The 72,089-nt window shown below is 34.2% G+C and overlaps 6 protein-coding genes and 1 long non-coding RNA gene across 11 annotated transcripts; 5 read left to right on the plus strand and 2 right to left on the minus strand.

The window, feature by feature from the left end:
• The first annotated feature begins 3,484 nt into the window (after positions 1–3,484).
• On the plus strand, positions 3,485–6,089 carry LOC124937724 (phenylalanine ammonia-lyase-like). Its single transcript, XM_047478043.1, has one exon. It carries the CDS (start codon positions 3,838–3,840, stop codon positions 5,980–5,982), a length of 2,145 nt encoding a protein of 714 aa, XP_047333999.1. The 5' UTR covers positions 3,485–3,837; the 3' UTR covers positions 5,983–6,089.
• Positions 6,090–27,264: 21,175 nt separating this feature from the next.
• On the plus strand, positions 27,265–28,152 carry LOC124938882 (probable CCR4-associated factor 1 homolog 11). Its single transcript, XM_047479404.1, has one exon. It carries the CDS (start codon positions 27,265–27,267, stop codon positions 28,150–28,152), a length of 888 nt encoding a protein of 295 aa, XP_047335360.1.
• A 708-nt stretch (positions 28,153–28,860) lies between these two features.
• LOC124940582 lies at positions 28,861–31,169 on the minus strand. Of its 5 annotated transcripts, none has more exons than XR_007099483.1 (5): positions 31,031–31,169; positions 30,834–30,947; positions 30,178–30,307; positions 29,048–29,333; positions 28,863–28,961 (listed from the first exon to the last, which is right to left on the minus strand). It is a non-coding gene; the product is annotated as an uncharacterized LOC124940582 (long non-coding RNA). The 5 variants fall into 5 exon arrangements; XR_007099480.1 differs by having other exon boundaries at positions 30,541–30,947; XR_007099482.1 differs by having other exon boundaries at positions 29,048–29,317; positions 30,178–30,947.
• Positions 31,170–33,877: 2,708 nt separating this feature from the next.
• LOC124938883 (probable CCR4-associated factor 1 homolog 11) lies at positions 33,878–34,774 on the minus strand. The gene has a single exon (XM_047479405.1). It carries the CDS (start codon positions 34,772–34,774, stop codon positions 33,878–33,880), a length of 897 nt encoding a protein of 298 aa, XP_047335361.1.
• A 5,479-nt stretch (positions 34,775–40,253) lies between these two features.
• Positions 40,254–42,428, plus strand: LOC124937878 (phenylalanine ammonia-lyase-like). The gene has a single exon (XM_047478209.1). It carries the CDS (start codon positions 40,269–40,271, stop codon positions 42,402–42,404), a length of 2,136 nt encoding a protein of 711 aa, XP_047334165.1. The 5' UTR covers positions 40,254–40,268; the 3' UTR covers positions 42,405–42,428.
• Positions 42,429–53,942: 11,514 nt separating this feature from the next.
• On the plus strand, positions 53,943–57,032 carry LOC124939899 (synaptotagmin-3-like). Its single transcript, XM_047480361.1, has 12 exons — positions 53,943–54,068; positions 54,204–54,302; positions 54,396–54,446; positions 54,516–54,639; positions 54,788–54,906; positions 55,060–55,161; positions 55,258–55,332; positions 55,479–55,555; positions 55,636–55,885; positions 55,954–56,301; positions 56,388–56,516; positions 56,712–57,032. The coding sequence occupies exons 1-12, from the start codon at positions 53,949–53,951 to the stop codon at positions 56,838–56,840; spliced, it is 1,623 nt and encodes a 540-aa protein (XP_047336317.1). The 5' UTR covers positions 53,943–53,948; the 3' UTR covers positions 56,841–57,032.
• Positions 57,033–61,855: 4,823 nt separating this feature from the next.
• LOC124937695 (pentatricopeptide repeat-containing protein At2g37230-like) lies at positions 61,856–64,520 on the plus strand. The gene has a single exon (XM_047477999.1). It carries the CDS (start codon positions 62,023–62,025, stop codon positions 64,303–64,305), a length of 2,283 nt encoding a protein of 760 aa, XP_047333955.1. The 5' UTR covers positions 61,856–62,022; the 3' UTR covers positions 64,306–64,520.
• Positions 64,521–72,089: the final 7,569 nt, after the last annotated feature.

Genomic DNA, 72,089 nt, shown 5'->3' on the forward strand with positions numbered 1-72,089 from the left:
TATGATGTTTCAGAACAAAATGCATATACTCAAGTGTTCATTTTGGATTATATGGAGCAAATATATGAAATACTAGAGCAACATGCAGTCAAATATACTCAGACTGATTATGAATGTATAAGATGCATAATAAGTTTAATGATTTTCATATGTAGAACGCATTAAAATCATACAAAATATATTAAAGAGCTTGAGCCTTAGTTTACACTTGGTCTTCTTGATGTCATGTTAAGAAATCTAATTGTCACGGCCCATTCAAATGGAGTGAAGAGTTCAAGTCCACAAGGTGCATATCTTGAAATGTTCTAGATTTTTCTAGGTTTTTGTATGCTTTCCCTTTTGTGAAACTCTTTAGAATTATCTAGGAGTTCCTTGTTCCAAGTAAGTTGTGGAACTCTCTAGATTTTTCTAGGAGTTCCTTTTATAGGTAAGGTCATGGAACTCTCTAGAATTCTCTAGGAGTTCCTAAAGTATGTAGATATGAGAACTCTCTAGAATTCTCTAGGAGTTCTCGAGAGTAGGTAGTTAGTAGAATTCTCTAGAAGTCTATAGGAATTCTTGGGTCTATGTTAGGTTATATAAGTGTCTAGAAAACACTAGGACAAGGAGGATCTAGAATGATCCATCCACTTGTATACAAATAAGTCTTGGCCATAAACCAAACACCTCACAATCTTGTACCTCACACTTGTAATAAACAAGATATTCTCTAAGCTCTTTATCTCTCAAAGTGATCCTTCTACTTGCATATTTTAAGAGGTTGATTAGCTAGTATTATGGCAATCTAAACAAGTGCCACGCGGGACGAGAAAATATTTGATGACAGAGTTTCAGCCCGTGACAAGTGGTATCAGAGCGAAAGTGGTATCATTTCCCCATTTGTGCTTCCACGTTTGAAAGATGATCGTGCCAAGAAAAGATGGATTTAAGTTCTAAAGTAACGAAGGTTTCGACCGACGAATAGAAGGATAGGAGGTCCAAGAGGGACAAGTCCGTCGAGAGGTGTGCCGACATGGAAGCGTGGGTGACCCGACTTGATAAGGCATGTGCGAGCACGAGGAGGATCTCGAGATGTTTAGCGCGGTGGCCAAGAGGGTGACGATGTTGAATAAGGCTAGTGAAAAGTTGGAGAACGAGTTCATGGGGATCATTAACAATTCGAATTGAAACATTCGAGACTAAGTGTTGGGATCGGTTCGAGGGGAGGTTAATGACATCCAAGATGAAGTGCTCGAGACAATTAGAGGAGAAGTCTATGCGATGATCGACGCTCTCCGAAGGGAGAAGATGGGGAGGCTCGATGCGATAGAGGGTCAGATTGGGAGGAATGGAGGGGGACTTAGAGTTGCGGCACATCATCGGATTCGAGGAGTGCAAAGGAAGTGGAGGACTTTCTATAGAACATGGAGAGGTACTTTCGGACATCAAACATACTAGATTATTGTACCAAGTTGGAAACAACACCTTTTTCCTACAAGAGATGGCACTAGTGTGGTGGGCGAGGCAGGAAGAAAATATTGAACGAGTTACGTTGTCAATGGAGACGTGAGAAGACTTCAAGACCGAGTTCAAGCGCCAATTCTTCCCATAGAAAGCTGATTTTGAGGCACGGAAGCGACTCAACCAAATTGTGCATAACAGGACCATCAATAAGTATGTGAAGGAGTTTCAAGAGTTGATGCTCGATTTACCTACTAACGGAATAGGAGGGTCTATTCGCATTTGTTAATAGCCTAAAGACCTGGGCGCAATTAGAGCTACAAAGGGCCAAGGTGCAGAGTATTTCTGAAGCAATTGTAGTTGCGGAGAGACTGATCGAGCTCAATGTCTATGTGGAATCTCATCCGAGGTGATGAGGAGAATGGTGGGGGAGACCACCCACATGACAAGGAGAAAGGTGGGGGGAGACCACCCACCCAAGAAGGGGCATCCACACAACAACTCAGGAAGGAAAAGTCAACGAATCGGGTAAGTCAAGAGTTTGTCATATTTGTGATGCTCATAATCACATAAAGTTTATGTGCTCGTTCAAATGGGAAATGTTGCAGCGCTTAAATGGGCCGATTCATCTGAGGAAGATGAAGGGACTCGAGTGGGATCCTTAAGATTACTCAATGTTGTGAAGACTAGTGTTGCAGGGTCGATCAAAGCACTAGTGGATACTAGGGCTTCTCACAACTTCACGCGTGAAGGAGTAGCTAAGGCGTTGGGTCTTTGCATCAACTCAACGAGGGGGGCGGTCATGTCCTTCAATGTAGCCAAGCCGGTGGTCGGGGAGACTAAGAAAGTGCACAACAGGATCGGAAACTGGTATGGGACAGTCTTGTTTACCTTAGTCCCTATGAAAGACTACGATGTAGTCTTGGGACTACAATAGTTTGATTAGGTACGCGCTTGTATAATGCATTATTCCGATTCATTAATCATTTTTTATCAAGGGAAGACTAACATGATACCAACAAGAAGGGAATAGAGGGAATGGGCATGTTCTCGACTATGAGATTTAGTCGAGATCGCAAACGTGGTAAAGGGACATTTGGCACTTTTGTTAGGCTGGATGATGGGGATGGTTCAAGGGGAAAGGGGAAGTACCCAAGGGAGTCCAGAGAGCGTGAGGGAAAGCCTTTGAGGGGCTCAAGGCTAAAGGCACCAGACAACCATCATCTCTATAAGGTTTGACAACGGGTTACGTTGGCCAAAGTCAGTCCACATCCTCTCTCGTCAAATCCGTAGAAGAGGAAGCAGATCGTGCTCGTGCATCTTTGGAGAAAGTCATCAAGAAGATGAAGAAAGGGGCAAATATGAAGGAGCATGCTGTAAAGGAAGGGGACCGAGGAAGGGGGAAGTTACCCCGCAATAATTGAAGTCTCTACAGTCTATGCTCAAGGGCTTGTGCGCAGATGTGTGAGACCGATCAAAATCAAGGGACGTGTGGGAAACGTCTCATATCGATTGGAGCTAACCGGTATAAATCGAATCGAGTATCGGTCCAAGGTCATGTCGAGGACGGCCACGACTTAGGTGAGGAGAATGTCACGTCCCATTCAAATGGGGTAAAGATTTCAAGCCCACAATGTGCCTATCCTAGAGAAGAGTTCCTTATGCTGGTATTTATTTTACTTTTAATTTATTTAATGTTGCTTTGTATTGGAAGTATGCATCTGATTCTGAATCTTGTTTTTTATGAGTAACACATGATTTTGATTCTAAAATAAAATATATAACCATTGGCTAATTCAAGTAAGTCTCAACTAATAACACAATTTAAAGTGGAGACAGTGACTCCAATAATGTAGTAGAAACACTATTAAAATATGCACTAAAAACAATGATGATCATAATAATAAAAATAATAAATTATTTAAAATATAGTCACTAAACGTGGAAATTATGAACATATGTTGTGGATAAGGTATTAGCATATCACTACACAAATATCTAACCTCACCAACCGCACCAAGCTAGTTCCTACTTCCTTCCTCCCTCCCTCCCAGTTCTAACTTTTAAACAACTTCAAACCAGTCAACCATTACATGCTGCAGCTTATCACAGCACTTCGTCAATGGCCCACCGCCCACCTTCTGCTCCTCTACTCTCACTCTCACCTACCGCCAGTAATCTATATAAGGCAATTCCATTGCAACCATTTATCTCAGGAAATTGAAGTTTAATTTCCATTCTATATCTACCTCTCTCTCTCTCTCTCTCTCTCTCTCTCTCTCTCTCTCTAAATATATATACATATCTATCTATCTCTCTTCATATTTCATAATTGCGCTAGCTGCACCAAGTAAGATACCCACAAAACCCACCTTTCAATACACCAAGAAACATCAAATGGGTAGCATTAATAATGGGGACATCAGTCACCAAAACGAGGGATTCTGTTTAAATGATCCGTTGAACTGGGGGGTTGCCGCGGAGGCGCTCAAGGGTAGCCATTGGGATGAAGTTAAGAAAATGGTTGCCGAATTCAGGAACCCTGCGGTTAAACTCGGGGGAGAAACCCTCACCATTTCTCAGGTGGCGGCAGTTGCAACTGCTGCTGGTAGTATTAATACTGTTCAAGTGGAGCTAGCAGAGTCCGCCAGGGCTGGTGTAAAGGCTAGCAGCGATTGGGTTATGGATAGCATGAATAAAGGGACCGACAGCTACGGTGTAACCACGGGCTTTGGCGCCACCTCCCACAGACGAACCAAACAAGGCGGCGCTCTTCAAAAAGAACTTATCAGGTTTCTGAATGCTGGAATCTTCGGAAATGGAACAGAGACATGCCATACACTTCCCAAATCCACAACAAGGGCAGCCATGCTGGTTAGGATCAACACTCTCCTCCAAGGATATTCCGGTATCAGGTTTGAAATTCTCGAAGCCATCACTAAGTTCTTAAACATCAACATTACCCCATGCCTCCCACTTCGAGGCACGATCACCGCCTCCGGAGATCTCGTCCCCCTCTCCTACATCGCCGGGCTCCTCACAGGTCGACCAAATTCTAAGGCAGTTGGGCCCAATGGGGAGGCCCTGAACCCAGATCAGGCGTTTCGCCTGGCCGGGGTCGAGGGTGGGTTTTTTGAGCTTCAACCCAAGGAAGGCCTTGCTTTGGTCAATGGAACGGCCGTTGGGTCTGGATTGGCTTCAATTGTGTTATTTGATGCAAACATATTAGCCCTTTTGGCTGAAGTTCTATCAGCAATTTTCGCTGAAGTGATGCAAGGAAAGCCAGAGTTTACAGATCACTTAACGCATAAATTGAAACATCACCCTGGTCAGATCGAGGCTGCGGCTATAATGGAGCATATTTTGAAAGGAAGCTCGTATGTTAAGGCTGCTGAGAAGTTACATGATACAGATCCTTTACAAAAGCCAAAACAAGACAGGTATGCTCTTAGGACATCCCCACAATGGCTCGGCCCTCAGATTGAGGTCATCCGGTCCTCTACCAAGTCTATCGAGAGGGAGATCAACTCGGTGAACGATAACCCGTTGATCGACGTTTCCAGGAACATGGCCTTGCATGGTGGAAACTTCCAGGGCACCCCGATTGGTGTATCGATGGATAATACCAGGTTGGCTATTGCAGCAATTGGAAAGTTGATGTTTGCACAATTCTCTGAGCTTGTCAATGATTTTTACAACAACGGGCTGCCTTCAAATCTCACTGGCGGGAGAAATCCTAGCTTGGATTACGGTTTCAAAGGGGCCGAGATTGCCATGGCATCATACTGCTCGGAGCTCCAGTTTTTAGGAAACCCGGTAACAAACCACGTCCAGAGCGCGGAACAACACAATCAAGATGTCAATTCTCTCGGTCTGATTTCGTCGCGAAAAACAGCTGAGGCCATTGATATCTTGAAGCTCATGTCCACCACTTTCTTGGTGGCACTTTGTCAGGCTATTGACCTAAGGCATCTGGAAGAAAACATGAAGAGCGTAGTCAAGAACACTGTTGGACAGGTTGCCAAACGTGTCCTGACCATGGGAACGAACTGTGAGCTTCACCCATCGAGATTTTGCGAGAAAGATCTACTGAGAGTTGTAGACCGCGAATATGTGTTTGCTTACATCGATGATCCTTGCAGCTCGATGTACCCATTAATGCAGAAACTTAGGGGAGTTCTGGTTGAACACGCCCTTAAGAATGGGGAAACAGAGAAGAATCTGAACAGCTCAATCTTTCAGAAGATTGCAGCTTTCGAAGTAGAACTGGAGGCCATTTTGCCGAAGGAAGTGGAGAGTGCCAGAGCCGCGTTCGATGAAGGGAACGCAACAATTCCAAACAGAATCAAAGAGTGCAGGTCTTATCCGTTGTACAAGTTCGTGAGGGAAGAAGTGGGGACTGAATTGTTGACAGGAGAGAAAGTGCGGTCGCCTGGAGAGGAATTTGATAAGGTGTTCTCGGCCATGTCCAGGGGAGAGATCATTGACCCCTTGCTGGAATGTTTGAAGGAGTGGAATGGTGCTCCAATTCCAATATGTTAAGGACTGAGACACATGGAAATTATGTTGTATTCTTTTTCATCCCAATTCCTTTGTTGGATGATGTTACTATTAAAATTCCTAATGAACCTTTCTTTGTGTTTTTTGTTGAAACTTGCATCCCTATAGATCTTGATGGTTCTTTCAACCAATAGAATATATTGCTATACTGTTACCAGTTTGTACCACATCTAGGACAAATATACAAAATTGCAAATTTCTTTTAGGACAGTTTTCAGTAGTTGGGATTGCATTGATTCATACAAGCTTTTCATAAAAATTTAGTTTTCACTTGGAGTCTAGTCCCCCAGCAATTTCCAATCTATAAAACTCTTATCATATCTCATGGACTGATTTAGATAGAGTTGCAAGTTTCTCAAGTAATTCACCTATGTTTCAAGAGTGCCATTCTTCACTGAAAATTGGAACAAGAAGTTTTTGTAGAGCAATTAAGGGGTTTTGAGATAAAAGGGGATGAAAATAATGTATAAACTTAAAAAATCTTTTGTAGGGTCTCAAGCAAGTCTCTAGAGATGGAACAACGAGATTGACTCATATTTAATCCAACAAGGTTTGGAAAGATGTTCATAAACAGTTTAATTTGTTTGTTAAGTCAGAAACTAGGGAAAAATTTCTCATTCTAAGCCTAGTGATGATTTAGTATTAACAAAACCATGATGAAAGATTGATCCATGCATTCAAATAAACTATGTAGCATGAATTTTAAATGACTTACATGAGAATAATAAAACAAATTTAGAAGTTGAAGTAATTTAAAGTGAGGCATGTAATTATATTTTTCAACAAAAATGGTTTGTTTCAGTATAGGTAATTTAAAACACTTCTAACCAAAAAATCACATATTTAATTTATTATCTAAAATACTAAACTCTCTATTATTTTTTTTTATCATTATATATTAATACATTTTAAGTATTTTTATTGAAAATATACTACCTCAAAATTATCACAAATCATTTAAATAAGCAGGTTATTTAAATATCTTGTATCCGAAGCAGACCAAATATGCCATGAAAGTATTAAATGTATTTCTATTTTCATATGGATAAAATGAGTTTTAGAGTCACTTCATCACCCAAAAGAAATTAATAACCTTTGCGACAATATTTTTACAATTAAACTCTAGGAAGATAAACATATACATTTTAGGTATCATTTTAATTTTATTAAGGTACAAACCAAAATTAAAGCTAAAATCTTTTAAAGAGACTTTGAAACTTAAAGTAAAAGAAGTTTAAGGAGGAAAGTTTTTTGTACTTGTTTATTAAGTTCATCTACTTTGTGGTGTTTAGACAAAATTTAGAGTGATGACAGGGTGAGTGACGCTGGAACAACGACATGACATCCACGTCGATTAAAAATGCCACGATGGAAATAAAAAACAAAAATAAAAAGTCAGCGCACACGCTTTTTTTCAGTTTTGATCAAATCAATAGACTGACTATGATCAAATCATAATATTCTCCTATTAAAGAGAGCTCAAAAGTACAATCATAAATTTATCTCTTAATGAGAAACCCAAATCGAAACAGATGACGACCAAAAGACGATTATTGAAAAGACCACCGAGAAGAAGACCATCGTGAAGACCACTATTAAGAAGGCGATTACCGTGAAGAAGACAACCACCGCAAAGAAGACGTTAACATGTATTATTTTAGGAGATCAAGCACAATAAAATAGCACCAGATTTACATGGAAAACCCTCTCAAATCGGAGGGTAAAAACTACAGGGACAGTTTTCAAAGTGAGAGAAAAGCTCTAGAGATTTCAACACGAAAAGTACCATTGTCATGATCGACACTAACGGAAAGAACAACACGATATTCAAGGTCGTGGTTCGCTTGTTGTGGTCGCGGTGCTAGTCGCTCAGGGTCGCTTATCAAATCAAGAATGTGCGCATCATCAGCACGAACGACACAGTATAACTCTAATAATTAGGTCGATCATTCATCTATAAGACTTGGTTGAAAAGTTAGTGTTTATAGTTTACCATGTTCTGTAATAGTTTGAGTTTCTAGTTTACCATATTCTGTAATTACTTTACTTTGTTACTATGTTCTGTTCTTCATTAAAATGGGAATAAAAAAAACAATAAGAATAAAGAAGTCAAAGATTTTGTGATGGAAGATTTAAAGGATGAAGCTAAAAAGGAAATTGATTGAATTGTTGAAGAAATTATCTACGAAAAACAGGAATGCGGCAAAGGTAATGAACCAATTGCTGATAATTTTTTTGAAGAAAATGCTGCAGGAAAACAAGGGAAAAAGAAAGGAATATGAAAGGTTGAGTATAATGAAAGAGCAAATCTCTTTTAACTTAAAATCAAATCACAAAACTACTGATGCATGCAAAGAAATGAAAGAAAAAATCTCTTTTGGTTTAAAATTTTTGAAGAAAATGCAGCAGGAAAACAAGGGAAAAAGGAAGGAATATAGAAGGTTGGGTATAATGAAAGAGCAAATCTCTTTTGGCTTAAAATCAAATCACAAAGATATTGATGCATGCAAGGAAATGAGAGATTGTGTTCAACAAAGAGAAAATACATAAAATAACCATCCAATTGAATATACAATATCTTCAAGATTGGAACCTACTAAAGAATGAAGAATACGAAAAGATATTAAATTTGTCAGTTGAAACAATAAGAGAGCTAATGAAGTCCCTAAAATCAAAGACCTACACTATCAAGAGCAATTCCAACTAGAAGGTAAATGAAGTTTGGAAAAAGAATGCAGAAAATAAAGTAAAGGATCATGTATACAAATGTCAAATCTACTTGGGTGAGTTTAAAAGAAAAGTCGAGATTCTAAACTCTCCTTTTGAATTTAAATTTCCCACTGAACTAGAGGAGAAATGCGTCAAAGAATGAGAAATGTAGTTGTTGTGAACTATATAGGAAAAAAACCGTATATCTTTCCCAGTCACCAATGAATCACTAATGAAATAATGGGAGCATAAGGGACTGGAGAAGGTTTCTACAAACATCTATGATCTCTATTTTCTGTAATTTAAAAAGGGAACAAACTTGGATGATATTCTAAAAATTGGACATACTTATATTGGATCCAACTATATAAAGCTGAAGAGATGGTTTGAAGAATTGAGCCTTCTAAGCAAGCCAAAAAAACAACCCAAATATGGTTCAAGCTTAGGAACATCCCATCACTCATGTATAATGTAGAAGCTCTAAGTCACTTTGTTAGTCTATTGGAGAAACCATTATATATGGATTCAATTATAGAAGGAGGAAAGCACATTACTTTCGCTAGAATAAACATTGAAGTGTATTCTCAAAGTACACTGCCAAAGAACATTACAATTGTTGATAGGAAGGGAAAGCTCAAAAACATGGAAATACATATGAATGGAGGCCAAACATGTGTGTTCTGCAATACTTTCCAACATATTAGTACTAAATGTGCTAAAACAATTGAGAAAGAGCAGAACAATACTGAAAGCCCAGGAAGCATAAAAGTAGGAAAATGAAACGAAAGAATCAAGAATAAAATATCATATTATGTAAGTCAAAGGACAGTGATAAAAGATAAAAATGAGGAAAATGCAGAGGATGAAAGCAATGAAGAATTAGAGAAGGAAGAAAGCAATGAAATTAAAAAAAAAATAGAAGATACTGAAAAAGTTCAATTTAAAGACAAGGAAGAGGAACAAACAAAAGAATAAAGTAAAGAAATAAAAGAGTAGAAGAGTGAGGAGGAAACTAGGCGTTGTTGATCCTCAAACTCACAAAACTGGAGTAGAAAAAAGCATCGACAAAAATCCTTAAATTCTAAAAAATAATTCATTTTATCAAATCAGTACATGTTCATACAAAGGTAGTCTTAACAATGGAAGCAGACATGCATCATCATCTTCTACAATTCAATCACCTTTCTTGAAGTATGAGCGATGAAGAGGACTCAGAAGAATGCAACGTGACCTACAAGGCAAATATGGAAATAACATGAAAGATTGAGAACGTTAATTGTAATATTTGTTTGTAATATTTTTCGATTGCTACTATTTAGAAACTCTAAGGTCCTTTTTTTGTCATCTTATAATCAAAGTTAGGATTTATTTAGTTTTTATTCTTGGCACTCCCATTTTTTGGGGTTTTTTAATGAAATGGTGCTAAACCATTTTTCCAAAAAAAATATGTACTAATGGTATAGAACAATAGTATCATTGGAGTAGATACACAAATTACTTTAAATACAAAAAATCGAGTAGGCAGGTTAGTCCGAGTGAAAAAAAACGAATTGAACTTAAAATATTTTCTGGAAATATCCAGTTTCCAGGAGAGACAGATAAGATATCCCGACACAGTGGAATCTTGATACCACCAGGAATGGGAAAAAAATTTCTAAGGTATCCAAAAAAAAGTTGAAAAGTTGGATCTATGTCCAACGGATCACGCCAATCAAGAAAAAATTTTGTGTTTTGGTTCGACATGTAATCACATATGAAATAAAGGATGGTATAAATTTCTATTTTTAAACTAAACTGTAACTGTAATGTATGTATGAACTGTATTATTCTTTTTAAAGTGAAGTGTAATGTATGAACTACAATGTATAAATAGTAATATTCTTTTTAAAATGAAGTGTAATGTCTAAACAGTTAAATGTTATTTTTAAAATTCAATTAAAATGTAATGTAATTTGAACTGTAATCTAATGTCATTTAAATACTATTCTGTAATGGGATTTAAAACTGAAATTTAAATTAAAAAAAAAACTTAAGTGTAATGTAATTTAAACTGTAATCTAATGTCATTTAAACACTAATCTGTAATGGGTTTTAAAACCGAAATTTAAATTAAAAAATAATAAAGTGTAATGTCTGATATATTGAAGTGTAATGTCATATATATCCAATTGTAATTTTCTTTACACTAAACATTAACATTTTGTAAAGCTCAACTAAAATGTAAAGTAATTTGAACTGTAATTTAATGTCCTTTAAATACTGATATGTAGTGGGTTTTACAACTGAAACTTAAATTCAAAAATACTGAATTGTAATGTCTGATACATTGAAGTGTAATATTAGTAAAGGGGTGATGGAATTAAGGAGGAAATAAAGGTAGAGATTTTTAGCATCATGGGCATTATGGAGGGCGTTTTTCAGGTTAAATACTTAGGGATTCCATTGATATCAAAGCAAATTCAGATATCACATTGTAGGCCGTTTTTTGAAAAAGTCAAGAAAACAATGATGGGATGTACTACCAAAAAGTTATCATATGTTGGTCGAATCGAGTTGGTCAAGAAGGTTATTATGGGAATCATTGGCTATTGGTAACACCGAATGGTGCTCCAGAAGAAGGTCATTAAGGAGTTGGATCAATTAATGAGGAATTTTATATGGGAGAATCGAGGAAGAGGAGGTAAGAAAGTAAAATGGACAGATTTGTGCAAACCGAAAGAAGGGGAATAGGGATGAAGAATTGCGTCGAATGGAACAAAGCTCTAACGTATAGGCATCTTTGGGCGATTGAGAAAAAAACAAGATTCTTTATGTGTGAGATGGGTGCATTCATGGTTCATGAAGAAGGAAACAAGTGTATGGACGTGAAAAATCAAAAAGGAAATGGCTTGCTCACTCAAGAAAATACTCAAGCTCAAATATAGTGATATGTCATTATTTAAGATTCGGTTTGGAGATGGTCGGGGAGCTTGTTTTATCACAATCATTGGTTCGAAAATCATCCAATTGTACTTAAGGTGGTGTTTGGAAAAGTTCGAATAAGGAGAGATTGCCATAAAGTTACGGTTAAAGACATAAAGGATGGAGAATGGAACACCCTTTTGAGACATATTCCGGAAGGTACTCGAATTCTCATTTACATTCAAACATTGCAATTTAATGATATTATTGATTCTCGAGATTGGATGATTGGGAAAGGGGGAAGGTTTATTTCAAATCTAGCATGGGACATTTAGTATGGTCTTCGAAAGTCATACAAAGGAATCAATTTATTCTATGGTTGGTGTTTTGTGGGAGGTTAAATACGAGGGATCGAATTAAGAAATATATGGATATTTTGAATTCAAGTTGCCTGTTATTTGATGAAAACGAGGAGACTATTAAGCATTTACTTGGGGGCTTCCCATTTGCGAGTTTATTATGTGGTTGGTTCTGTACATATATGAGTCTTTCTAGTTTTCCAAGAGAGTGGGTTGACATTAAGGAAGTTGCTCTCGTTAAGGAAAAAGGAAATCAATTTTCAACAAGTGTTTATAAGCGTGGATTTACTTGTACTATCTATCATATTTTGACTGAAAGGAACGCAAGAGTTAGAAGAAACGTGGATGAAGTGTGGAAGGATATCGTGTTTGATTGTAGCTCCCTCATGCAGACGTATTCCGTAAGTGAGCAAAATTAGAGCTTATGTTAAAGTTGGAAGATCTCATATGATGAAGTCATTAAATTGAAAAGTTTTAAGGTGAGAAAAAAGTTTAAGTTTGTGTGTCTTGTAATAATGTCATGAATTGTTGTTTGAATACCTGTCCTTTAATTCCATTTTCTTTTGAAAATCATTGTCATTTTTTCTTTCTTTCCATTTTTGGGTTTTTTAATGAAATGATAATAAGTTATTTTCTCAACAAAAAAAATTGTTCGTTACACTGAAGTGTAATGTATGATGAACTCAACAGTAACGTCATATATACTTAACTATAATTTCTTTTACACTAAATATTAATATTTTTTAAACTCAATTAAAATGTAATGTAATTTGAGTTATAATCTAAGGTCATTTAAATATTGATTTGTAATGAGTTTTAAAACTGAAATTTAAATTCAAAAATACTAAAGTGTAATGTCTGATACACTAAAGTATAATGTCGGATACACTGAAGTGTAATGTACACTGGTGAAAAAGTGGTCAAAACCGAGAGTTAAAACTCTCGGTTTTGACCATATAACTCTCGGTAAAGAGCCCTTACCGAAGGTTTTAGTAACTCTCGTCATCCCTCGGTAATGACTCTCTCGGGATTTCCACAAAGAGAAAAACCGAGAGTTATATGAAAACTTTCGGATTTTTGTCTTTTGGAAAAACCGAGGGTTTTGCAAACAACTTTCGGTTTTTCTCATTGTGGAAAAATCGAGGGTTTTACAAAGAACTTTCGGTTTTTCGCTGTGTGGAAAAAACCGAGGGTTTTACAAAGAACTTTCGGTTTTTCTGTTTGTGGAAAAACCGAGGGTTTTGCAAACAACTTTCGGTTTTTCTCTTTGTGGAAAAACCGAGAGTTTTCATATAACCTTCGGTTTTTCTCTGTGTGGAAAAACCGAGGGTTTTACAAAGAACTTTCGGTTTTTCTCTTTGTGGAAAAACCGAGGGTTTTACAAACAACTTTCGGGTTTTCTCTTTGTGGAAAGACCGAGAGATATTACAAAACTTTCGGTTTTCCCACAAACTAAAAAACCGAGAGTTATATGAAAACCGAGAGTTTTCTAATAACTCTCGGTTTTCTCTTCTGCTAAAAACCGAGAGTTTTCTAATATCTCTCGGTTTTTCCACAAAGAGAAAACCCGAGAGATTTCATTTTTACTTTCGGTTTTTTCATGTAAATTTTTAAAAATGTGCGGATTATTTTGTTCGCAACCAAAACCTGTTCAGCCACCAAACCAATATATCAATGATAAAAGAAATTCAACATACATTAAACGATCACATTAATTGATCATGAACATTACAAAATTCGACACCAAACTAATATTCCGAACAATCTGTTCTAAATCCAACCACTAATGAAAAAATGTTTTGAATCGAAACAACCTTAGCTTGTGGGGGGAGGAGGTGGTCCTTGCCTCATATACAATTCTATTCTCTCCATTCTTGCGTTCATCTCTGACTTCTCCCTCTCCATTCTTTCCACAATTTCTTCATTTTCCGCTTTCATTTCATCCATTCTGCGCCTTCTTTCTTCATCCCTCTTCTCCAGTTCCTCCAGCTTGAGCTTCATCATTTGATTCTCTTCTAACAATCGCTCATTGTTTCGCTGTGAACTGTTTCCACTACGACGATCCTCACGAAAGTGTGTGGGCCGGACGCCTGATCCCATTCCGAAGACGACCCCGTGTTTTTGTTGTCCGAACACCCTCTCCGTCAATTCAAAATCAGATATTCCCGGTTCGTTACTAACAACATCCTCCATCTCAGCCTGCACAATTCAAATAAAATATCATTTCTATAATAAAAAAACTAGGCATATTCAATTCACTTACAATTTTCTCTTGCACGTGTTCGTCCGGGACGGGTGTTGGGTTTTCTTGTGTCGGTTTTGGTGTATGGGTCCTCTTGAATACTTCAATTACAGACGGTGGCCGTCCCATTTCAATCGCCTGTTGAAATAAATGATTTATATAATTAATAACAATCTTTATATTAAGTTATTACAAATAATGTACTTACCAACTCGTCTTCAATTTGTGCAAACGGTCTACTTCCCGTTCGATGTGGGAATTTCAGATTCTTCCGATTCTTCATATTTGTAGTACTGTTTCTCTGTATTTGAAATAACAAATGAAGTTAGATTAATTAATATCAACTCTTATTTGAATTATGAAACCGTACCTTAAACGTTTCTGTGAAGAAATGGTTGCGACACACAAACTCCCAATCATCTCGATCGTAGTCCGGTGGAGGATTAGCCAGTACCGCCGCCTCGTCTCCTTTGTGGACGCGGATATAATTCTTGTTCAAATCCGACCGCCATCTATCCCATATCTGATTGGCGTGTCCCAACCCCGTCGTTCGAAAAGACTCAATGTCACCATTAGTCGCTTCGAACGGATCCTGAAAAAAATAACATCCAAATGTGAAAAATAATTATTTAATGACGTAATATATAATCAAGTAATAATTATTAACCTTGATAGCAGTCCACAGTGAATCCAATTGGTCTGCACTTAAAGCCTTCCACTTGAGAAGACGGTGTGAGACGGCTGCGGGGCTCCGGATAATCGACCCCACATGTCTAGACCACCGTGTCCTTCCCACGTCTGTACCGCCTGGCCTCCCATCCTTCTCTCTAAACGTTAGAGGGATCCTCGTCCCCGCTAGCCTCTTAGACAACGCAATATTCTTGTTCTTCCCCCGTCTCTTGCGGGCAGAAGATTCTTCAAAATTATCAAAATCTTAATTAAATATGTCAATCAATTGAAACACTAACTAATTTGTAAACGAAATACCTGTCGATGATGGGTCGGGAGTGGTCCCGTGCTCCTCCTCGTCATCCTGCTCCTCGATAGGCTCCTCAAGACCCTCGTCTTCAGCCTCATCGCTAGGCAGGTTATCAGCGAATGTGCTCTCTATATACTCTGCGATGTCATCAATATCGTCTTCAGTCTCGTATGTTCGGGGAGGCGCAGTAGCTATCGGGACCACAGGAATCGGTGGTTGGTCTCTCGAAGACGATCCTCGTTGCTTTAACGACTCGGATTGGGCAAGTAGGTTTTGGTAACTCTTATCCAATTTCTTGGGTGTCTTCCTCATACTCTTCCAAGTTGTTTTAGGACCTTCAGACATTCTTAATTCACACCATTAATAAAAATGAGTGAATACTTGAAATAAAATAGTAATAAAAATGAATATAAAGTTAAAAACATAATTAAATCTACCTAATTAATTAATCTGAACTATATGTTTGTAAACCGCGGTTTTATTTTTGTCACAATCTTCCAACCGGGTCGGGCTGACATATCAGGGGCGTAGAATACTTGTTTTGCTTGACTCGCCAATATATACGGGTCTTGACTTTGCGTTTTCAATATTCGGTTTACATTTACACTTACGAAGCCATATTTATCCACTTTCACTCCTAGTTCCCCCGAGTGTGTATCAAACCACTTACACTTGAATAAAACAACTCGTTTGTGAGAATAGTATTGTAATTCGATTATATCCGTCAAAACTCCGTAGTATGACATAGTTTCAGATCCGTTGTATCCCTCAACAACCACCCCACTATTTTGAGTTGTCAAACCTTCGTCGTGTTTTTCTGTACAGAATTTGAATCCATTTACTTTACACCAAACATACATAGACGAGTACATACTTGGACCTTCTCCTAAGATCTTGAGGTCTCTTGATATGTCGTTACTTTCTGCTAAATGGGCGACCTATATATGTATCCGAAATGTAGTTGTTAATATGAATAAAAAGAGTTAGGATATATGGTTTGTAATTTACTCACTCGATGCTTGAAATATGCGGCAAACGTTTCTCCACTGGACTCGCTGTTATAATCTCTGCAAATAGATCGAATGCTAATTAGTAACACTCTTTAATGCTAATTAGTAACAGCAACTTTGAAACTTACATGTAAAAAGGTTCTGCTTCGGGACAATTTTTCAAAATGTAAGAATGAGCTGTCACTCGATCTATATAATCCAAGTTGTATACTTTTCCGTTGGATAGGTCTTCCAATGATGCAAATATTGAAATCCCCGAGATTTCAGGTTGTGCATTTTCTTGATCTTGTTCCTCCATATACCTGGCACATAAGCTAATACTTTCGTTAACAAGATAGCTCTCGCTTATAGAGGCTTCGGGGTGGTTATTATTCCGCAAATATCTTTTCATTGTACCCATGTAATGTTCAAAGGGATACATCCATCGATACTGAACAGGTCCTCCAAGCAAAGCCTCAAATGACAAGTGAACCGGGAGATGCATCATGATGTCGAAGATTGACGGCGGAAAAATCATTTCAAATTTGCAAAGTGTCAATGTAATATCCATGTACAATTGTTCCAGGTCCTCTTGAATCAACTCTTTGAAGCACAACAACCGAAAGAAACGAGACAAATTTACTAACGCATCATACACATACTCTGGAAGCAATCCACGAGTTGCTAAAGGAATTAGATATTCCAACAAAATGTGACAATCATGACTCTTTAATCCCGAAAGTTTTTTCTCTTCCAAATTTACACAACCCCCGATATTTGAGCAAAACCCATCAGGCAACTTGAGATCTTTCAAGAAGTTACAAAGACGTATTTTATTTTCGGATGTCAAAGTGAAAGGCGCTTCTGGATAATGAACAACTCCTTCATCATTTATAGGATGTAACCATGATTTTATGCCCAAGAGTTCTAAGTCTTTACGAGCTTTAGGACCATCCTTAGTCTTCTCTTTCACATTCATTATTGTTCCCAACACGCTATCACAGATATTTTTCTCAATATGCATCACATCCAAATTATGTCTCAATAATAGCGATTTCCAATAAGGTAGACGGAAGAAAATGCTAAGTTTGTTCCAATTGTCGCCCCGCGTTTCATGATATATCTTGGTTCTCTTGCTCATATCCGCACTAAGAATAATGTCTTCTAGGTCTCGTGCTTGCTCATAACTTTCTTGGCCCGTTAACAATCTAGGGGGATCCCTATAATCAGTTCGACCATCAAATGACTCTTTATCCCTTCTGTATTTGTGCTTCGGTGGAAGGAAACGTCTGTGACCCAAGTAACATTGTTTGGAACCATGGACCAATCGAAGGGATACCGTGTCGTTGTTACAACAAGGACAAGCAAATTTACCTTTCGTACTCCAGCCTGATAAATTCGCGTATGCGGGAAAGTCGTTAATGGTCCACAACAACGCCGCTCGCATGTTAAAGTATTGCGAGGTGTGTGCATCAAACGTTTTCACACCTGTTTGCCACAGTTCATGCAACTCATCGATCAATGGCTGGAGAAATATGTCAATTGCATCTCCCGGACTCTTTGGACCCGGAATTAACATAGATAAAATGAAATTGCTAGAATCCATGCAAGTCGTGGGTGACACATTATAAGGGACGAGAATTACCGGCCAAACACTGTATGATTTTTTCCCATTTGCAAATGGTTGAAATCCATCGCTTGATAAACCAAGTCTTACGTTTCGGGATTCTGAAGCAAAATCTGTATAATTTTCATCAAACGTCTTCCAAGTTAAGGAATCAGCGGGGTGTCTCAACGTATCACTGTCAACTCTTCCTTCTTTATGCCATCTCATCATTGGAGCCGTTTTTGAGGACATGTATAGTCTTTGCAGTCTTGGTATTAAAGGGAAATATCTCAACACCTTTTTTGGAATGAATTTCCCGTTTTGCTTCTCCCGAACTGTCCCACTTGTTTGGTCGACTTTCCATCTTGAAAGACCGCAAACTCTGCAAGAATCTTCATTTATGTCGTCCTTCCAAAATAGCATACAGTTGTTCTTACATGCGTCTATCTTGTCATATTTTAGCCCGATATCAGTAATGAATTTTTTACTTTCGTAGTATGAGTTTGGCAATTGAGCGTCAATCGGTAATATGTAGTCTTTAAGCAGACGCAGCAACATATCGAACGAAGAATTCGTCCATTGACATACATTTTTTATGTGAAGTAGTTTCAGTAGTGCCGATGATTTCGTTATTCGAGCACCTTCATACAATGGCCGTTTGCAATCATCAAGCAATTTATAAAATCTATGCGCATCTTCGACTGGTTCATCGTTATCCGGGCCGTCATTAACGTTGGGGAACATATCGTTTATAAATTCGTGCATATAACGTTCTTCGTTGACATCTTCATTAACTGTATTATTCATCTCCGGTCTCGCATCGTTGAATTCCGGCACGGCATCCTCCGACTGATCATCGTCATCATCATCATCATCGAAGTCATCGGCATCTTCATCGACATCGTCATTCACCACTTGAGTAGTACGTCTTTTTTCTCCATGAAAATACCAATACTGATAATGCACATTTATTCCATAAACAATGAGGTGAGTCTTCACTTCGTCTATTTCCATAAACGGCGTGTTCAAGCATTTCACGCAGGGACATTTCACGGTTTGTCGGGATGTACTCCTAACAGCATACTCGAGGAATTTGTCAACGCCTTCCTCGTAATCTGGATGATCTCGACGTAAGGTCATCCAGCTTTTATCGGGTACTTCCATATTTCTAATAAAATGGAACACAACCCGCATTATTATTTACTTATATTTCACTATATTAATTAGGCTTACATAATGCTAACATAATTTATATCTAATCTATCATTATCCAACCAATAATCAATTTCATCTAACATTATCGAAGCCCAATTCAACCTAAACAAACAATATTTCATTCATATACATTTCAACAATATATAACATTATCCAAGCCAAATTTCACCTAAAGAAACATTAATATGTCATTCATATACATTTCAAACATAATCTAACATTATCCAAGCCAAATTCCACCTAAACAAACAATTTTTCATCATAAACATTTTAAATCTAATCTAACCTAATTTAACCAATGTAGTGCAAACAATGTAGTGCAAACAATGCAATTCTAACTTAAAATCTAATTTATTCATACATAAACCAAATCTAACATAATAAAATCTAATCCTTAAAAACTGACCTTTTTCAGCAGTTGTGGCGGCGACGGTGGAGGAGGCAGCTGAAGGTGGAATAACCTCGGCGATCTTCAAGAGACGTACGGTCCTAATCCAAAATCAGACAAAATCAAACCATAATGTCAAACTTAAATTTGACATAAATCCACCAAAGTTCAAACTAAATCATAGACCAAACAAAAAATATAATCTAACAAACCTATATGAAAACCAAATCTAACCAAAATATTGAACATATAACCTAAATCTAACATTAATCAAACAATTTCAAACCAAATCTAATAACCAAAATCCCAATCTAATCCAAACAATTCAATTCTAACATAATCTCAATAACTATCAATGAAACCAAATATCCAAACCTAAAAACAAACTCAATATAAACCAATTTTGTACATTAATCAAACCTAATAACCAAACCTAAATCAAAATCAATAAACATCAATCAAACCTAATAACCAAACCTAAATCAAAATCAATAAACATCAATCAAAGCAATTAACCAAACCTAAATCAAATCCAATGTAAACCAATTTTTCACATTAATCAAACCAAAATCAAACCTCAATCAAACCTCAAAATAACCAAAATCAAGCCAATCTAAACTAATAAATAACAATCTAAACAAAATCTAACATAAATCAACCTAAATCTAACAATTACAAACCAAATATAACATATATAACATGAATCTAACATATACAAAGCAAATCTAACATATATAACATTAATAATTCCTAAAAACTAACCCTAAATCTAACAAATGACTAAACAGCTAACATATACATGTTCAGAGCAATCTTGCTCTCACAGACATTTTGTCAAACAGTTGGCAGGCTTCAAATATTTTGAATCAATTTATTATTGGAAAGAACTAACCCTAAATCTAACAAATCCTAAAAACTAACCCTACATCTAACAAATACTAAAAACTAACCCTAAATTAAGAAACTTACCTTCAATCAGGTGGACGGCTGAGAGCGGCGGAGGTGCGGCGGCAGTTCTTCAACCGGATCCGCGGCAGATCTTCAACCGGAGGGAGTCTTCGCGGCTTCAACAGGGGCGGCGTCTTGGCGGCGTAGTCTTCTACAGGCGGCGTCGTCTTCTTCAACCGGAGGGAGTCTTGGCGGCGCTGGAGAAGAGGAGTGGCTGGAGAGGGCGCGCGGCTGGAGAGGAAGAAAGCGGAGAAGAAACGGGGAAAAGAGAAAGAGAGGGTTTTTTTAATTAAATAGTTGGTTACCGAGAGTTATAGCAAAACTCTCGGTTTTTGAATATAATAAAAACCGAGAGTTATATGAAAACTCTCGGTTTTTATTATAATAAAAAACCGAGAGTTTTCATATAACTCTCGGTTTTTATTATATTCAAAAACCGAGAGTTTTGCTATAACTCTCGGTTTTTGATGTTCAAATTCCGAGAGTTTTAATATAACTCTCGGTTTGTAATGTTTAAATACATTTTTACAATTAAATTTAAATACACGAAAACGAGAGGCTTTGGTAAATCTTTCGTTTTTTATGCATATTTCCGAAAGTTATATATTTAACTTTCGGTTTTACAACATGAGAACTTGTTAAATTATTTGGATTCTCACTTTCTAATAACGTTGAACAACATTAATTTAACACATTTGATATCCTTAAAACATTTCTCAATCCATATGATCAAACATTACACAAATACATAGGATTAAACATAAACATTCATATACACTTCTATATATAATCAAACACATTCATAAACATTTTAACATTAAAGACAATTTAAATTTTTAAAATAAAAACACACACTTGATTATATTACTTAGGAGTCTAGATTGGAAGGTAGAAAACCAAAGAATTTAACAATTTGTCAAGTGCTAATTCCGAAAGTTATATAATTAACTTTCGGAAATATCCATCAAAACCGAAGGGTTTATGTAAAACCCTCGTTCTTGAGAAATGTAAAATCCGAAAGTTTATAGAAAACTTTCGGTTTTGATGGTTATTTCCGAAAGTTAATTATATAACTTTCGGAATTAGCATTTGACAAATTGTTAAATTCTTTGGTTTTTCACCTTCTAATGACCTATAACAATATTAATTTACCACATTTGATGTCTTTAAAATATTGCACAATCCATATGATCAAACATTACCTACATTCATAAGATAATCAAACATGCATGAACATTCATATAGACTTCTCTATAATAATCAAACACAATCATAAATATTTGAACATGAAACACAATATTAATTTTTAAAATAGAACACGAAAATGATTATATTAGTTAGAAGTTAAGATTAGTGGGTTAAAAACAAAATAATTGAACAAACTAGGTAGTGTTAAAACCGAAAGTTATAAAATTAACTTTCGTTTTTGATGTGTATTTGCGAAGGTTTTAAATATATCTCTCGGTCTTGACCTTGATCAGAAGTTTTTGGGAATTGTTAAAACCGAAGGTTTATTTGAAAACCTTCGGTTTTTATCCTTCCCCATACTTAGAAAATTTTCAGATTTTTTTAATGTAAGGGCAAAACCGAAGGTTTATTTGAAAACCTTCGGTTTTTAACCTTCCCCATACTTAGAAAAAAATCTGAAATTTTTAATGTAAGGGCAAAACCGAAGGTTTATTTGAAAACCTTCGGTTTTTAACCTTCCCCATACTTAGAAAAAAATCTGAAATTTTTAATGTAAGGGCAAAACCGAAGGTTTATTTGAAAACCTTCGGTTTTTAACCTTCCCCATACTTAGAAAAAAATCTGAAATTTTTAATGTAAGGGCAAAACCGAAGGTTTATTTGAAAACCTTCGGTTTTTAACCTTCCCCATACTTAGAAAAAAATCTGAAATTTTTAATGTAAGGGCAAAACCGAAGGTTTATTTGAAAACCTTCGGTTTTTAACCTTCCCCATACTTAGAAAAAAATCTGAAATTTTTAATGTAAGGGCAAAACCGAAGGTTTATTTGAAAACCTTCGGTTTTTAACCTTCCCCATACTTAGAAAAAAATCTGAAATTTTTAATGTAAGGGCAAAACCGAAGGTTTATTTGAAAACCTTCGGTTTTTAACTTTCCCCATACTTAGAAAAAAATCTGAAATTTTTAATGTAAGGGCAAAACCGAAGGTTTATTTGAAAACCTTCGGTTTTTAACCTTCCCCATACTTAGAAAAAAATCTGAAATTTTTAATGTAAGGGCAAAACCGAAGGTTTATTTGAAAACCTTCGGTTTTTAACCTTCCCCATACTTAGAAAAAAATCTGAAATTTTTAATGTAAGGTCAAAACCGAAGGTTTATTTGAAAACCTTCGGTTTTTAACCTTCCCCATACTTAGAAAAAAATCTGAAATTTTTAATGTAAGGTCAAAACCGAAGGTTTATTTGAAAACCTTCGGTTTTTAACCTTCCCCATACTTAGAAAAAAATCTGAAATTTTTAATGTAAGGTCAAAACCGAAGGTTTATTTGAAAACCTTCGGTTTTTACCCCAATTTTAAAAAAAAAATTGGTCAAAACCGAAGGTTTTCAAATAAACCCTCGGTTTTGGCGATGCGGTTTTTTTTTTAAAAATTGTGTAAAGTCAACAAAACATAATTATTTAATAAAACATATTAAACCAAACAAAACAAACATAATAACAATAATTCATAAATATTAGAACATAACTGTCATAAACCCATAATAAATCCATAATAAATCTACAAATTAATTATTAGATGGGTGGAAGGAGGGGGTGGTTGATTCAGTCGACTCCTCAACAAGACAAGTTCCTGTTCGAGATTCTCTAATCTTTGAGACATTTCGGCCCGGTCCGCTTTGATTTCACTAAGCAAACGACCTCTTTCGGCATCCCTTAGTCGGATTTCTTCCATTTCCAGCGTCATCTTTCTGACCTCTTCCTCACGTGCCGCAATTTCAGATTGTGTTATCAGATTCTGGTAACACGGATGCAGTTTCTCCGGTGTACGCCGAAGTCTCTTCCATGTCGAATCATCACCCATATCCTAAATGCATTTCAGATATATGTATATATATATATATTCATCAAACAAAATAACGTAAACTAACATAAATCTAGATCTATAATATATATATATACAAACTTAAGAAAAATCTAAATCTTACAATAAACAAAACAAAAAAAACAAATCAAACAAATTACCTGAAGAGAGGAGAAGAACCCGCGGCTTGGAGGAGGCAGGCGGCGGCGGAAGAGAGAGAAAGGAGAGAAGCGGAATGAAAAAGAGAAGGGTTAGGGTTTGTATTTATAGAGGTTGAGGCTGAAGGTTTTCATAAAACTTTCGGTTTTGATATTAGTCAAAACCGAGGGTTTATTATAAAACCTTCGGAAAAACCAATTTCAAAAATTTGAATTTTTTTTTTATTAGCAAAACCGAAGGTTCTTTGTAAAACTTTCGGAAATGAAATTTTCGAAAAAGGCAAAACCGAAGGGTCTTTGAATAACCTTCGCAATTAAAAAACCAGGGATTTCAAAACCGAAGGTTTTTACAAAAACCTTCGCAATTAGCACACATCCAACACTTAGAATTTTTTGGAGTTTTTTGGGAGGGTAAAAACCGAAAGTTCTTTGTAGAACTTTCGGAAATAATTAATAAACCCGAAGGTTTTACACCCCACTCGGAATCTATTTTTAATCCCGAAGGATTTGTTCCTCTCGGGAGTATTTAGGAGAGGTTCAGAAAACCTTCGGGAAAAACCGTCGGTAAAGATCCTTTTTTTACCAGTGGTATAATACACTGAAATGTAATGTCTGATGAACTCAATTGTAACGTCACTGTAAAATAATTTACACTAAACATTAACATTTTTTAAAACTCAACTAAAATGTAATGTAATTTGAACTGTAATCTAATGTCATTTAAATATTGATGTGTAATGGGTTTTAAAACTAAAATTTAAATTCAAAAATAAGTGTAATGTCTGATACACTGAAGTGTAATGTGTGATGAACTCAATTAGTAATGTCTAATACACTGAAGAAATTACATTTTAGTATATAAGACGTTACACTTGAATTCATTAGACATTACACTTGAATATATAAGAAATTACATTTGAGTATATAAGACATTACATTTGAATTCGTCATCATTTCATATTTGTTGAGTACATGATCTCCGACGGGTATTCTATTACCCGATTAAATACTTATAAGATTGTAGATTTAAGAAAAATAAACATAACTTTAAAGATGTTGAAGATGATAAAAAGATAAAGCATACACAATTACTTACTTATTTAGTAGATGTTAAAAATATAAAAACGTTGTAATTGTTGTTACTATAGGAAGGAAAAGTTAAGATGAAGGTTAAAGAAAAAGTTAAGAGTAAAGATTTAACATAAAGAATGAGGAGAGATAAATACATTTTTGCAATTAAAAGAAAGATGAGTGATAGGGAGAGGGAATTTGAGGGAGGCAACTACATGTTAGAAAAATGATAAAAGATGAGGAGAGATAAATTTTGTTATTTTTTTTGCTAATCAAATTGCGCCACCACATCATTCTTTTCCTCGAATTCCCTTTCTCAATCATTTCTCTAAAAGAAAATTGAAGAGTAAACTAATAATAGAGAAATAATCTTGAGAATATTAAAAAATAAAGTTGTAATCTCACACTAAAATTTGACTCATTCAATTTATTGAAAATTTTCAAATAATTCCAAGTCAATAAAATGATTTTCTAAAAATTAAAATCACATGAAGAGATTTAAAATAAAATAAAATAATTATTTGGGAAAAATATTATATTCATCAATTCCAAATTAATTAAAATTTTAATCTAAAATAAATTAAATAATTATTTGAGAATCTTTTTTATTCATTAATCCCAAAATTAATTAAAAGTTTGGTCCAAAATAAATTAAATAATTATTTTAAAAAATATTTTATTCATTAACCACAAATTAATTAAAATATAGAGCTTAAGTAAATTATAAAAATTATTTGGGAAAATATTCTAACCAAATACCCAAATAATTATTCATAAAGCCCTCAAATACAAAACAAAAAAAAAAATGGCAAAAACAAATTTTTATATGTATTAATTAATTTTGTGTATTTTTGCAGATAATTAAAATACTAATAAAAATGTATATGAGAAGGCCAAACTAGGCCGTTTTGACCCAAATCAAATAAGGCATTGGCCACGTGAAGCCCATGCACGCATCCAACAAAGACAAACGGAAGCCCAGGCATAAAACTTATGCCTGAAGCCGGAAACGCCCAACGCAGACGGGACGTGAACGGAACCATCAAGTCAGGTCCAACATGCGTCTTCAGCCTGACTTCTTCTTCCTCACGACAAACCGATAAGACTATTGATAAGACTAGCCATTTGTTTGAAAATGATCAATGTTTATCTTGGCCTTTCTCAACCAGACTAGAAAGTTTATAAAGGGAAATGATCACAATAATCGTGTGATCATTTCCCCTACAACCCTAAATGGTCTTATTCGTCGAGAATATTGAATTCAATTGAGCAAGTGGTCAGCCATTAATGACTTTTGTCCGAAATCAAACCAACCTAAGGCACTTGCTCGCTCAATCCGACTATAAAAGAGACATTCGGGCCAAAACGGACAATCAGAACCAAGACTCAAACAATCAATCAACCTCCTTCATAATCCGTCAATAAAATTTTCCAACCTTTTTTTCCGTTCTTCTAAAATCTTTGTACAGAGTTTTTAAGCTCAATTCTAATTCATTCAAAAGTTTCAACAATACTCTATGAGTAGTCTATGAGCGTTCTTTAGCTCACTATATATCATCATTCATGTCGTGTCATGAACAAAGATTAAAATTTTTATATTTCTGATAATTTGTTCATCAATACAACATTATTATACAATATATCGATTTGAATTATCATGCTCATTTATAAGCTTTATATCAAAGTCGATTTGAATCAATCGAATTGAAAATACCCGATTTCAATTTTAAAATTCGAAAAAATTGAATCTCTGTTCTTAGCTCATGGAGATCCAATAAGTTGTCCAATCATTTTTAATAAATGATGTTGTGAGTATTTTTAAATCGGTTCCGAATCATTTAAGATTCCGAATCATTTAAGACATGTTTGCCTGAATTAAAATTTTCTAAGAAAGGTTTCGGATTTCAGTTTTAAAATACTTCTAAACTCATAGCCAATTTTGGTTTAGTTTAATTATTTTTTTTATCTCTAATTACCTTAATGAAGTTATTCGTAAGCTTAATATTCAAATTAAAGCCTTGAATTAAAAAATGAATGTTTTTGATAAAAAAAATGGTCATTGTTGTTTGAGCATCTTTAATGCATCTTAGATTGAATGACGTATCTAGAGCATGGTCATCCGCGCCTCTATTATTATATAATTAATTTTTTATTAATTTTATTAATTTATTTGATCATATAATATTTATTAAATAAATATATTTTAATAATTAATTTTAAATGAAAAATATATATTAATGTTGAAAGGGAGTGTAGTTATTATAAATATAACTCAACTAATAAAAAATATTTTTTTTTTCAAAATAAACACAAAACTAATAAATCTGCCTAATTAATATTTAAGAAACCGAGGAGTCAATCTAAAATTAAAAAAAAAAAAAATCCTAAATCCATATAGGTATTCCTAAATAAATAAAAGATATTAAAAACTTCCTATTTTTAAAGGTTGTTTCTAATTTCTATAATATGGAAGGTATATTTGAAAAATGGAATATAAAAATTTTGAAATTGGAAATCCATACACCAAAAAGAATTTAAAATCTATAAATCCTTCCATATATATACTACAACAAGTTCAATCATCATTATTATAACTTGTTCTCTTGTTATCCTAAATAGTAAATTTAAATTAGAACTCTTTGTTTTCATATTATGGCCAATATAATTCGCAATGTTTGGAATTTCAATGTTCTACAAGAATTTAAAATCATTGATAAGCTCATCCCACTATCTTCTTATGCATCGTTTGATACGGAATTTCCGGGAACAATCTATCGCCCGAATATCCCCAAACCCTTTATTTCTTCGCTCTCTTCCAGCGACAACTACATATTGATGAAAGCTAACGTAGATATTCTCAAATTAATCCAGGTTGGCCTAACTCTCTCTTTTGTACCCGACCCACATTCTGGTATCGTGACTTCATTCGTTTGGCAATTCAATATCAATGATTTCGACGTGGATTCAGATTTTCAGAACCCTGACTCCATCATTCTTTTAAAAGAACATGGAATCAACTTTGCTAGAAACAAATCCTATGGCATTAGTTCATATTTGTTCGGCAATCTTCTAATCAGGTCGGGTCTTTTATGTCGTGCTCGTCATCTTACATGGGTGACCTTCCACGGAGCTTATGATTTTGGGTTCCTTGTCAAGATCCTGACACAAAGGCCACTTCCACCTAACTTGGTCATGTTCATGGGTGCTGTTAGAGAAATTTTCGGGGGGGTTATCTTTGACTTGAAACATATTATGAAGTTTTGCAAAGGGCTCTATGGAGGTTTAAGCCGAGTAGCGGAAATCCTAAATGTGGAGAGGATTGCAGGCCAGAGCCACCAAGCTGGATCTGATAGTCTTCTAACAATGCATGTGTTTTTCAAGCTTAGAGAAGTTCACTTTAATGGGCAATCCGATGATCATCTTTGTTTGTTCAAGAACATTCTTTATGGACTCCAATTGCCAGTATTGCATCATCCTCGTCCCATGCTGACAGTACCCATTTCGCCACAATCTTCTAGTGTAGTTATTTATAATGTCTAAATGGAAAGAAATATATACAGATGTAATGTATGAGTTACTTTTATCTTAATAGATTGATATTTTTAAATTTGTAAGGCTATTGTTTTAACTTTCATTTCAGCAAAAATGCTTAAGTGAGTTATTATCTTTTGAGTGTGTTGTTTAGTTGTACATTGCACTTTTTATTTAAAATTTATAGAATATATATCCACCTCTCTATTAATAATCTCCAAACCATATCTCGCCTTATCCGTTATCACTAATCCCTCTTTCTCTCCCTCACTTAGTATTATAAAAAAGGATACATCATTTCAACAAGCCAAACCATTCCAATGTTAAGACATGCAACATGGATAATGTTGGATCTCCAAAGACTATTCCAGCAAGATATGCATCCCCTATACATGCATCTAGGATGATTTTGGACTCTTATTAAACTAATCCATTTTATAATTCAGTTCATGGTCAGAGATTGTGATAAAATAACATTTTTTACATGTCAAGAATAGGCAGCATCAACACATTGTCTTTTCATGATTAACTATATTCTTGACAATTCTAAAGATATGTAAAAGGATGATCAAGATATGTTTCCCATAAACATGAAATTGAGATTATATATTATAGGCTAAATGGAATACTTGAACAACTACATACAAAATCAATAAATCATACCTGAGAAACTATGCAACATCTTCTGCATTTGGATTAGCCATTGATACTACATATTTGAATCTTGGTTGTGTTGTTCATTAGATTATCCGATAGGATTGAATTGGAATTATCCTCATGGATTCCAACAAGTTGAGCTTTAGCCTCAATTACAACACCTATAAAACAAAAAACACAAATTAAAGAGAACCTAATATGCTTAAACCGGTAGAATTCATGTGATCTCAACCAATCAATTCCGTACTCTTAAGCTTCTAGATGCGGAGAAATATTCAAACGAGCGAAAAAGAAAATTAATTATAGGGATGAAGGTGCTTGCTGATCATGCCTTCTGCCCCGTTCCACTAAATTTATGATGATTGGGCCTTGTTTGATTTTGAAATTTAACCATGTTCAAGAAGACTTTCAAGATCACATAGGCCTATCAGGATGACCCAAGACCCAATTTGACCAGCCCTTGCCACTTTTGACTCTACCGCTGCCGACAGCTGCCGCAGGCGATTTTTCTGGCGACCTTTTTTTTTCAAAATCTGCAAAATTATAAATACAAAACTAGTACTAGGTATTTAATACATGTACCCCTATTTATAGTATTTGTTTATCTTTGTTATCACTCAGGAGAATTAGCCAGATAGAATTTAATTAATTCGGATTTCGGTAGGTACGATTATTTTCGAACTAATTATTTATTTTTGATTTAGTTCAATGAGTTCATGTAGGAATTATGTTAGATAATTTTGTTGGCTCAAAATTTGTTATGAAGTTAGTGGATGTAAATTTTGTTCATGAAAAATAAAAATTTAAGTGAGTTAATAGGATTCAAAGTGATCATCAAAATAAAAAATAATGCATTAAGTGTCAAGATTATAATCACAAAAATATAAATGCTAATTTATTCGAAAACTTAACAATTTGTGTATCTTTTTCTATCCTAATTTACACTACTATTAAGTTTATAGTGGTCTTTCAACTTTTGATTTTTTTTTTTTACTTTTTTACATTTACTTTATTCATATCTAAAACCTTAAATTGTTCATCAATAAACTTCAAATCTTTATTATTATTAAAATTTAAAACAAGCTTTGGAAATTTCAATAAACCCACATTTTTCTTCTCTTGAGTCTTGATCTATTATTTTTCACTAATCCTATAGAAACAATATAATGTCTCAATCGCCTCTATATTAGCATAAATCACTCCCTCATTATCACTATATATAAATGACAAATTTATTAATCGATTAATTTTAATGTTATTGGTAATTTATATCCGATTTTTTTGGTTGGGAAAAAATATTGTTTAAAAAGAATTAAGTTAGTAAGTGAATAATTTTATTTTTTTAAGTGAATAAAAGGAAAATGATGCCATAAGAACCTGCTCTGGACGGAAGAATAGCCTATTCATGTTAGCCAACTCCACTTTGTCATAATCATACAACAAAAGACGGCCTACCCCGCATCTTGTTAACATTTCGGCAGCAATCGGAACCCACTCCACCTATTCCCTGTGGATTGAGACAGGAGATAATAATACCTCTAGATCAGTGTTGTTTAGAAGGAAAAATTATTAGAAATTGCACGATAAAATGAAATTCATAAAACACAGTGTGTCATAAAAATAGGAGTATCAAACAAAATACTTGATTATTCCTCCTAAGGTTTGCAGTTTGCATCCGGATATAGTTGAAAATGAAGATTCATGTGATTGACAGGATCAATGATGTAATATCATATTTACCTCGCCATGGAATTTAAAACTGAAGGAAGAGATATGGAATTTCTAGTCCTTGTACTTCCAAGTCAGTGTATGCATATGAAGATACAAATCTAGAGCTAAACGCAATCATCTCAGGAAGTAAAGTATCTGAAGTGATCAAACATCAAAAAGTGCAATGGTTTGCATAAAAGCAAGTTGAGCACTTTCTTTTCCACATCCCTATACCCAATGGTGACAGAAAACCTGTACAGAGAATGAAATACAACCAAATCCAAAACAGCCTGGAACAATAGAGAGAAGAGGATGGTACATACAACAATGGCAACAGAGAACTCCCGTATTCTTTCATAATTATCAACAATTCCCATTCTTTGAAGTGCCATCAGCCTACTGTAAGGATTACTATCCAGCACCTCAGCACTCATAGTCTGTCACCAAAGGTTACGAAAACTATGAGTTGTGATATCACTAAAAATTATTATAAAGGAAGAGATTATGTATAGTCATAAACCTGGACTTTTGAGCGGTGAACTGGTACAGACTTTGCTAAATCAGTCAATCGATCTACCTGCAATTGCAACTAAAAGACTTACTTGTAGGGCCCCGGAAATAGCAGGAATCAATGCTTCATTCATCATTCCATCAGCCTGCACAATTATGTAACTTATTTAAGAAAGAAGAACAAAAACAGAACAGACCCAAAATTAATGTTCATTATCTATAGAATAGTGAATTATAAGCAAACTGGAAAAGCAAAGATGTCTTTCCTCTGCAAAATGGAAATTCAACATCAAATAATTTAGCTTTGCAGAACTGAGAAATGGTGTTCACAAGCTCCATCAAATGAATCTTTATGATAAACACATAAGATCGGATATCCAGAGAGATGAATACGACGAGGGAGGGCCGGAAAGAAGAAGCATCAAGTGAGACTGGTCTTGATACGAATTGTCTTGACGAATTATGGGTGATGAAAATAAGAAGAACCTGTCCACCATTCTTCAGCTGTCTACAAAACTGTCAAGCAAATTCATTGAATCATTTAGGGCAACCAATTGACGATTAATCGAACTGTTAGGTAATGAAGAAAAGTAAAAGGCAAAATGCATACATAAGCCGATGAACAATAAGGAGCAAAATGCAAGAACGAACTCCTAACGAGAACTGAAAGTATAGATTGTTCTCCAGAAGAACAAAAGGAAATGTAGAGTGAGAAAAGAAGATTAAATAGCCTTCTAAACAACACTGATTGCAGCCGAAATGTTAACAAGATGCAGGGTAGGCCGTCTTTTGTTGTATGATTATGACAAAGTGGTGAATAGGCTATTCTTCCGTTCAGAGCAGGTTCTTATGGCATCATTTTCCATTTATTCACTTAAAAAATCAAAATTATTAGCTTATTAACTTAATTCTTCTTAAACAATATTTTTTTCCAACCAAAAAAATCGGATATAAATTACAAATAACATTAAAATTAATCGATTAATAAAATTGTCATTTATATATAGTGATAATGAGGGAGTGATTTATGCTAATATAGAGGCGATTGAGACATTATATTGTTTCTATAGGATTAGTGAAAAATAATAGATCAAGACTCAAGAGTAGAAAAATGTGGGTTTGTTGAAATTTCTAAAGCTTATTTTAAATTTTAATAATAATAAAGATTTGAAGTTTATTCATGAACAATTTAAGGTTTTAGATATGAATAAAGTAAATGCAGAAAAGTAAAAAAAAAAATCAAAAGTTGAAAAACCACTATAAACTTAATAGTAGTGTAAATTATGATAGAAAAAGATACACAAATTGTTAAGTTTTGGAATAAATTAGCATTTATATTTTTGTGATTATAATCTTGACACTTAATGCATTATTTATTTATTTTGATGATCACTTTGAATCCTATTAACTCACTTAAATTTTTATTTTTCATGAACAAAATTTACATCCACTAACTTCATAACAAATTTTGAGCCAACAAAATTATCTAACATAATTCCTACAGAACTCATTGAACTAAATAAAAAATAAATAATTAGTTCGAAAATAATCGTACCTACCGAAATCCGAATTAATTAAATTCTAACTGGCTAATTCCCCTGAGTGATAACAAAGATAAACAAATACTATAAATAGGGATACATGTATTAAATAACTAGTACTAGTATTGTATTTATAATTTTGCAGATTTTGAAAAAAAAGCTCGCCAGAAAAATCGCCTGCGGCAGCGGTAGAGTCAAAAGTGGCAAGGACTGGTCAAAGTGGGTATTGGGTCATCCTGATAGGTCTATGTGATCTTGAAAGTCTTCTTGAACATGGTTAAATTTCAAAATCAAACAAGGCCCAATCATCATAAATTTAGTGGAACGGGGCAGAAGGCATGATCAGCAAGCACCTTCATCCCTATAATTAATTTTCTTTTTCGCTCTTTTGAATATTTCTCCGCATCTAGAAGTTTAAGAGTACGGAATTGATTGGTTGAGATCACACGAATTTTACCGGTTTAAGCATTTTAGGTTCTCTTTAATTTGTGTTTTTTGTTTTATAGGTGTTGTAATTGAGGCCAAAGCTCAACTTGTTGGAATCCATGAGGATAATTCCAATTCAATCCTATCGGATAATCTAATGAACAACACAACTAGGATTCAAACATGTAGTATCAATGGCTAATCCAAATGCAGAAGATGTTGCATAGTTTCTCAGGTATGATTTATTGATTTTGTATGTAGTTGTTCAAGTATTCCATTTAGCCTATAATATATAATCTCAATTTCATGTTTATGGGAAACATATCTTGATCATCCTTTTACATATCTTTAGAATTGTCAAGAATATAGTTAATCATGAAAAGACAATGCGTTGATGCTGCCTATTCTTGACATGTAAAAAATGTTATTTTATCACAATCTCTGACCATGAACTGAATTATAAAATGGATTAGTTTAATAAGAGTCCAAAATCATCCTAAATGCATGTATAGGGGATGCATATCTTGCTGGAATAGTCTTTGGAGATCCAACATTATCCATGTTGCATGTCTTAACAAATGGAATGGTTTGGCTTGATGAAATGATGTATCCTTTTTTATAATTCTAAGTGAGGGAGAGAAAGAGGGATTAGTGATAACGGATAAGGCGAGATATGGTTTGGAGATTATTAATAGAGAGATGGATATATATTCTATAAATTTTAAATAAAAAGTGCAATGTACAACTAAACAACACACTCAAAAGGTAATAACTCACTTAAGTATTTATGCTGAAATTAAAGTTAAAACAATAGTCTTACAAATATAAAAATATCAATCTATTAAGATAAAAGTAACTCGTACATTACATTTGTATATATTTTTTCCCATTTAGACATTATAAATAACTACACTAGAAGATTGCGGCCAAATGGGTACTGTCCCTACTGTCAGCATGGGACGAGGTTGATGCAGGACTGGCAATTGGAGTCCATAAAGAATGTTCTTGAACAAACAAAGATGATCATCGGATTGCCCATTAAAGTGAACTTCTCTAAGCTTGAAAAACACATGCATTGTTAGAAGACTATCAGATCCAGCTTGGTGGCTCTGGCCTGCAATCCTCTCCACATTTAGGATTTCCGCTACTCGGCTTAAACCTCCATAGAGCCCTTTGCAAAACTTCATAATATGTTTCAAGTCAAAGATAGCCTCCCCGAAAATTTCCCTAACAGCACCCATGAACATGACCAAGTTAGGTGGAAGTGGCCTTTGTGTCAGGATCTTGACAAGGAACCCAAAATCATAAGCTCCGTGGAAGGTCACCCATGTAAGATGACGAGCACGACATAAAAGACCCGACCTGATTAGAAGATTGCCGAACAAATATGAACTAATGCCATAGGATTTGTTTCTGGCAAAGTTGATTCCATGTTCTTTTAAAAGAGTGATGGAGTCAGGGTTCTGAAAATCTGAATCCACGTCGAAATCATTGATATTGAATTGCCAAACGAATGAAGTGACAATACCAGAATTTGGGTCGGGTACAAAAGAGAGAGTGAGGCCAACCTGGATTAATTTGAGAATATCTACGTTAGCTTTCATCAATATGTAGTTGTCGCTGGAAGAGAGCGAAGAAATAAAGGGTTTGGGAATATTCGGGCGATAGATTGTTCCCGGAAATTCCGTATCAAAGGATGCATAAGAAGATAGTGGGATGAGCTTATCAATGATTTTAAATTCTTGTAAAACATTGAAATTCCAAACATTACGAATTATGGTGGCCATAATATGAAAACAAAGAGTTCTAATTTAAGTTTACTATTTAGGAAAACAAGAGAACAAGTTATAATAATGATGATTGAACTTATAGTATATATATGGAAGGGTAAAATTCCTTTTCGTGTATGGATTTCCAATTTCAAAATTTTTATATTCCATTTTTCAAATATACATTCCATATTATAGAAATTAGAAACAGTCTTTAAAAATAGAAAGTTTTTAATATCTTTTATTTATTTAGGAATATCTATATTGATTTAGGATTTTTTTTTTTTTAATTTTAGATTGATTCCTCGTTTCTTAAATATTAATTAGGCAGATTTATTAGTTTTATGTTTATTTTGAAAAAAAAAATATATTTTTTTATTAGTTGAGTTATATTTATAATAACTACATTCCCTTTCAACATTAATATATATTTTTGATTTAAAATTAATTATTAAAAATATAAATTTATTTAATAAATATTATATGATCAAATAAATTAATAAAATTAATAAAAAAAATTAATTATATAATAATAGAGGTGTAGAATACATTTAAAAATTATATTAAATTTTTATAAATTTATTATAAATTTATTTATTTATATTTTAATATATTAAATATTATTATCAATTAATATTTTTACAAATATTACTCTATACTAATTAATTTAAAATATTTAGAAAATTATAATACAATAATTTAATAAAAATATTACAATTATCTTATTTTAAATTTCGTTAATACATTAACATATATATATAATGATAAGCATATTAACAAATTTAATTAATAATTTAATTTAGCATAAAGTCTATCCATTTATTTTAAAGTTAGATAACCTAATTCTAACTATTTCCCATAAAATATCTTGAATGATATTATTAAGAGTATATATTTATTTATTTATTTTTGTAGGTGTACAATATTTTCTTCACAATTATTTGAATTTTTATTTTTTATTTTTTCTTATATTATAATTTCTTATATCTCATATTTAATTTTCATCATTAATTTTAAATATATATATATATATTTTTAATTTTTGATTATTTTCTTTTCTCATATCATATTAAATATATAATTTTATATTTTATATAATACTACATTTTTTTTTATAAATGCATTTACCATTTTTTTCACAATCAATTAGATTTCTCTCATAATTTTTTTCTTATATATATATATATATATATATATATATATATATATAAACATTTTATTGATAATTTTTTCATAACTTTTATTCATAGTAGATTAAAGAAAAAATAGCCATTATTTGTGTTAAGTAAAATTTTTGCATATCTGCTTTTATATATATATATATATATATATATATATATATGATTCATAACCATTGGAATCAAACATCATCAATTTGATTCCAACTTTCAACTTTTATCCATATATAACAAACTCCAAAATTTTGAAAAGAACATGGAATGAAATAATAAAATATGTGTGACTAAGTATGTTTAACTTTAAACAAACTCCATATTTAATCATGACTATTATTATTTTTTTTAAAGTAAAAAAAAATAAGTTGGATGCAAAATGAAAACTAGTCAACAAACAAAATATTATTATTTAAATAATCAATTTGGTAATATATAAACACATTTGGTATGGGTGGATTTAGTCGTTATTTTTCCATTTACAATTGCAAAACATTACCATAATCATTCACTTCCATACACATATAACATTGAACACAGGTGAGAGAAAAGCTCTAGAGATACGATAAACACGATTGATACGATCGGCACGATTGTCACATCACAATCGACGGCACGATCAACATGGTTGACACAACACAATCGACGGCACGATCGTCACGAACGACACAATATGCAAAAATGGCACGATTGACATAGCCATAGAATCCCCTGTTTCGCAAACGTTAGTAGGGTTTCAATCGTACAGATCGCGTTTCGTTGTATTCGTCGCGATACGAGCGACACAGTCAATACCGCACAATCGAAGTCAAGATCGGCACAAACGACCCGATCGCCACGAAATGCACGATCGACAGTGTCGCGGAAACCTTGGTTGGATCATTCACAAGCGCCGTTAGGGTTTCAACCGTTATAAATCCGTTTGCTTTTGTCATTTCGAATCAGGAAACATAAAAGCTTCTGCAATAGAGAATCTCTCTTCTTTGTCAACCTTTGGCTCAAGTCTGACCAATTCTCTTAAACAGGCACCTGAGGTATCAAATTCCTGCTCCACTCACCCAAAGAAAGTCCAGGATACAGATAACCAATAGATAGGAAATAGGGGCACATACCCCATTACGTCTCATAAAAACAAAGACACTCTGGCTAAAGAAGGAAAAGATGGAACCCCTGAATTCGTGAGCAAGAGCATAAATGTCAACTCTGGAAAAACTCCAGGTATGCCTTCTTCCACTATAGCATTCGATAATTCTGTTAAAATAAATGTCAACGGAGATAAGAGCAAAAGTGAAATATATAATGATTGCCTAAATAAACAAACTTTTTCAAATGAATTTGTTGCTGATTCTTTTGGGAATCAGAATCAATCTGATAAAACTGGTAAGTCACAGAGGAAAAAAGGAAAGCAAAATAAAAGAGATGCGACCAGTAAGAAGAAGGAAATTACAGAGGACAAAAGGAAAATAGTGTTGGTCTGAAAGAAATCAGGGTTGAAAACAAATGTCAGAATAATGCAGTAAACAAAAAAGTATGGGAAACATGAGAAACCTAAGAGAAGAAAAAAGGCAAATGGAGGGTTGGTTTTAATGAGAGGGCAAACCTCAAAGGGCTGAGAAACCAAATTTTAAGGATGCTGATGCAAGCTAAGAATGGAGAAATGATTCTCAACAAAGAAAGGGCTCAACAAATCACTATTCAGGTAAACTTGCACTACCTCCACGATTGGAACCTTCTAAAAAAATAGGAGTATGACATTATTGTTAGCTGGTCCGTCAACACAATGAAAGAGTTGGAAAAATGTACTAAGACAAAGGTTTATACTCTGAAGAAGAACCCAAATTGTTAGGTTGATCAAGTCTGAAAGAAGAATCCAGACACAAAGCAGGGTCAAAACTTAGCAAAAAAAAGTGAAAACAAAATCTCAATAAATGGACAGATTTTCCTAGGTGCGTTCAAATCAAAGGTGGAAAAACTCGAAAATCCCTTTGAGTTTAAACTACCATCAGACGTGGAAGAAAAATGCGTTCGATCATGGGAACAGGTGATGGTGGGTAATTATATTGGGAAAGAATCTACCACTTTGATGCCACCAAGGAAGAACTCATGAAGCAATGGGGAAAAAAGGTCTAATGAAGATCACCTCTAACAATCACGACATGTATTTCTTGAAATTCAATCAAGAGGCTAGTCTTGAGAAAATTTTAGAGTTGGGACATACACACGTGGGGAAAAAATGCATGAAGCTCGAAAAATGGAAGGACGGTACGAGCTATGACAGTATTCCAAAATAAACAGTGCAAATCTGGTTCAAGTTACGAAATATCCCTCCCCACATGTACAACGCGGAAGCCTTAAGCCATTTCGCTAGCCTTCTAGGAAACCCGCTATACATGGACAAAATCACTGAGGAAAACGAAAATCTCACATATGCTAGGATGAGCGTTAAAGTTCAACCCAGAAGCGTTCTCCCCAACGAAATTACAGTGGTGGATCGAAAGGGAAATGCTACCAAGATGGGCATACACTATGAATGGCGACCGTACAAATGCGTGAACTGTAGTACCTTTAAACATTATATAATGAGATGCCCTAAATTAATGGCCAACCAAAAAGCAAACCAGGAACAACAAATACAGAATGGAGAAGCCAAGCAACAAAAGGTTCCTAGTACAAATGAAACAGTTGTGGAAAAACAAGCAGAAAAAGAAAGCAATGTCAAAGGGAAAGATGTTCATAATTCGGATGAAGGAACAAAAGGAAATCAAACTCAAAAGAGGGAAGTAAGAAAGGAAAAGAAATTGATAAAACATGAGATTTTGAAGAAGATAAACCTAAATGTAAGGAAGAGGAAGATGCAGAAGATGAAAGCAAAGATACAACAGAGGAGAATGAAACTAAGGTTGTTGATCCTCAAACACGGAAAACTGAAGTAGAGAAAAGTAGTGACAAAAATCTTGAAATCCTGAACATTTTACTATGTTAGTACGAGTTCATATATAGGAAGATTAAACAATAAGAGCAGACAGACATCATTATCTGCTTCAATTCAATCTCCCTTCATGAAGAACGCGACAAGATTGGGACGTGGAAGAAGGCAATATGGTCAAAAGGCGGATATGGAGACAACATAGGTTGTGATATCTAGATTGTAGTCTTTATTCATTTTAATCTGTGTTTTGTAATGTGATTTGACTGCCACCATTCAGAAACTTTTGAGTGTTTTGTTTGTCATCTTACAATCAAAACTAGAGTTTGTCTAGTTTTGATTATTAACTCCTCCCACTTTAGGACTTTTTAATGAAATGGTGTTAAACTGTTTTAAAAAAAATATATCAAATAAAAGTTTGAGTTTTAAAATAGAAGGTTCAATGCATTACATGTTGGGTGGGGTTTATTAATACTTTAATTATAAGGTGGATTAATTTTTTAAGTAGATAAGAGTTTCAAGCTTACCCACTAAAAATAATGATGATTATAAAAAAAAAAGTTTAAATTAACCATTTATACGTGTGCATTAAACATGAAAAATGTGAACACATGTTTTGCTTTCAACATAAAATAAAAGGAAAAGCCATATAAATTGTGATAATACAATAAACTAAATAAATATTAATAATACAAACATTATAGACTTTATATGTATTTTCTAAAAACTATTAAAACAAATGATATCAAAATAATATGGAAAATAGATCATCAAGGAAATAAGTAAAGAGATCTCCACCTCATTTTTATGCTAAAGTTGTTTTAAAAAAAAATATCTTATATATTAATACCTTTTAAACTTTACTAACGAAATTCAAACTTTTTAAAATTATTAAATTTAAATAATATGTAAATAATTTTTTTTTTTTAAATATCTATATCAAATAACTTCAATAATCAATTAAATTACATTTATTTTACTTTTATTAAATTTTAAATATAACAAACTTTTATTTATTTATTTAAGGGTTGTTGATTATATTTGTAATCAAATTATTACATAATGCCAAGCAAACAATTTAATTTAAATTATTTAAACAAATTTCTAACCTCACCAACCGCACCTCACTACTTCCTTCCTTCTGGTTTCAACAACTTCAAGCCCTAAAAAAAGCCAGTCAACAATAACATGCTATCATATCCCAGCCCTCCATCTCACTTCATCAACGGCCCATCTTTCTTTTCAACTAACATACACACCTACTACTACCACCAATTATCTATATAAGCCAATCCTTTTACCACAATTTTTCTCAGGAAATTCAACTTCAATTTCCACTCTAATTTCATTACACAATCATCTTTCATAAGATACCCACAAGACCCTAGGCTTTCACTACACCAAGAAACATCAAATGGGTAGCAATATTAATAATCACCAAAACGAGGGATTCTGTCTGAATGATCCTTTGAACTGGGGGGTAGCCGCGGAGGCGCTCACGGGTAGCCATTGGGATGAAGTTAAGAAAATGGTGGCCGAATTCAGGAACCCTGCGGTTAAACTCGGGGGAGAAACCCTCACCATATCTCAGGTGGCGGCAGTTGCAACTGCTGCTGGTAGTATTAATACTGTTCAAGTGGAGCTAGCAGAGTCCGCCAGGGCTGGTGTAAAGGCTAGCAGCGACTGGGTTATGGATAGCATGAATAAAGGGACCGACAGCTACGGTGTAACCACCGGCTTTGGCGCCACCTCCCACAGACGAACCAAACAAGGCGGCGCTCTTCAAAAAGAACTTATTAGGTTTCTGAATGCTGGAATCTTCGGAAATGGAACAGAGACATGCCATACACTTCCCCAATCCACGACAAGGGCAGCCATGCTGGTTAGGATCAACACTCTCCTCCAAGGATATTCAGGTATCAGATTTGAAATCCTCGAAGCCATCACTAAGTTCTTAAACATCAACATTACCCCATGCCTCCCACTTCGAGGCACGATCACTGCCTCCGGAGATCTCGTCCCCCTCTCCTACATCGCAGGGCTCCTCACGGGTCGACCAAATTCTAAGGCAGTTGGGCCCAATGGGGAGCCCCTGAACCCCGAGCAGGCTTTTCGCATGGCCGGGGTCGAGGGTGGCTTTTTTGAGCTTCAACCCAAGGAAGGCCTTGCTTTGGTCAATGGAACGGCAGTTGGCTCTGGATTGGCTTCAATTGTGCTGTTTGATGCCAACATATTAGCCCTTTTGGCTGAAGTTCTATCAGCAATTTTCGCTGAAGTGATGCAAGGAAAGCCAGAGTTTACAGATCACTTGACGCATAAATTGAAACACCACCCTGGCCAGATCGAGGCCGCGGCTATCATGGAGCATATTTTGAAAGGGAGCTCGTATGTTAAGGCTGCCGAGAAGTTACATGATACGGATCCTTTACAAAAGCCAAAACAGGACAGGTATGCTCTTAGGACATCCCCACAATGGCTCGGCCCTCAGATCGAGGTCATCCGGTCCTCTACCAAGTCTATCGAGAGGGAGATCAACTCGGTGAACGACAACCCATTGATCGACGTCTCCAGGAACATGGCCTTGCACGGTGGAAACTTCCAGGGCACCCCGATTGGTGTATCGATGGATAATACCAGGTTGGCTATTGCAGCAATTGGAAAGTTGATGTTTGCACAATTCTCTGAGCTTGTGAATGACTTTTACAACAACGGGCTGCCTTCTAATCTCACTGGCGGGCGAAATCCTAGCTTGGATTACGGTTTCAAGGGGGCCGAGATCGCCATGGCATCATACTGCTCGGAGCTCCAGTTTTTGGGAAACCCGGTGACAAACCACGTTCAGAGCGCAGAACAACACAATCAAGATGTCAATTCTCTCGGTCTGATTTCGTCGCGAAAAACTGCTGAGGCCATTGATATCTTGAAGCTCATGTCCACCACTTTCTTGGTGGCACTTTGCCAGGCTATTGACTTGAGGCACCTGGAAGAAAACATGAAGAGCGTAGTCAAGAACACGGTTGGACAGGTTGCCAAACGTGTCCTGACCATGGGAACGAACTGTGAGCTTCACCCATCGAGGTTTTGCGAGAAAGATCTACTGAGAGTTGTAGACCGCGAGTATGTGTTTGCTTACATCGACGATCCTTGCAGCTCGATGTACCCATTGATGCAGAAACTTAGGGGAGTTCTGGTTGAGCACGCCCTTAAGAATGGGGAAGCAGAGAAGAATCTGAACAGCTCAATCTTTCAGAAGATCGCAGCTTTCGAAGAAGAACTGGAGGCCCTTTTGCCGAAGGAAGTGGAGAGTGCCAGAGCCGCGTTCGATGAAGGGAAGGCGACAATTCCAAACAGGATCAAAGAGTGCAGGTCTTATCCGTTGTACAAGTTCGTGAGGGAAGAAGTGGGGACTGAATTGTTGACAGGAGAGAAAGTGCGGTCGCCTGGAGAGGAATTCGATAAGGTGTTCTCGGCCATGTCCAGGGGAGAGATCATTGACCCCTTGCTGGAATGTTTGAAGGAGTGGAACGGTGCTCCAATTCCAATATGTTAACTTATATATATTTTTTTAAATTTCAAATCTTTTGTTGAATGATATTACTCTTTTTTAATTAATATGTAAATTAAAATCATCTCAAAAAATGATGGGTTGAGAAAGTGTTATTAGGAAAAGAAACAAAAGTTCTAATACTTAGCTCAATTTGTTAATAATTTTTACTAATGGATTAAAATATAAAAAATGGTGAGACAATATATCTAACGTTTTTTTTTTATATTGGTAAGGATTTTATTCCTATTAATGATAAAGTTCAAAAAATCAATAGTAATAAAAAAAAGTGTTGATCAAATTCATTAGGTACAAACTCAACAACCTCAAAATTAAGTATCTTTACGACAATTCAATTTAATCGAAGTACTCTTTATGAATACTTTTATGGCACTCGTTGCATATTTTGATATGAATCTTTACCAAAATAGATGTTAAGTAGTTTCTCAATGGAGACATTGAAAAATAATTTGGTGGAAAGAGAAAATTTTGTATCGAGAAAATAAATTAATATGGTTTGCAAATTAAAGAAATTCATCTATGGACTTAAAAAAATATCTCTTTAGTGGTAACATAAATTTCACAAAATAACAATTCTCTCTTTTGGTTTTGAGGTGAATTTAATTGATTATTTGTGTATCACAAGTTTAGTGAGAGTAAACGCCTATTTATCGTTTATAAATTGGTGACATTTTATTTGTCACAAATTTTGCTTGACATTAAGTAGTCCGATAATTATGAGATATTTAAAAAAAACTAAGAATTAAATGCTCACATCTAGGAAGTCGGGTAGTCTTGAGATCATTGAGTATTCTAACTTTGATCTTACGGGATGTCAAAATAGTATGAAATCTATTTTGGGTTATATTTTTTGCTAGTTGGTTTTGTCGTTTCTTGAAGAAGTGTCAAACAAACACTTAAGGCGTCATCCAATATTGTAGCGAAATTTGTGACATGTTACTAGGCATCAAACTATGTTACTAGGCATCAAATCATGTGATACTGACATCAAGTTTCTTATTGTAAAATAAATGATACAAAGTTGATAGATTTCTATAAAATATTTATGTACAAACTCTGTGGTTATGAACCTCTTAACAATGGGTTTATCGCCTAATGTCTTTCATGAGAATATTGCTCGTATGAATGTCGTATAGATCGACAATCTCTAACTCTAGTGGGAGTTTATAGTTTGGTTGTCTTTCAATTTAGTTATTTCATAGATATTTATGAAGTTTCTTATTCTTATCAGAAATTAAGTATTATTCAGTTCATTACACTTTGTATAATTATGTTTAAAGTATGATCTCATTAAAGTCAAGTAGGACTAGTTGAAAATTGACATGAAAAGATCACCTTGCTTGAAATTTTCATTCATAATATTCATGATATGATTTGTCAATTAACTGTATTGATTTATGTGATCATTGTTGGGTCTAGTTGTGCTTAAATACAACGACGAGCTCTTTGGTCCTATATTGATATGTTTAATTGATAAAATTGTTTATACAACATATGATTGAGATGACATAAAATTTCAGGCACATTATGATTGATATATTTATTTTTGTACATACGTGACTCAATAGAAGATTGTTGAAATTTATAGGGTCACTAGTATAATAAATAATTGTGCAAATGTCATATTTAATATAAGCTAAAATAATGCGATCTAATGTGAAATTAAGTTTAAGGCTTATGGGTGTATTTGTCATTAATATAAAGTGAGGAAACCTAAGTGACATTTCTAATTTTATGAAGATGTTAAATTAGAAATGTCCTAACTATAATAACTAACTTAATGTTGGTTATATGTAACAATAATGTGGCAAGTGGAAAACATATCAATCAGCTTTAATGGTCCCCATTTGAAATAAATACATTCTCCCATGTAACGATAGTTGTTGTTTAAAAACAATGATAAAAACATTAACAATTTTGATTAAAAAAATCAAACAAATAAATATAAATTAACGTGGGTGAAGATCCTCCAAAAAAAAAAAAGGCAATTCTTGATAATAACGGTTAGTTTCTCACACTTTTCTCACACTAACCTCATATAATGTCAATGTGTAATATTATAAATGATCTGCAACGGACGTTTGAGATTATTGAAAGTTCTACTATTCATCCTTCAACCAAATTATCTTTAAAACAAATAGACATATAGTCTAAATAATGTCTAATACCCACAAATTTAAGTATCTCAACACAAGTTTCCCAACACGCACAATTGGTTTCTAGCATAACTCAATTGATATTAGTAATGATTCAAATAAGACTCCAAATATGAGTGACACCCTTATGAATGTCTCTCTACCTCTTTGAGTCAAATAAACGACATTGTTCATTGACGATCCTAAACAATCGTCATCACTAACTAGTAACTTCTCGAATGCCTATTTACTTTATTATGGTATATGCCTCCTATCCTAACTACGAGAGCAAACTTTTTTAGATTTATTCTTATATTCCAGTATAACTCTCCTTTTTGTCTGTCACTGGATCGGAACCAAAACATTCATATCCATTGTGGCAAAATGACACCAACTTCTCATGAAGAGCCTATTAAAAGGCTACGGGAAAAAGAAAATATCCCTGAGAGTGGCTTTCAAAATAGATATCAAGAAAGATTTCGACTCTGTTAGATGGGAAGCCATTCGAGACTTTCTGATTGTTTTTGCTTTTTCTATGATTTTTATCGATTGGATTATTCAATGCGTTTCATCTTCCTGCTTTGTTGTTAGCGTCAATGGAGTCCACGGAGGCTATTTCAAGGGTGAAACGGGGTAAGGCAAGGGACCCCCTCTCTTCTTATCTTTTCGTAGCTATCATGGCGATCTTTGAGAGCATCTTCGCGATGTTCCGAAAGAATCGTCCATACATCTTTCACCCATTCTGTGAGGTAGAGGAGGTAACACATTTATACTTTGTTGACGATTTGTTCATTCTAGCGCACGCAGACGTTGATTCCATTAAAACTATTAGGGATGCACTAACGTTCTTTTTTGAGGTAACAGGTTTAACTATTAATGAAAGCAAAAGTGTGGCATTTTATGGAGGCGTGAAGGACAAAATAAAGCAGGACATATTCAACATCATGGGCATCAAGGAAGGCAACTTTCCCATAAGGTACTTAGGAATTTCGTTAACTGCAAAGCAGATCGAGATCTCACACTGCAAACCGCTGATTGAAAAGGTAAAAAACACGATATTTGGCTGGGTAGCGAAAAAGCTTTCTTATGCAGGGAGGATCGAACTTATCAAAACTGTGGTTATGGGCATAGTTGGCTACTAGGCACAACAAATGGTAATTCCGAAGAAGGTAATGAAGGAACACGACACGCTGATGAGAAACTTTATCTAGGGTAGTAGTGGAAGAGGAGGAAAGAAAGTCAAATAGACCGCTCTCTGTAAACTGAAGGACGAGGGAGGCATCGACTTGAAGAACTGTATCGAGTGGAACAAGGCTCTAACCTTCAAGCATCTGTGGGCTTTGGAGCGCAATTAGGAGTCACTATGGATCAAATGGGTGCATATGAGGTTTATGAAACACGAAACCAACATCTGGACCTGCAAAAATCACGAAGGTATGAGCTGGTCTTTGAAAAAGATTCTTAAACTAAGAAGCGATATTGCAAATCTTTATGACATCCGACTAGGGGACGAGAAAGGCACTCTATTCTGGCACGACCCCTGGTTCGAAAACTAGTCTATCATCGACAATGAGGAGTTTCAAAATACCTGTATCAGAAGGGACTGCACAAAAGCGAAAATCAGAGACATCAAAGAAGGGAATTGGAACTTGCTCTTGAGAAGAATTCCATAAGGAAAGAGGATACTTGATCATATAAGTAACATACAACTACATGACAGACCGGATATTCATGAATGGAAAGATGAGGACAATGGGAAGTTGGTATTGAAGAAAATATGGGAGGTAATCCGAGAAAAAGCGCAGAAAGTAGAATGGGCTCCTCTTGTATGGTCAACGAAGATTATCCCTCGACACCAGTTCATCCTATGGTTCGCCTTCTGGGAAAGACTCAGCACTCGTGATCGTATCAACAAGTATATGAGCATCCTGGACGTGAGCTGTCTTCTATGCATAGGAAATGAAGAAACCATAGATCACCTATTCGGGAGCTGTTATATTGCTTCGGAGCTTTGGGACAGATTCTATAAAAGCTTAGAGCTGATTAGTTTCCCGAGCGAATGAAATGAAATCAAAGAAATAGTACTACTCAAAGCCAATGGAAATAGATTTGCAACAAGCGTGTTCAGGTGCGGCTTTGGAGCAGTGGTGTATTTGGAAAGAACGGAATGCAAGGGTATATGGCAGAACCCGTATGAGCGTTGACGAGTTATGGAAAGATATTGTATCGGATTGCAGCGCCTTGCGAGAAAATGGAGAGGAATTCCAAGCACGAAGCAGAATTGGAATATCTGCAGGAATTGAAGTTTATCGTTTTTTAAACTCACTAGAATTGAAATTATTATAAACAGATAATTCATTTACGTTTTTAGCTTTTTAGCTTTTATTTAGAATGTTACGACTTCAAGATCACTCTAGGCCTGTCTAGAATGATCTCTTAAACTCGTGTTTTTTTTCCTATTTTTGGGAATTTTTAATGAAATGACGCTAAGTCGTTTTTCCCAAAAAAACAAAAATGACACCAACTTAGCTAGATCAAGATTCACCCTCAATAGAGTATAGATCCCTCGGGAGAATTTTTTAAAGAAAGATGACGAGAGATCTTGTTGTAGCTAGAGACTAAGAAAGACAATTATAATTCGCCCCATGGTTTACGATTCGAATTACCCCGTTATGGGAGGATTTCCCTAGTTTGAGCGGTAGTTGACCGGGATGGGATAAGGGTGGTATTTGTATCCCCTGTCCCGACTCTGCTTTAATCTCACTCTAATTCTACCATAAATACTAATAAACATAACTAAATATATAACATTATCAATTTATTTTTCATATTTTATAAGTATTTTAAGTTTATTTCTTTATAATAATATAAATTTTCAATATATTATAATATATATATAACTCTCGGAAAACCCTAGTCCCGATAAACACTCGAGGTTCAAGAAATCTTAACATCGGTTTACATGTTAGGAATCTTTTTAAATAAAATATTATTTTAAAAGATTTATAAAAATATGTCCTCACTTTTTTTGAAATTAATTATAGTAATAATTAATTTTTTTTATCAAATTTCAAATTATCTTTTAAATTTAAAATAATCAAATAAAAATTTGATTAAAGAAATTTTTAGTTAAATTAATTAAAAATAATTATTTTAAAAGATTATTTATTTGATAAAGAGTTGTCAATTAATTTTTAGCTTAAAATTAATTTTAAAAAAATATATACGTATACAAACATGTTTTTTACAAGAGTTTTTTTCATAATTTGATGATACTCGGGAAAGGCTTTTACGCTATATCCTATGTACCTGTTAAAAACGGTCTCTACTTTATAAAATCTTGGTTTTTGGAAAATTTGTTGTATAACATTTTATTTTAACTAATTATTCTCCAAATCTTAGACATGCACATATTTTTTATGTATTTAAAAATTGTAAAAACAATATTTAAATGCTCGTACATGTAACTGATGACGACGATTGAAGAGGAATGTATCTAAAGAATATTAATTTGAAAGCACTAAGGTTTAAAAAAAATCTCAAACAAACCCTTATCAAAATATATTTTATAAAAATATCCTTAAAATATTTTGAAATCATTTTCTATTTTTTTAGAATTTTTAGAAAATGCTTTAGGATTCCAAAATTACAAAAATAATTTTCAAATTTTAAAAATAAAATAAAATAGGCCTTAGGACTAGTGTTCTCGGTCCTAGGTTAGATTTTTATTGGTCTAAGGCTAAAACTCTCGGTCCTAGGTTGGAACTCCTTAGTCAAAGTGCGAGGATTCTCGGTCGGGGTGCTAAAGTCCCTCATTCGGATGCGGAAGTCGTCGGTCCTGAGTGTAGGAAGCTACGGGAGTTGTTGGTCCTAAGTGTAGGCAGTTCTTAGTCAAGTGCGGGAATCCTCGGTTGGTGTGGTAATTCTTGGTCATAGGTTTGTCTTAGGCTAACTTTCCTTGACCCTTGGTATAAAGAACACTTAGTCTTGGGTTAGCCTCAGGCTAACATTCTTCATTCCTAGGTGTTAAGGATGCTCAGTCTTGGGTTAGCCTTTGTCTAGCTTTTATCGGTTCTGGGTGCGAAGGACTCTCGATCTTCGTTAGACATGGGCTAGGTTTCTCGGTCCTCAAGAACATTAAATTGCAGGTTTGATGATTTCGCTTGAAGCCCGGATCTTTTGATCAAAGGGGATGAAAAACTTCATATAGTTCTCAAGATCATTTAGAACATCATCCTGGTGTGTCATTTAATCGGAATAAGGTTCCATTCAACCCAAACAATTTTTTCACAAAAAATGGGTGTATGGTTTTTAGACTTTAATTAAGGGTAAGGAGCTTGTCAATAACTTCCTTATGTTTCATATGGTTGAATAAAACTAAAACATGAATACTAGATTTTTATTTTGACCAATTCAAGAATTGAAATTTGTATATTTTATAAAAAAAAGTTTGTTTTTTATCAAAATGATCGAGATGGATTGAAACTGGTTCAAATAGGTTTCCATCATCATTATAAACATGATGGGCAGCTTTTTGGGTTGTTGTTCTTGAACAATAACTCATGAACAAGAAAAACTCAATTTTTAAAATTTTTAAAATCAAATTTGGGGGTTTCCAATTTAAGATGATTGATCGGGTTTTGCTTCAATAGAACACTTACAAATGATCTTAAGATCATTTTCTAATCAAAAAATCAGATAATAAGGCAATATATGAAATTGAAAAAACTGAAATATAAAAATTCAATTCAAATTGGTAATTTGAATTACAGTATGATTGGAAGTTTACTTGGAGTTGGAGAACACTCCTTAACTGTTAAGGAGGCTTTTTGAATGCCTAAGTTAGTACCTTACTACCTTATACGAAAATTCCAAATTTTAAAAAAACTTTAAGCTTCTTCAATGGCGAATTTATTTTCAGGGGTAATTGAGGGCTTGAGAGTGTATCTTTTGCCTTTGGGTTGCCTAGAGGAGGCTATTTATAGCCTTCTAAGGTCGGTTCATCGACCAAGTGGATCGGATTTGGTCAAACAGCCATTGATGGTATTTTGTCTATTTTTTGGCTAGTTGCTGGTATAGGCTCCAATGATGCCTATAAGTGTAGGAGAAATGATCACTATAATAAGGTGATCATTTAGCCTTTTGAACGAAGTCAAAAGGTGGAGAAACAACAAAGTTCCATATTTGAAAAATTAAATATGGAACTATTCTTATTTAGTTCGTCGTTGCGAGGAAGAAGACAAACTAGACAAGAAACGACATCATTTTGGGCGAGAAATCGAACGCGGGATGCTCCGTTCGCATTCCATCTTCATTACATTCGCGTTTGGGCGTTCTGTTGCGTTTAGGCTAACATACATTGAGGCGCACGTTAGTTGATCCGCTGCTTCGCGAATGCGCATCTCCTCCGTTGCAGCGCGCGACATTGATGACTTTCGTGCGTTGGATGGGTTTTCAGTGCTCATCCAGCGACTGTGAGATTTGCTACACTGATTTCTCTTGGTTTCGACTACAATAGATTCCAGCCCTTTTCCAGCCTTAGAGCTTGTTAGAAATTGGTTTTTTCAATCCCTATTTGCTCCATTTTTAACATACAAAATATATTTTAATAAATATAACATTTATTTTTGTCAATTTATTTTATTTATTTACTTTGAATATTTTTAGGATTTAATAAATAATTTATTTGAGATAAAATGGATATAACACTTATCCTAAATTATTTATTTTAATTCCTCTTAATTTTCTTAAAATTAATTTGAGATCAAATGAGTACAACATTTATCCCGAATTATTTTATTTGGTCATTATCCTTAATTAATTAGGATTTAATTATCACAATAAAGAATCCAATTAATTATTTAATAATGTTTTGGCCTTGCTATTAATTATTTTGATTTTTTTTATTCAAAATAATTATTTATAAATTTCGTAGGTAAAATTTTAGTGCTTATAATATAATATTAAAATATTCGTTTATATATTTTATGAAAGAATATTTTTAAAAAAATTATGGTATAACGATACCCCGAGGAGATTTCCTGAAACTGAACGGGCGTATATGATAAATTTTGGGACCGAAAATCTCTTTTTCCGGATCAATGTCTAAATTGCGTGGAAGAAGATATTTTGATTTTATTTAAAAATTATTTAAAATATTTATACACAAATTTATTTTATCTTGATATTTTAAAGTTAATTAACTTTCTACTTAATCTTAGATAACTTTGGATAATCAAATTAGAATTTAATTAAACAAAATTTTTATTTAAAAATTAATTATAAAAATAGTTGATTTTTAAAAGACTTATTGTTTGATTATAGAGTTGTCAATTAATTTTAAATTAAAATAAGAAAATATGTATACATGTATAAACGTAATTTTTCAAAGATTATTTTGGATTCATTGTTTGGTTACACTCGGGAAAAGATTTTCACGTTATATCATATGTGACCGTTAAAGAACGGTCTCAACTTTATAAAATTTTAGCTATTTTTTGAAAATTTGGTTTTAATACGTTTTTGTTTAACAAATTATTCTTCAAATTCTAGTACGTTTTTTTGACATTTTAAATTATAAAGTATTAAATAAATGCTAGTATTTGTGATTGATGCTGAGAATTGTGAAAAAAGTTATCTGAAAAATATCAATTTAGGTGTTAGAATTTAAAACATAAATTTGAAAAGACCCTTTTAAAAATATTTTTTACGAAAATATTCTAAATATATTTTAAAGTCGTTTTCTATTTTTTGAATTTTTTAAAAACAATTTAGGGTTTCTAATTGTTAAAAAAAATCATTAAAATAAAATGCCCTAAACAAACAAGTCCTTGGTTAGGTGTTCGAGTCGAGAATCGGGTCGGACACACGGGTTTGGGTGTGATTCGGTCTGGGGTCAACGGCCATGGGTACCTAGTCAACGCATAAGCAACTACTCAGTCGCGCGCGAAACCCTCAGCCGGGAAAGATGTCTAGCTAGTTTTCTCGGTCGAAATCATGTTGGGCTGAATTCTTCGGTTGTCTTCCTCGTTGGGCAAAAAAGAAATGCGGGTAATTTTGTTTGGAGTCTTCAAACTCCATATACATTAGATTATATGGAAATGATCATCATTCAATCAATTAAGACCCTAATTTCAAACCTTTTTTTCCAAAAATGGAATTTCTCGTTTTAAGTCTGTAATTGACAGACTGAAATCATAAAAAGCTTTCTTATGCTTATTGGGATTGGTTTGAAATATAAAACAATGATTGGTTGTAAGTTTTAACCAATTCTAAAACTGAAATTTTTCAGTTTCTTGAAAAATAATTGGTAATAGATAAACATGTCTTAAATCGATTAAGATTGATTTGAAAATACTCCTAACATCATTCGGAACGTGTTAGGAGACTTAGAATCACAATTCACAAGTTAGGAGTTAAGATCACAAAATTTGATTTTTAAAATTTCAAAATTGAATTTGGATTTTTCTTAGGTAGGTTGATTCGTTCGAATTGATTTCGATTGAAAATTCCCAAATGATCTTAAGATCAAATTAAAATCAAGAAATTGAGTAATTGATCAATATTGAAGAATACCTAAATAGAAATGTAAAATTTTCAATTTTGATTCATGATATAATTGATAACATGAATGGAAGTTTATAGTGAGTGGAAGAACACTCCTAGACTCTTTGTGAAGTTTTGAGCTCAACCAGAACCGAGATTACAAGTTTTGTACAAGGTTTTGAAAAAAAACTTAAAAGCTTGAGAAAGTTTAATGGAGGATGTTCTTGGAGATTGATTGATGAGTTGAGATTGATCACTTGGTCTTTGTCTTGGCCGGAGAAGGCTATTTATAGCCCTCATAGGTCGGTTGAGGATTAGAGTCAGCTGAATTCAGGACAAAAACCATTAAATGATCGACCTATGATCGTATGTGGGTGATCATTTCAGTCTTCGAATCATGGTTAAGAAACGGGTGAGTTCCATATTTGAAAAATCAAAAAATAATTGGCTGAAGTTTATATGGTTGTCGCAAAAAAAAGACGACCTCTAGTTAGCGTCCAGCGTCCCACGTGATGGTTGTTGTCGTGGGTGTTAACCAATCATGTGAGACGTGTGGGCATTTGGCTCTCGCTGTAACGGGTGATGCTTGTTGGAGATGATTGGATGATCATCTTATGAATGTATGGTCTGCTGCAACATTTGCCCATAGGACACAAAATTATTTTATTAGACATGCAGTTTATTATTTTATTTATAAAATTATTAGTATATATAATATATATATATATATATATATAATGATGCTTAATTTTCAAAGTGTTCGGATTATCGGGTTGAGAGCTATGGTTAATTTGGATATATGTGTGAGAGTAAATAGATATTTGGGTCGAATTGTGGGTTGACACCATAAACTTAAAACAGTTAAAAATAAGACTTTATATTTTAAATTCAACACCAGGTTTGATGAACACGGGACATTTTAAGAATATAAGTTCAACTTTTTAATTAACTAATATATATATATATATATATATATATATATATATATATATATATATATATATATATATATATATATAAAATGATGCTTAATTTTCAAAGTGTTCGGATTTGTCGGATCGAGAGTTGTGGTTAATTTGGATATATATATATATGTGAGAGTAAATGAAAAATACTATCACATTTTAATCGTAATTTTTTTTTAATTTTTATATTATTAATCATGCAAATATATTGTATTAACTTTTATATCTTTGTTTACTTATTATACACCTTTTGTTGATTATGATGCACTCTAGGTTACGAGACATCATTTATAAAAAAAAAAAAAGTGACTAAATATATTTATTCATTAATTGTCTTACAAATATATATTTATAAAATTATAATGAGAGAAGGCCTAAACAAGGACGCTATTTCATATAATGCCCTACTAGTATGTACTATATAAGTGGCGCCAGCCCTATGCATGAAAGTTATGCTTTTGTTTACTAGTGTAGTGAAAGTTATGCTTTTGTATTTATTATTATTTTTATTTATTACTAACATTCTTTAAATATTCATTGTAAGAAGCTACTTTTTGTTTATATTTATTTATTTTTAATCTGAAAACAAAAAAGCTCTAAAATTTGAGGCTAAAATGAAGACATAGAAAAGTATAAGTAGAAATATGAATGCATTCTGTAATTAATTGTTATTCCTTTTTCCAGTTAACTTCCAACAGATGATTAAACCCGATTCCATTTCTTCCTATGAATATCAATCATGGTATCTCCATTCATAGCATTTGCCTAACAAATGGATGAATCGGCACGTAAATTCGATGTCCATACTCTATTTCATGCTCATTCATACCTGTAATTCACTACTCTGATCTATAATTCTCATTATCTCATCTCTCTATGAAGCAATGACAATGTGTTTCTTAATCAATAATGCATTGTCTCTCATTGGATTCGCCATCGGTCTATTCATTGGTTTTCTTGTTGGGTTTGCCGGACTTCTCTGCTCAAAGACAAGAGATGTTAAGGTAAAAACGTAAATCTAATCAATTCGTTTGTTTTTTCATCGTTTATTGATTCACTGTTATTGATAATTGAGTGACCTGAATGATTACTGCTACTTATTTGATTCACTTTGTTTCTTCTTTACATAATATATATAGGACCCTGTTGTTAGGCCTCTTCAAGAGTTTGATTCGAGTTCTCTGCTTGACATCTTTTTGGAGATTCCATTATGGGTAAAGAGTCCAGACTATGAACGAGTAAGAATCAATCCTATTTTCTCGTCTGTTGAAACCACTGAAATGTGTAATTTGAAATCATAATGCCTGATGAATTTGGAGTGAGATGTGCAGGTTGATTGGCTAAACAAGATTGTTAGCGACATGTGGCCGTTCCTTGATAAGGTGTGCTTTGAATTTGTCAGTTATTATGAAATCAAAACACTTTCTTTTGTGAACTGGATTTTGTTGCAGGCTATATGTACTGAAATAAGAAGAAATGTTGAACCTATGTTTGATGAATACATTGGGAAGTATCTGATCAAGTCTATTTATTTCGATAGCCTTACTCTTGGAACTTTTCCTCCTGCTGTCCATGGTATGAATTTTTCGAATAGTTTAGACCTTTTTTCTCAAAGGCTGCGCATCAAACTGTACATATGGACTACATAAAATATATCCTTATTAGGATTACATGGCCATTCCTTATGAACAATTGGATATCTTATCATTTATGATTTGGGCAGGACTTAAAGTAGTTGAATCCAATGAGAAGGAGCTAATATTTGAGCCTACTGTAAGATGGGCTGGGAATCCTAACATAACCGTTGTGCTACAATTTTGGTTTTTGGCCGTTAGACTACAGGTTCCCCAAGCCTCAAACGAGTGAAGTAAAACTATAATGTTCTTTGTTCAATTTTCAACAATTCTTGCCAAAACTCATGAAAGAAACCATCTTATTGATCATGTAGTTATTCTTATTATTGCTAAAAGGTTGAATGCTTATCTTCTTTACCAGTTGGTAGATCTGCAAATTTTCATGCAACCGCGTATTACTTTGAAGCCTCTGGTCCCAACCTTTCCATGTTTCGCTAACATCTCTGTCTCTCTGTTGAACAAAGTAAGAACCTGATGAGCCTTCTCTGTTGTATATTGTCATTAAAAGTGGCAGAGAGTGAAAATACAGTTGATAGGATTGCTTGCTATATGCATGCAGCCAGACATAGATTTTGGCTTGAAAGTACTGGGAGCAGACATCATGGCTATCCCAGGTTTGTATCAGTTTGTTCAGGTGCTGTTCTCATTCTCTGTCTTTAACAGATTCATTGTTTGATCTAGGGTTATTTGAATAATCAAGTAGTTATTTCCAAATAACCTAGGTTAGAATTTAGTTGGGTTGATTATGATTATTGATTATTAATTCTTATCATGTTACAGGAAATGGTAACAAGACAAGTGGCCAGCATGTATTTATGGCCATGGACTCTTGAAGTACCTGTACTAGACAGTTCATTGTTGGTATCAATTATGGCTTTCATCATTATCATCATCATCTCTCTGCTTGTTGCTCAAAGATTTATGACTTTAATGACAGAGGGACGACGAAGAAACCAATGGGTATGCTTCATGTGAAGATTATAAGGGCAAACAGGCTTCTAAGGAAGGATATTTTGGGATCTTCAGATCCATATGTTCAACTAAGCCTAAGTGGGGAAAGGTTACTGTCAAGGAAGAGTTCAATAAAGAAGAACAATCTAAATCCCGAATGGAACGAGGATTTCAAGCTTGTTGTTGAAGATCCTCATTCACAGGACCTTCATTTGAACGTGTACGACTGGGAAAAGGTTGTTTCTAATTATGAGAACTGAAAAGTAAAAAAAAAAATGGTTTTGTAATATGTTTGTGTGGACAGATTGGGACACACGACAAGCTAGGAATGCAAGTAATCGCGTTGAAATCGCTTGATCCTAATGAAAGGAAAGAGTTCACTTTGGATTTGCAAAAGACAATGAATCCAAATGATCCTCATAACAAGAAGCAGAGAGGTCAAATTACTGTGGAGTTGACATTGATGCCGTTCAAGAAAGATGATCATACGAGAAAAGATGAGAGTTTTGGAAATGACATTGACGAACAGAAGCAGATATCTGGTATGGGACTGCTTTTGCTTACTGTTATAGGGGCAAAGGAGGTTGAAGGAAATCATCACAAGAACCCATATGCCCTTGTCCTTTTCAGAGGAGAAGAGAGGAAAACAAAGGTTAGCTACCAATCAATCAATCTATTACAAATCTAATCATTTGCTTTTTTTGGGTGATTGACTTTCGGGATATCTATTTTATCTAGTCAATCAAGAAAACCCGAAACCCAAATTGGAACCAAGAGTTTGAATTCATGTTGGAAGAGGCTCCTCTAAAGGAAAAGATGCGGATTGAGGTTTTGAGCAAACGTGGAGGCATTTCTTTCCGTTCAAAGGTAGGATAGTTTAGTGTGTTTTTTATATGATATGGGTGAGAATTAGTACATGATTTTTAAATCATGTTCTTTCACTAAGTGAGGATTAGTCACACATTTTTTTGTTAACCCTATCGGGCACAACCTAAGTACAACCTAAGTGAGAATCGAACACGTGATTTAAATGAATTGGGTTTGTCTAAATGATTTGTGCAGATATCGTTGGGACATGTTGATGTGGATCTTGAAGATGTGGTGCGTAATGGGCATATTAACCACAAGTATCATCTAATCAACTCCAGCAATGGAATAATTCATCTTGACATTCAATGGAGAGTCATTTGATGAAAGTTACACTTTTTAACTGAAGTTCCTTAATAGCAACATTCTTCTTCTTGTCCTGTACGTACATGTAATTTCTTCACGCGAGACGCAATCAATAAGAACTACGGAGATGATGAATTCATTTGTCTGTCATTGTTTTTATCTTTGCAATGTAGAAGAATTAGCTGTAAGATTTTTTAATCGATTCGATTCCTAAAAATTCGAGGATTCGGAATTAAGATAGAAGAAGAACAAAATGCGACTTGCGACCTAAAATCTCGTTGGATAATGATTATTTATGTGTATCGATTCGAAACCGAACAAATTATTTCTCGAATTTGTCCCGTTCTCTTAAATGTTTTGGATAAGAATTTAGTTTAAAATGAAAACGGTTTAATTTGATTTGGAGATTTTGAAAAATAAAAATTAACTTCAAAATAAATGTTTGGAAAAGTCGGTGAATTTGGCCGGAAAACCAATTGATTTCTCAAATATTTATGAGTTTGATAACTGTGAATTTGGTCGGGAAGACTTCTCAAATATTTACGAGGTTGATAATCGTGAATCTGACTTCTCAAATATTTATGAGTTTGATAATTGATTTAGTGGAAAAACTCTAAATAAAAATGTCTTATTAGGCAATGATTTAGATAAAATAATGTTATTAAATATATTTTAATTATATAAATTAATAAATTTAATAATATTTATTATTCATTTAAACACAACTTTAAATTAAACACTCTCATTATAAATATAACAAGATAACTTAAATAGTAAAGTATTTTATAAACTAAGATGTCAATCATGTCATATTCTGAATAAAGTCAAAAATTCAAGTGGGATGGATTTAAAAATAAATTAAAGTAGACTTTAAAAAAAAATAGTAAGAAAATTATGAATAAAAACAAGAGTGATAAAGTTAAGTTTTTTTTTTTTTTTTTATTAAAAAAATAGATAAAAAATTATTTTTTAAATTATTTTTTTTTTTAATTAGAGAGTAATGTAATATTGTACCATAATTTTTTTTTTCTTTTACAAAGTGGAATTCACTTGGGGAAATTTGAGCAAATGACCCTAAAAACAGGGTGAATTGCGTTTGGTGAGAGTGAATAAATTAAATAGCGCTGGTGCCTGGTGACCTTTTTTTTCTGACGAAAATGCCCCTATTGCGTCACGCACCCGAGGGCATTGTGAAAAGTCCACAATGCCCTTGCTATATAATTAAAAAAAATTCCAGTTCTTCCCATTTCTTTTTATTTCTTTCTTTCTTGTTCTCTTTCTTCACTTCCCATTCTCTTCCTTCTCTCTAAAAAGACCATCCCCGACGACGATCCCCGACGAAGACGGCGGAATCCCAACGAAGGAGATGTCCGCTGCTACTGGTATTCTTCTTCCTTCCTTTATTTCTCTCTTTCGACACATTGTTTGTTAGGGTTTAGTGATTAGGGATTGAGTAGGTGAATGCCACCGTTACGGCGGAATCCGGGTGCGTCATACAGTTGCGTAACGCAGTTGCGTCACGTAGTTGCGTTACGCATCTGCGTAACACACCTCAAACCATTTATAGTTATTATTTGCATTTCATTGTTACGGTGTCTCTCGATTGATAGTATCATTTTTTTCAATTGCAGCTGAAGTATTTACTGACGTATTTGTTGTGTACAATGGAGAGTGGAAAATTGCAGCCGATGGTACCAGGTCTTTCTCTGCACAATCATACAAAAAACTATGGATATACCCCAATGTACTACATTTGCTGAATTAGTTGATATAATCTATGAGACGATTAACGTGGAAAAGTCTGCATATGATTTAGTGATTAAAGTCATGTATGATCCTTCTGCAAAACTCCCCCTGTTGTTATTGAGGTAGATATAGATGTGGGCATCTATTTATCACGGTTGATTTCGGGTTGAAGTTTGTCACCTTCGTCACCACTTTATGTCTCATTAGTAGAGAAGTACCCAAGTCAAGATAATACACTATCATTACTTACTAAAAAAACTATACCTGACATTGTTTCTCGAGTTGTTTCTCAACAGATTTTATTTGAAAATGAAAATGAAGGAGGAGGAGAAGAAGATGAACGGGCTCATCATGAACTGATTAATTATGAACGGGTTATTGACTTTAATTATGAACGGGTTAGTGACTTCCAAGCTACTACTAGTCCTGCACCAGCAATTGCACGCACGCCGCACCGATCATCAATACCTACACCATCTAGTGCAAGAGCGTCAATGGGTACACCATCTAGTGCAAGAGGGTCAATGGGTACACCATCTAGTGCAAGAGCGTCAATGGGTACATCATCTAGTGCAAGACCATCAATGGGTACACCATCTAGTGCAAGACCATCAATGGGTACACCATCTAGTGCAAGACCATCAATGGATACACCATCGACAGACCCGACAAACGTATCACCGACAGACCCTTCATTTGCATTGGCATTAACTAGTGAAACCGTATTGGAAGTCAGTACGTTATTTGATACTAAAAAAGAACTTCAACTGACGCTATATAAATATGCGATGACTTATCATTTTGAATTCAAAGTGAAAAAGTCTCGAAAACATCTTTGGTATGTGAAATGTATGGATGAGACATGCAAGTGGAGTTTACGTGCTGTGAAAGGTAAGTTTTCCGAGATGTTTGAGATTCGGAAATTCAACCGACAACACTCATGCTCAGTTTTGTCGAGGCCGGAGAAAAAATGCAAACACCGGCATTGATTATTGGGAAGTGCATGAAGGGTAAGTACATAGACCATCACCATAACCACTTGCCTAAGAAAATAATTGAAGACATGCAGTCAACTTATGAGATGTTTTTGACTTATAATAAGGCTTGGAGGGCAAGGGAAACGACTTTAATGGAAGTGCGAGGAACGGTAGAGGATTTCTATGGAAAATTGCCTTCATACCTATACATGTTGGAGAAGAATAATCTGGGTACCAAAGCAGATATCCAGACAGACGAGCTCGGCCACTTCAAGTATATGTTCATGTCTCTAGGCTTCTCAATTAGGGGTTTCAAAGCCTTTTGTCGTCCCGTATTGTGTGTTGATGCCAGTTTTCTCAAGCACAAGGTGAGAGGTCAACTATTGGTGGCTGTTGCATTGGATGCCAATGAACAACTGTATCATGTTGCATTCGGCGTTGTTGATTCAAAGAATAATAACTCGTGGACTTATTTTATGCAAAAACTTAGAGAAGCAATTGGATTAGTTGATGATCTCGTCTTCGTATCCGATAGACACTCAAGCATCGCCAATGCCTTGTGTGCTATTTTTCTAGAAGCAGACCACGGTGCGTGCACATATCACATAAATATGAATATTATGGCCAAATTCAAAACTGATAATTTTCATGTGGAGTTTGATTTGGCTTCTCGTGCGTACACTATCCCCACTTTAATCGGTTTTTTGACAAGATCAGGGTTAAAGATCATAGGATTGCTGCCTATTTGAAAGAAATTGGGTTTCAAAGATGGAGTAGAGCATATTTCCCCGGTAAGCGATACAATCAACTCACAAGCAATTATACAGAGAGTTTGAATAGTCAGTGTAGGGAAGCCAGAAAATATCCAAAAGGAAAAACAAAAACAACAATGTTTGTGAAAACCTTTCACAACAAATATAAACAAAGGAGAAGCAAAACAACCGTCAAAATAGCTAGAAACAACCGTCACCTGCGTGACGCAGCCTGCGTGACGCAACTACGTGACGCAACTGCGTGATGAAACTGAGTGACGCAACCGCAAGACGCAACCCTAAACATAAACCATGCATGAACCATTTTCAAGCAAGAAGCAACCTACCCTAAACCCTAACATAAACCATGCATGAATCATTTGCAAGCAAGAAGCAATCCTAAACCCTAACATAAAATATGCATGAACCATTTACAAGCATGAAGAAACCCTAAACCCTAAACCATGAATGAACCATTTGCAAGCAAGAAGCAACCAACCCTAAAACCTAACATAAATCATGCATGAACCATTTAAGACGCAACCCTAAACCCTAACATAAACCAACATAACTAAAACTAACCTGATGAAGTCAATGAATGAACGAGAAGACGAAGACGAGCAAGAAGAGACGTCGAGGCAGGTGCGTCGTCGAGGCAGGTGCGAGAGAGAGGGAATGAATAGTCGTCGAGGCTTATTTGGGTTTTTTATATAAAATTAAATAAATTTGACGCATCGTATCCTACTTGACGCATCCTCCGTGACGCATCCTACTTGACGCATCCTCCGTGACGCATCCTACTTGACGCATCCTACGTGACGCATCCTACCAACCAACCAACCTGTATTCAACGAATCAGGGCGAATTAATGACGTTCTGTAAAGGAAATCAACACAAACAATCATATGTATAGGAAATCAACACAAACAATCATATGTAAACGAAATAAACACAAAATATAAACGAATATAGTGGAATGATCGAATGAATTGTCAATTTGTTCAAAATCCTCCCCGCTGTACAAACTCGTCTCTATTGGAAGTTCTTCGAAGCTATAGGCAATTGAATATAGTGGAATGGTCAACGGTGCCTCTTCGATTGGTTCTTCGGCGATGAAAAAGAAGAGAAAGTCTTCTCCGCCAACATTAGGGTTCACGACGGAGAAGACCTGAATGAGAGAGAAAATGAAAAAAAATTATGACTTTATAGGATTTCGGGTGCGTCACACAACTGGAGTTGCGTAACGCAAGAGTATAAATGTCATTAAAAAAAATAGGGGTCACCAACACTATTTAATTTATTCACTCTCACCAAAAACAATTAGGCCTGTTTTTAGGGTCATTTGCTCAAATTTCCATCGACCCTACTTAGATCCGTTTTTCCACTTAAAACAAATGTAAGTCGTATGGTTAAGAATAAGAACTTATAATTTTAGTTGAAAAATATAAGAATATGATATTTTAGGGGCTGATTTTCAAAGTCTATTATAGTTTAAGAGCTGATAAATGTTTTAGCCCAAACAAAAACCTTACTAAACATTTGAAAAAGAAAACCCTACTATACTCTGCATTTGTTTCACTGAGTGTTGGCTGCCGAACCTTGTCTTCCTCATTCATGCGCACATCTTGTCTGAAGATACCCATCGCCGCTGCAAATGCACGACAACTCTCGATAGGGTTTTCATAAACTATTTCACATCATCTTCCTTACATACTCAATCCAACAATGGCCTACATGTCTGTATCAAAGCCTTCTAATTTGAAGCTCAGATCCTATGCTAAGCTTTCTAGGGATTCAATCCCATCTTCCCTTCAATCCCTTAACTTCTTCTGCTCACCAGCTTCCTCAGATACCTCACTCCCGACTCCTCTCTCTCCTGCTGATCCAGTTCCATCCCCAGATGCAGAGGAACGTATTTCTCCCTCGCAGACCGAGGATAATCAAAGAGTCCGCGGAGGTAAGCAACGAAACCCTGAAAAAATAGAGGATATTATCTCTAGGATGATGGATAGTAGGCCGTGGACTACTCGTTTGCAGAATTCCATTAGAGAATTAGTTCCTCAATTTGATCATTCTCTGGTTTATAATGTCTTACATGCCGCACGTAATGCTGAACAAGCGCTCCAGTTCTTCCGATGGGTTGAACGGTCTGCTTTGATTCGCCATGATAAAGAATCCCACTGTAAGATTATAGAAATTCTAGGGAGAGCTTCTAAGCTTAATCATGCTAGGCTTATCTTGTTTGATATGCCGAGTAAGGGTTTGGAGTGGGATGAGGATATGTTTGTGATGTTGATTGAGAGTTACGGTAATGCTGGAATTGTCCAGGAGAGTGTAAAAATCTTCAACAAAATGACGGAATTAGGAGTTGATAGGACGATTAAGTCTTATAACATCTTGTTCAAGGTGATTATGCGTCGTGGAAGATATATGATGGCTAAGAGATACTTTAACAAGATGGTCAATGAAGGTTTAGTTCCATCTCTTCACACCTACAATCTAATGATTTGGGGATGCTTTCTTTCGCTTAAGGTCGGAACAGCTAATCGATTCTATGAAGAAATGAAAACTAAAGGGATGTCGCCGGATGCGGTCACATACAACACCATGATCAACGGGTACAATCGTGTTAACAAGATGGAAGATGCAGAGAAGGTGTTTGTTGAAATGAAGGGAAGAAATATTGCCCCTAATGTAATAAGCTATACAACTATGATTAAAGGCTATGTTGCGGTTGGGAGAACTGATGATGCTTTAGGATTAGTTGAGGAGATGAAATCCTTTGGTATTAAACCGAATGCGATTACCTACTCTACTCTATTACCCGGGCTTTGCGATGCAGACAAGATGCCAGAAGCTCATATGGTTTTGAAGGAGATGGTCGCTAAATATATATCTCCCAATGACAACTCGATCTTCACGAGATTGATGTCTGGTCAATGTAAAGCTGGGAATATGGATGCAGCCATGGATGTCCTCAAAGCAATGATTAGGTTAAGTATTCCGACAGAGGCAGGTCATTACGGAACCCTAATCGAGAATTTCTGCAAGATTGGTGATTACGACCGTGCTGTTAAATTATTGGATAAGGTCGTGGAGAAAGAAATCATTTTGAGGCCACAGAGTACATTCCATATGGAATCGACCGCCTATAACCCGATAATCTCATATCTCTGCAACAACAACCAGACAGTAAAAGCCGAAACCTTTTTCAGACAGTTGATGAAGAAAGGCGTTAAGGATCCAATTGCCTTCAATAATCTAATCCGTGGCCATTCAGCTGAAGGTGCTCCTGATTCAGCTTTCGATATTCTGAAGATCATGATCAGACAAGATGTTCCTTCGGAAGAGACTACATACAAGCTGTTGATCGATAGTTACTTGAAGAAAGGAGAGCCTGCTGATGCTAAAACAGCTTTGGATGGTATGATCGAACAGGGACATGTCCCTGATTCAAATGTTTATCGATCGGTTATGTCCAGTTTGTTTGAAGACGGGCGAGTTCAAACTGCTAGTCGTGTAATGAAGACAATGGTGGAGAAAGAAATTAAGGAGAATACCGATATGATTGAGAAGATCTTGGAAGCCCTTCTTATGAGGGGTCATGTTGAGGAGGCGATTGGACGAATCGACCTCGTTTTGCAAACTGGATACAAGCCCGATATTGAAAATCTTTTGTCGGTTCTTTGCGAGAAAGGGAAAACAATAGCTGCTTTGAAATTATTGGATTTCGCATTGGAGAGAGATTGTAAGATCGATATATCGAGCTACGATAGAGTGTTGACAGCACTTTTAGAAGCGGGGAAGACCCTTAACGCGTTCTCGCTGTTATGTAAAATAACGGAGAAGGGAGGAGTTGCTGATCAGGGTAGCTGCGATGGATTGATCAGAAGGCTAAACGAGGAGGGAAATACTTATCAGGCGGATGTACTCACTAGAATTCTCAAAGGGAAAGATAAGGCTTCTACTGGGAGCAAGAAAGGGACTAAGCAGATGTTTACTGCATAGTAGTAAATCTTGCTATTTTTGAATTTTTGTTTCTTACTTAGAGTGTCTTAAACGTAAGATTAGAATTGGGGGTTGAAACATAAGACACTAACTATGATTCTGGTTTTAAAGATTCTATTTTGATCAAATAATCTTGAGGATTTCAATGTTATTCAGATTTTCTTGCCTGTGTAATGAATTTCAGTCTTTTATTGATTAGACTCCCTTTGTGTGCATGGAATTTGTTGTTATGAAATTGATGAGATTTCTGTGTAGTTATTTGATTGATCAATAGACAAAACTGAAGAAACTTTTTATCTTTTGGATTCTTTTGTTTTTCACAGGGTTTAAACTGCCGACAGCCAAAGTCCAAAAGAGTCCCTTCAATCACTCTGATTTTCCACTCGTCAAAGGGCTGTTCAGAAACTAGAAGTCAAACATCTTGTTCATAGATATCATGTGACTCATACAAGGCAAGTTTGGCTCCTTCTATATCTCTCTTTATCCAAACCTTCATTGACTGTGGCATGTGCTCTTGCTTTAATGTGTTTTCTTTTTACCTTTTTTTCCGGTCGGCTTGCCATTCCACCCAACTTAGTCATCAGTCATTGATGTTTTTGAATAAAAAGTGAGGCGTTCCATTCTCATTTTGCAACAAATTCTTTAGGTTCGAAATATTTTGACCAAGAGAAGTTTAGTAACTCCATCATCATTGAGAAATGATGAATCTCTGCAGTAACGCTGGTGCATTTCAAAACCTTTAGTTTAAAATCTTGTGGTGGGTTATGTTAAATATAAAAGTATTTGTAGAGTGACACTAATGATTCTTTTATGAACCTCTTCTTTTTGACTTTAAGATAAAGAGAGATGTATAGTAGAAATATTGCCATGCCATTTTTATGCTATGGAATTGGTCTCATGGATTCACTCTTTGACTTCATTAAACTCTCACTTTTTTTCCAAATGGTGTTGGATACACAAGCTCTCTAATGTCTTATGGTAACATGCTCTCTCTCTGAATGCTTACATAAAGTAAAAAGATAGTCCAAATGGTCTCTCCCCTACTTTTATTTTTTATTCTCTTTTGGAAAAAAAATCATAAAGTTGCTTAGAAGGTGACAAAAGAGTCTGTTTTTGTTTTTAAATCTAGAACAATAACCCAAATGAAAACAGTTATGGATGCAAAGCCAGCCTAGTTAAGGAACCTCAATAGTTCTTAGTAATATATGAAGAACCACACAAACAATAATGTTATATTGTTGTTTGTGTTAACGGATCTGAAACAACATATAGAAGTTAATAGTTCTTCAAGCAAATCCAGATCTATGAGTGGAGGCTCTGATACAATGTTAACATGAGAGAAACAACACATAAAAGTGTTTAAATAGGTAGGGGGTAACACAAGGAAGCTGTAAAAGAGAAATATACCCTTATCATCTACTAATAATGTTAATATAGTTTGAATTTTTATTCTGTAGGTAATACTTGCACTATTTTCTCAGTTGTGCAATGATCCGGATAACACTAATGAAATCAATTTGACTGTAGGTTGGTGAGGATGAATATTTCATTGGACTGTTCTAGTGACAAGAACCTCACTTAACAGCATTGAACCAAATCAGTTTGTGGGAGAGTTGTTCATCTGTTCTCACACCTTTTCCCCTCGTTCCTTTATTTTTTCGAATTTCAACTAATTCACTAGTGTGTTTCAATGTAGATGTTAACAGTATGTTGTGAGATACACAATATTCTGTTTATTAATACAAGTTTTATTTTTCAAAACATGAAGATAATCTCAATGGTGGAACATTTAATTTGTTGGAAAGGCCCCCACCTTGACTATTTGTTCAAACTTTCACATGATTGTTCTATCATAACATGTCTTCTTCTTCAATAAGGTTTTGACTTTGGGATAGTTAGAGAAAATGTTGTCATGTAAGGGTGCTTTAGTCATTTGACACTAGTATTATGATTCCAGGCATAGGGACCCAAATGGTCAGACACCAACACATTAAAATGAAGTTTTCACCTGTAAGGATATTTGTTTTTCAAAGCAAGCTTATGATAAAAACAAAAAATATATACTTTATTTGGTTTTAGATCTCAGTGATGAATGATGATACCCCCATGCCCTGCAACTGCTCTTCTCCTTTAGTGTAAAAGCCTAATTGGGTAATTGGGTATAATGGAGGAAAATCGCTAAATTCTAAGCACAGTGGTCCAGTCCAGAACACCCCCCCCCCCCCCCCGTGCTTTAGACACCAACACATTAAAATGAAGTTTTCACCTGTAAGGATATTTGTTTTTCAAAGCAAGCTTATGATACAAAAAATATTTACTTTATTTGGTTTTAGATCTCAGTGATGAATGATGATACCCCCATGCCCTACAACTGTTCTTCTCCTTTAGTGTAAAAGCCTAATTGGGTATAATGGAAGAAAATCGCTAAATTCTAAGCACAGTGGTCCAGTCCAGAACCCCCAGGCTCTTTTAACTTGAAGATTGTAGTGTTGTTGTGAAGTGCAAAACTACATCAACTCAATTGGATTTAAACTTTTGTAGTTCGTTCATCTTCACATACATTTGATGAAGAGAGAAATAGATCTTATCCTAAGGATGAATGCATGCATGCAGCCATTTTGGACCATGATTTGAATCTACATGTGGAGACAAGTGATGATGAATACATATATTTTTCAAACACATTACAAAAAGAAAACATAGAGCATGCAGCAGCAGACCCAAGACATTTCCTGTTCCCCACCTTAATCTAAGCCAAAAAGTATGCTAGTCCATGATTCCATGTTAAGGAGATGATTAAAAGTTTTCCAATCACTCTTATGCTTTTACACTCACTTTTTATAGTATTCCTTCCAATCACAGAATCACTGCCCTTTCTTTGCCTGTATACTAGATTGATTGGTGCTCTTCTAAGCTGATTAATGATTAATTAGTGCTTTCCCTGTCAGCATCTTCTTCTGCTTGGATAATAATTTATTATTATTTATGGTTATGATCTTGTCTACTAATATGTTGAGATTATTATTGTATTACTAATTCATGTTATTTTACTGTCTTACTATGATTTTTTGTTCAGATTATGTTTTTGAACAAAACAATTCCTGCAAAGTAGCATTATAAGTAGTAGTATATTCCTTTCCATTGAAGGCACATTACATCATGATAAAAGTATCCACAATCTAAATGAACATGTTTTCTTTTTCAATGTTGTGGTGATATCCAATTGTGAGAGTTCACTCATATGCTTTTGTAAAATGGCTAACTTATGGATGAATCATGATCGATCCATTGGGAGTGAGCTTTCCCAATTACAACTGGTTTAGATGATTTTTTTTTTTTAAGTTTAATGGGTTGATCGATAAAACTATCATAGATATTTCTCCCACATTTGCACTATGTAAGGGTGGATTATATAATTATATCATTAGTTTGCTAGTGAGATCACAGGAATGAGTTACTCATAGAAAGAAGAAAATGCTCCTCTAATGTCGGTATGCGTATATATTGAAAACCGACCATTATGCGGCAATGGAGTAGTAGCTTTTCATGTAGTAATATCAGGTAGGTAGGTCTAACATCTATATCATCCTAATTTATTTAGAAAAAAAGAAAAAAAGGGGGGATTGTCAGTTGGTCCCAACAGGAGGGGGACAATGGCTCGAGAGTGTCAAAAACCCATTCCCCCTTTTGTGGCCCAAATCGACCACCACCACAGTTCGTTCCCCACCTTCATTGTATGCACAAGAATTTCCATATTCAACCAGTTTCAGATTTGAGTCGGGGATGACATTTTTTATTTTTGTTTTTGTTGAGAAAACATAAAGAGATTTGATTGGTGGTGGGCAGAACAGGGTTTTGGTCTTTTCAGACAAATGAGTATGTCATTCATCATCTTTTGTATTGACAGAAAAAAAAAACTGAATTAACTGTCAAGTTATTTCTTTCCCTCTTGATGATCTCTAACATTAATAATCTATATATTTGATTATCTCAGAAACAGAAGAATAGAGAAAAAACACATTATGAGAGCTTGTCTTCTTTCTGCTCCAGGCATCACCTACATTCATCCACACAAAAATCTAATCACTTTCTGCCAATTGACTTTAAGATCCTTTGGGACCATCTTTGGTCCACCCCTACATACAAAGGGTATTTATGTACTTTAAAATAAAATATCATCATGTTTTGTTTTTGTCTAGATGTAATTAAACAATTTGAAATCAATCTCATATGCCGACATAAGATTCAAGAAGAGCTTATTGGAGAATCATCAATGGAAATGGTTAACAATTGATTGACCTATTTCTTCTGAAAACTTACTTGTAAGATCAGTGTAAATACTTTGTTTGTTGTTGCCCCCTAATTTTGATTGGACCAAATTATGATGATTGGTCATCAGTCAGTCACAGAGAAAGGGGTATATGCCCCCCTATGGGGCCAAGTGTCACCCAAGGGTGTTTAGGACATTTGTTTATATTCTCAAATGAACAAGGACAAAATAGCCAAAGCAGCCTTTCCCACAAAGTTGCTGCACTCTTCTTATATTCTCAAAGGGGAAGTATTTTACCACTTTTTTCATATTGCTTTGTTTTTACTACTCTTTCTTAACTAGTTGAAGTGGTAAAAAATTCTCTTCAATTCTCATTAAACGTTTTTAAATTGAAGTGAAAAATATTACTTTAAAGTCATGGGTCATGTTAATTTTTATATTAAAAAATATATAAATATTTTAATTTATCAATTATTTTTTTTTTAAAATTTAAAGCTTAATTATAAAAAATTCAACTAATAAAAGTCCAAATAATAAAGAAGTTTGGATTAGAGTATTCCGGTTCACCTATTTTTTTTTTAGTTATTCTCGTGGAAATTGATGTTTACACTATTTTTTTTGGTGTTACTCTCTCCTTTATCACATATGTTCTTGATTTTTCAATAATATTTAATTGATAATGAATAATTATGATAAATAATGTCATAATTTGAACTAATATTATTTTAAATAATTTTTTACCATTTGGTTGCCAACTTTGCAATAAAATGGATAAGAAAATTCACCTTGGATCAGTCAAATAAATTTTATACATTTGAAAAAATTCCAAATAATACTATATATATATATATATATATATATATATATATATATATATATATATATATATATATATATATATATATATATATATATATATATATATATGGGATAATTTATAGGAACCTATTATTATCTGACACACAGCAAATGGTAAGAGTATGAATTTTGTCTTGTCATGAAAAATTCTTGTGGTAATTCCTCTTCCACCTCAACTTTGGATAAGACCAAATCCTTCAATTTCATTTATTATTATTTTTAATATAGTTTTGTGACTGTCTTCTGACTGTTTATCAAGCATATTCTCCCTTCATAAACCATTTTAATTATTTTTTATGATATATATAATCACATTAGTATTGTTATTGTTGTTTTTCATCCATTTATATATATTTAATTTAAAAAAAAATTAATATTGTCACATCACACATGTTTGATAGAAACATGAACAACATGCTTGCGCATGCAAGATGGTACATATAGAACCATACAACTACTTATATGCTTAACCTTAACCTTTTTTATTTTATTTTAAATTATTCTCCATGAAAAAGTGGGCATGCATGCCTCATTATTAGATGTGTAATTTCAATTACCTAGGGCTTTGAACAAGAATTGGTTAACCACGCATTTGTAGGATATGAATTTTGATGTTGGTAGAGATTATATTTGAATCTATGTGTGTTATGTTTTGTTTGTGGTTGTTTTTTCGGTTCGAACATGTTGTTTGTCGCTTTTTGGGGATTAGGCATGTATTAAAATTAAGATATGGTGTCTAAAGTTAAAGAACCAAAAAAATAATACCATGCTTATGCCATATTTTAAAGTATGTTTACAACTTAGGTTGTATTCTCTTGAAACAACTTAGAAAGACGCTTAAGGGCACTCTTTTATTTTATTTGAATTTGAGACGATATTGTATTTAACAAACTAAACTAAACTATTTTATTTATTATATATTTTTAATATAACATAAAATATAACAAGTAAGTACTCACTCGTCTTTGGAAAAAATAACTTAAGAGAAAAAAAAAATATATATATATATATATATATATATATATATATATATATATATATATATATATATATATATATATATATATATATATATATATTTGGAATGCTTTATATAAAACCTCTTAAGCATCTCAAACTTCTGGATTGGTCGTGGTGGGAGATTATTCTCATTTAAAATATCTATATATTTTTAAAGGAAAAAGTTATATATCTATAAATATAATTTTTTTTATTTGAATCCATATTCAAAGGAGAATGATTAATAAAATTTAAAATTGTATCTCGAATTAAATTTAGTTTTAATAAACATGTATGTTAATTGATTAAAATAAAAATAGGAGGTGCTGTGTTCTTGCAACCTTGGGAATTAAAAAATCAGTACATATATATTTTAAAAATGAGAAATTAAATAAATGATTATATATATGTTGGCAGTGGGTGAGTGGATGACTAGACAAACTTGGTAATTAAAGAAAGGAAAAAACCCATAATTGTAGAAACATTATTATATGGGTAAAGTGGGGTTTAAGATTAATTAATAAACTAATTAACTTATTTTTCCTAGGTTTATAAATCAATTTTGTAAGGTCTTATTTGACTCGAGTTTAAAAGTAAATAAATATATATTAGCTCGTGTAGTAAAACATACAAAGTTCAGAACTATAATATCGTGAGTTAAAAAAATTAAAATAATTAAAATGAAATATGAATTAAAATAATTTATATAGACATGAATAGTTTAAAAAAAAGAAAGAAAACTCACATTTATTTTTTTTATTTTACCAAACTCCAATCCAAATGTCCTAAACTTGAATCATAATTGGGTTAGTTAATATATAATTACTTAATAAGTTGCTACAATAGTATTAACAAATGAATTACCGTGAATAAATAAAATGAAACATACACAAACATTTAACAAATAAGTTTAAATAGTTTGAAACAAATAAGAAATATAAATTTGAGTAACGATTCAATTAAATTGAATATTATTCGTAAGAAATAAAATCATTTCTTTAGAAAACCCGGATGTATGGGAGTTGGGACAAGCATGGTTGGGCTAGAAGAGAAGGGAGGGAACATGGATGATGGGGTGGGCATGGAATAAATAAACTAAACTAAATTAATTCATGTTAATTTTCCTCTTTAATACCAAACAAACCTTTATATATATTCTCAACCAAACAATCCCTAACGTAATTTCTACTCCCAAGCTTTATCAATGAAGAAAGCATGTCAATATGCTTAGACCACACCCTTCTTTACTCCCAAATTTTTCATATTTTATATTATTATTATTATTATTATTTTATTTTGAATGTACGAATTTAAAACGATTTTCTTTCGAGGTAATAGTGAGAATCGAATTTGTAATAATTAATTATATATTTTTTAATAATTAAAATAAATAAAGTATTTGTGTGACATCTTCTTCTTATCTAATATTAGTGGAATGAATTGTTTTGTATTTTTATTAAACCAGTTGAGTTAACACGTGATGGAATGAATTGGACGACGTTAGATGAGGAAGATAATGGAGAACAGTCACGTGGACAACGTCCACAAATTCACACTGAGTGTTCTTTTTATTATATATATATATACATTCCTTTAAATTTATTATAATTATCATTTTTAAAATAATATTCCGGTTTTAAAACTCCAACATAAAGAT

This window comes from Impatiens glandulifera, chromosome 5 (assembly GCF_907164915.1).
Source record: "Impatiens glandulifera chromosome 5, dImpGla2.1, whole genome shotgun sequence".
In the NCBI taxonomy this organism is placed as follows: domain Eukaryota; kingdom Viridiplantae; phylum Streptophyta; class Magnoliopsida; order Ericales; family Balsaminaceae; genus Impatiens; species Impatiens glandulifera.

Coding starts and splice junctions, on each gene's coding strand:
- LOC124937724 (XM_047478043.1), top strand. CDS start 3,838: ATGGGTAGCATTAATAATGGGGACATCAGTCACCAAAACGAGGGATTC.
- LOC124938882 (XM_047479404.1), top strand. CDS start 27,265: ATGGCCAATATAATTCGCAATGTTTGGAATTTCAATGTTCTACAAGAA.
- LOC124938883 (XM_047479405.1), bottom strand. CDS start 34,774: ATGGCCACCATAATTCGTAATGTTTGGAATTTCAATGTTTTACAAGAA.
- LOC124937878 (XM_047478209.1), top strand. CDS start 40,269: ATGGGTAGCAATATTAATAATCACCAAAACGAGGGATTCTGTCTGAAT.
- LOC124939899 (XM_047480361.1), top strand. CDS start 53,949: ATGACAATGTGTTTCTTAATCAATAATGCATTGTCTCTCATTGGATTC. Junction 54,640..54,787: donor TTTTCCTCCTGCTGTCCATG/GTATGAATTTTT, acceptor TGATTTGGGCAG/GACTTAAAGTAGTTGAATCC. Junction 55,886..55,953: donor ACGTGTACGACTGGGAAAAG/GTTGTTTCTAAT, acceptor TTGTGTGGACAG/ATTGGGACACACGACAAGCT.
- LOC124937695 (XM_047477999.1), top strand. CDS start 62,023: ATGGCCTACATGTCTGTATCAAAGCCTTCTAATTTGAAGCTCAGATCC.